Source organism: Onychomys torridus, chromosome 17, assembly GCF_903995425.1.
Source record: "Onychomys torridus chromosome 17, mOncTor1.1, whole genome shotgun sequence".
NCBI classification, from domain to species: domain Eukaryota; kingdom Metazoa; phylum Chordata; class Mammalia; order Rodentia; family Cricetidae; genus Onychomys; species Onychomys torridus.
Window position 1 is genome coordinate 27,745,684 of NC_050459.1, and position 68,931 is coordinate 27,814,614.

At 46.2% G+C, this 68,931-nt stretch overlaps 1 protein-coding gene across 1 annotated transcript; it reads left to right on the forward strand.

The window, feature by feature from the left end:
• Nucleotides 1-621: 621 nt before the first annotated feature.
• Gsr (glutathione-disulfide reductase) lies at nucleotides 622-40,278 on the forward strand. The gene is made up of 13 exons (XM_036166776.1): nucleotides 622-950; nucleotides 14,722-14,748; nucleotides 16,652-16,740; nucleotides 18,328-18,397; nucleotides 21,449-21,596; nucleotides 23,209-23,263; nucleotides 26,446-26,545; nucleotides 27,888-27,974; nucleotides 29,060-29,218; nucleotides 32,854-32,965; nucleotides 35,046-35,177; nucleotides 36,483-36,616; nucleotides 39,230-40,278. Exons 1-13 carry the CDS (start codon nucleotides 705-707, stop codon nucleotides 39,377-39,379), a joined length of 1,509 nt encoding a protein of 502 aa, XP_036022669.1. The 5' UTR covers nucleotides 622-704; the 3' UTR covers nucleotides 39,380-40,278.
• Nucleotides 40,279-68,931: the final 28,653 nt, after the last annotated feature.

Consider the following 68,931-nt stretch of genomic DNA (forward strand, 5'->3'; position numbering starts at 1 on the left):
GGGGAGGGCGGGGAGGCTACCCCTCTGTGTTCCTCCTTTCTTAGCCATGGGCTCCTAGCCGTAGGCTTATGTCATCTACACACTGTTCCCAAAGACCCTGCCTGGGATCTTGACTGCTTTAATTGGCGGCTCCATCTCAGTCTCTTCCACAGCTTGGCGAAGCAATGCAAAAGCATTTTCTTCAGGCTTCATCTGTGGATCACACATATCTTTTCCGCCACCCAACTCATCATCCCAGCCTTTTTAAAAGTACAAGTACCCGAGAATCACCTCAGGGAGGAAAAGTGGAATTTAAAATGTAAATTCCTGCCTCCAGTGACTCTGAACGTGGGTCAAGGCCTAACAGGACTCGGCAGTGCAGGAGCGGGTCCCGGAGAAGCTGGGGGAAAACAAAACGTTCCCGTTCTTTTATTTCATGTCCACGGTGCTCTATCCGCACGCCGGAAGAGGGCCTCAGACCCCATTATAGATGAGCCTCCATGTGGCTGCAGGGAATTGAACTCAGGACATCTCTGGAAGAGCTAGCTGCCCCTGCCCTTCACCGCGGAGCCACCTCCCCGGCTCCCACGTTCACGTTCTTGGTCCGGGTCCACGCGCTGCGGGGCGGGTGCTGGCGAGGGGTGGGGACAGCGGCCCTGCGCCCGGCCCGCCGCGGGTGCTTAGTCACGCCGACGCTGCACCCGCTCGGCCGCGCACTTCCGCGCATGGCGCTGCTGCCCCGGGCGCTGAGCGTGGGCGCGGCCCCGAGCCTGCGGCGGGCGGCGCGCGCGCTCACCTGCGCCATGGCGAGTCGTGGCGAGCTGCAGACCCCGGCCACCACCGGCGCCGCCGCCTCCTTCGACTACCTGGTGATCGGCGGCGGCTCGGGAGGGCTGGCCAGCGCGCGGCGGGCGGCGGAGCTCGGCGCCAGGGCCGCGGTGGTGGAGAGTCACAAGCTGGGTGGCACTTGCGTGAGTATCGGGGGGCGCCCCTCGGGCCGCGTCGGCTGCGCGCCTGCTCCGGGACTCTGCGCGGGCGTCCCCGGGAGGGGCTTCCTCATTCCCAGGCCCGGAGTCCCAGGAGGTGGCGGGAAAGGGGGAAAAAAAAATAGGGACCGAGCCCGCCACGCAGCACAGGTGCAATGCTAAGGAAAGCCAAACACTGAAGCCCAGCTCAGCTGCCCAGCGTGCATCTCCGCGCGGGGGAGTGTTGCATCGGGCGCCGGAGCCAGGGAAGCACGAAACTGCCTCTGGGAAACTGCTAATGGCGTGGGCGAGCGGAGAAGGGGAGGGCTGTGGTGTTGAGGAACGGGGACCTGATACACATTTTCAGGGCAGAGTGATGGATAGCAGTAGTTCTCAACTTTGTGCATTGGAAGCCCCTGGAGAGTTGAAGTTCTGCTGCGCGTCGGAGGCTCCTGACTGTGGCTGGGGGTGCAGCGTGGGTGTGAGCAAGTGCAGAAACTCGCAGTTGATCGGAACCGCAGCCAACGCTGAGAACGACAGGCTACCTTAAGAGAAGCCTTAAGGAGTTTCTTGGAGCTTTATGATACTGTTTAGCATTGTTTGGGGACAGGTTTTCAAGTTGCAAAAGGGTGAGGGGAGACAGAGAAAGTGGTAGATTGAAAAACTTGGGTGTTTTCAAAATAGTCTCATACCCACCTTAGTGTGGCCCTTTCCCATCACAAGATCTAGTCAGAGTTCTTGTTGGTGACTGAAAATGCTGAACCCAGGAGTCACCTGAGATTGGGGATAGGTTCTCTCAATGCCTTTGAAGACTGACGTTTAAATTATACTAAAGTGGGAACTCCTCGGGGGCAGGGATGGGTTCCTATATTTGTGTGCTGCTTGTTACCTTAAAATGCCTTGCTCCGTAGCTGTCTGAATCGAATGAAGCTTAGAGATGGGTAGCTGTAAGCAGGCTCAAGCCACTGTTGAAAATGAAGGGAGGGAGGCCAGGCGTTAGGAGAAAGGGAAAGTCACTGTTAATGATTGACGTGCCCGCTGCCCTCTGCCCTCCACAAATGGTGGGAGTGCTGTGGTTTCTCACCTCAGCCCTTCCCAAGGCTTTTGCTTTCTCCTTTGCTTGCTCATAATCACCATGGATCTGTGACATCTTCTGCCATTGTTGGTCCTACTGGCCTTAATGAAGAAGGGACTGGTGGGTTTGGGTTCCCAGTGAGAAGGTGAAGATGGAGATTAAGTGCTTCCGACAGCAAGCAAAGGACAGCTCAGAATGGCGTCCTTTGCCGCCTGTGGTGCACCTGGCCTTGCCCAGCGCATCCTTATGCAGCGGCTTCCATTTCTATCCAAGCACTGATGTCTCCGGAACGTCCTTTGCTGTTCTAGTGGCCTAACTTTGGGGATCTCCTCAAAGTAGCTTTTGGCTTTGAATTACAAAGCAGGGTAGGGCTGCAGCCGGTATCAGAGAAAATGCAACCGAAGGGTAGATATGGGTTTAGATTTGCCCAGGGGTTGCGGTTTTGAGAGCTGACTACGCAGAGTAACTTCCAAGCGTGTACAGGGAGAATAGAGGCTCTCTGAAGCACATCCTTTTGTTCATGTTTTGGTTTCTTAGAAGGAAAAGGTAGATACAAATTATTTTTCTACAGAGGTCCCTTTCTTCAAGGAACTTGCCAGGCTGGAGAGATGGCTCAGCAGTTGAGAGCAGTGAGTGCTCTTCCAGAGGACCCAGGTTCAGTTCCCAGCACCCACAGGGCGGCTCACACCTCCAGTTCCAGAGGATTCAACACCCTCACAGAGAATTGTATTCAGACAAAACACCAATGCTTGCCAAATAAAAATAAATAAATTAGAAAAAAACTTTCAAGGAATTTGGAACAACTTTCAAGAAGCATGCGGTGTGATAGGGAGACCAAATACAGCCAATCACCAAGCAGGATTGGCCTGTTGTTGTATAATGGTTTTTTTGTTGAGTGTTTCCATGGATGTTTGTGCACTGCACACGTCTCGTACCCACAGAGGCCGGAAGAGGCTGTCCTTGGATCCCCTGGACCTGGAGTTGCAGATAGTTAGTTCTTGGCTGCCATGTGGGTGCTAGGAATCCAACCCAGGTCCTCTGGAAGAGTGGCCAGCGCTCCTAACCACTGAGCCATCTCTCCAGCCCAGGACTGATGTGTCTTGATTGTTGCAGGTAATGACCATCCAAAGTAAAGTAGTTCAGGGAAGTGTTAATTCTCATCACTTTCTGGGGCACTCGGGAGGCTGAAGATTGCTAAAGATTGCTAAATTCAAGGCCAGCCTGAGCTATATAATGAACCCTGGCCTAGTACACAGGACAATTAATTAGGTCTTTCTCTGGCAGAGTTACTTCCAGATGGTAGGATTATATTTTATTTCTACTTGTTTTATTTTTATTCATTTGCTCACTGAATATTATTGAGAAATCTTATGTATTGGGAGATTTTTATAAAGATCTGTTGGGAGGTCTGTAGAAATGGCACTGGCTGCTCATGTGGATGATTGGGGTTCAGTTCCCAGCACCCCCATGGTAGCTCACAACTGTCTTTAATTCCAGTTCCAGGGGATCCAGCACCATCTTTTAACCTCCTCCGGTACTGGTGCACACATGGTACATACCTATTTGCAAGCAGAACACTTACATATATAAAATAAAAATCCTTTCTAAAATTGTATTTGTATTATGTAGGTATGTGTGTGTGTGTTGAGGGATGGTGTGGACGTGTGAGTGTAGTGCCCACAGAGGCCAGAGTCAGATTTCCCCCAGAGCTAGAAGTGTGAGCTGGCCAGCCTGGGTGCTGGGAACCATCCAGCAAGAGTGGTCCAGGCTCTTGACTGATGAGCTGTCTCTCCAGCAACCCCTCTTCCCTGTTTTCATAGATGTTAGAGGGCCGGTGCAGCCAGCAAAGCAGATAAGAAGTCCTGTCCCCGGGGGTGGGGGGGGGGCATTTTGGTTATCTGGAGTTTCTGAATTTTCCATTTCTACTTTTTGTGATGATACAGAAAACTATGTTGTGGGAGCTGATGGTGATGGGCTTTGTTTGTTTGATTTGTTTTTCATTGCTTCTTGTTAGTTTAGCCCTTTTTGTGTGTGAATGTTTGGCATCATTGGAAATAAGGCTGGAATTGATTTTTGGAGATTCATCAATCAGTCCTGTATGACTATAAGTTTTTTTTGTCTGTTTGATTGATTGATTTTTTTAAAAAGTTTGTTTTTTTAACACAGTTTTTGTTGTTGTTGTTGTTTGTTTGTTTTTTCTTGAGACAGGGTTTCTCTGTGTAGCTTTGCACCTTTCCTGAAACTCACTCAGTATCCCAGGCTGGCCTCAAACTCACAGAGATCTGCCTCCCAAGAGCTGAGATCAAAGGCGTGTGCCGCCGCCACCGCCACTGCCACCACCACCCAGCCCCCCAAATTTTTTTATTGATCCTCTGGGAATTTTACACCATGTATCATGATCCCCCTCTGTTCCCAGTCATTTCATGTCTTCCCTCCACCCTGGTAACCTCCCAGCACTCAGGAGGCAGAGGCAGGCAGATCTCTATGAGTTCAAGGTCAGCCTTGCCTACAGAGGAAGTTCCAGGACAGCCAGAACTACACAGAGAAACCCTGTCTCAAAAAATCAAATAAACAAATAATAAAATAAAAATTTAAATATAAGATAATTTTAAATTTAAAAATAATAAATAAAATTAAAATTAAAACAACTCGCAGACCCCTGTGGGCAATGGCTTGCTCTTCTATTAACTGCAGTGTTCTCTTACACCTGTCACGGCTGTTACCTCTTCAGTTCCACCATGTACACGCCACTCCGATCCTCCTTTCCCGCCTCTCCATCACATATTCATTTGTAGAAGTGGCCTTGGAAGCTTTGGTGTGTGGCAGAGTATACAATTTTGCCCAAACAGCTTTGCTTGCCAGTGTTCACTGAAATGAGTCCTTGGTCTGGTTCAAGGCCTCTGGCTTCTTCATCAATTCTGGACCCTCACTGAGACTCCTCTTTGCTACCCTGCTGATGCCCGGAGACAGGGAAACCATGTGGTTACAGTACCGCCAGCTCTCCTGTGCCCACACCACCGCTGGCAGCGCCTTATGAGGGACAAGGCCAGCAGCTTTCCAGTGGGTGGCAGCTGGAAAGGGGCTGGTCCAACTCTCCCACTACCAGTGAGGGACCGGGCCAGCTCAGCACCACCCTCTGACATCAACGTGGCTTTTGGTGGTGATGGGAGCCATGGACGTCAACATAGATACCGGCTGCAGGGGGACCAGGGATCCAGACATTGCCCTCAGGTGCAGCCCAGCATTATCATGGCCCCAGATGGCAGCTCAGGCCACTTAGATCATAGGGCCCCCAACGGTGCCAGGGTGGCCCTTCGACATCAGTGTGGCCTCTGGTGGAGGTTCAGGCCGAGGCCCCTGGTGGTGGCCATAACATCCACACAGCCTCTGGCTGCCGTCGGGCCCCTGACCCAGATGTGACCCTTGGCGGCAGCTGGGGCCCCAACAGTGCAGGCCACTCATCTCAGCCCGTCCCTCTCTGCCGCCTCTTTCCACGGCACGTCAGCTGCTTCTCTTCTCTTACTCTCCCGTCTCTCGTCACATACTTGCTTATCACAGTGGCACCTGGTGTGGGGCGGTGGGATGGGGCTGTCATGAATCTATTTTTTTCAAAACAAGATTAATAATGCAAGTCTGGGTAGTGCTTTTTTTTTTTTTTTTTTTTTTTTTTTGACTCACTATGTATCTCTAGCTGACCTAGAAGTCACTCTATAAACCAGGTTGACCTCAAACTTGGAGATCTGCCTCCCTCTACCTCTCAAGTGCTGGAATTAAAGGCATCTAGGCTGGCCTCAAAAGCACTATAAGGGGAAGATGACCTTGAACTTCTGACCTTCCTGTGTCTACCTCCCAAGTTTTCGGATTACAGACACGCATCACCACTTCCTACTTTATGTGGAGCTCAATGTGAGCCTGAGGTTTTGTGCTTGCTAGGAAAGCATGCTACATACCAGCCGAGAAGGTGCTAACATTGTCCGTCACTAGCAGTTTTATCAAGATATACTTTGCCAGAGGTGGTGGTGCATGCATTTAATCCCAGCACTCGGAAGGCAGAGGCAGATGGATCTCTGCAAGTTCCCCGGCCCCGGGGGGGGGGGGGGGGGGGGGGGGGGGGGGGGGGTGGTAAAAAAAAAAGACTTACTACATTTATTTTGTTTGGGGAGGGGACATGCATGTCATGGCATATGTGTGGAAGTCAGAGGACAGCTTATGGGAGTCAGTGTCTCTCTTTTTTAATTATCTGTTTTTATTTTATGTACATTATGTACATTGGTGTTTTGTCATGATTGTTGGGTCTCCTGGAATTGGAGTTACAGACAGTTACAAGCCGCCATGTGGGTTCTGGGAATTGAACCCGGGTCCTCTGGAAGAACAGTCAGTGCTCTTCACCACTGAGCCATCTTGGCAGCCCCAAAGTGGTATTTTACCACTTTCCTTCTGCTTTATATTACAGGAAAGTGAGCCCATGCCTTGTATATGCTAAGTATACGTTCTGCTCCGAGCAGTACCTCCAGCCTTAAGAATAATATGTATTTTAATGAAAAACGGGAAAGAATAATATGTAGTTTTTAAAGATTTATTTATTTATTATGCATACAGAAGAGTGCACCAGATCTCATTACAGATGGTTGTGAGCCACCATGTGGTTGCCAGGAATTGAACTCAGTACCTCTGGAAGAGCAGTCAGTGCTCTTAACCTCTGATCCATCTCTCCAGCCATGTGATAAAGGTTTTTTGTTTTGTTTTGGTTTGGTTTGTTTTTTCGAGACATGGTTTTGAAACTCTGTGTAGCTTTGCGCCTTTCCTGGAACTCACTTGGTAGCCTAGGCTGGCCTTGAACTCACAGAGATCCACCTGGCTCTGCCTCCCAAGTGCTGGGATTACACATGTGCGCCACCACCACCCGGCTATGATAAAAGTTTTTAAGCACTGTCCTCTAATAGAGGGAAGGAGCCTTTTTACTCCCATTTAAGAACCAGGTATATTTATTCTAAACCAGTTAGAACTGGGTTGTAGCTCAGCTGTAAAGCTCTTGCCTGACATCTGGGAGACCTGGGACCCCGAAACAAACATACAACAAGCTATAAGACTCTTAACTAGGGGTTCCCACATGAGTCTTCACCCCAGCGCTCCCAATTTGGTATTTCTGGAATAAAATCTTACAAATATAACTTTTCAAAAGCTGCACCCACATTTTTTTGTGGGTGAGTCAGACACAATACCGGGCTTTTGTCAGAATAGGGACTGGGAAAACAAAGGAAGAACTCCAGTAAGCCCTTGAGTGCTTGTGGGGTGAGGCAGCAGGGAGTTTGTCCTGGGTTTGTTAATATTTCTGGTTTCGTTGTGGCGAGCTCCTGAGATAACCAGCATGTTACAGCTTCCTTCCAAGGATGTCTGCCTCATAGCTGACTCTTGCTTTGAGGGTTTTTGTTTTGTTTTCTCACTCTGGGTCACCTTCCCCAAGGCTTTACTCACTGCTGTGAGACAGTGGATAGACCCTTAAGAGACGTAGTTCATCGAAAGGAATGAGTTAGTGCTATTGAAACCCTACCCCCCAATATGCTGATATCTGGGGATCATGAGGGTAGATGAAGACATGAGATGGGCCCTGTGGGCATCTTTGTAGAGGAGGGAGACAGAGTTCTCTTTCCCTCTGCCGTGTGAACACACTGGGAGAAAGTGTCCATCTACAAGCTAGGAATGCAGACCCTTACTACCGACCAAATGGCAGCACACAACTGTGAGAACCGTGTGTCACTTAAGTTCTCCAGTCTGGTGATCTGGTACAGCTGCTTGAACTTATACAATTGGCATGTGTCTAAGAGTTCACTTCTTTTTTACTGGTTTTTTTTTTTTTTTTTTTTTTTTAGCTGAGGATCAAACCCAGGGCCTTGTGCTTGCTAGGCAAGTGCTCTACCACTGAGCTAAATCCCTAACCCTTTTTTACTGATTTTTAAAAACTAAAGAAAAATTAAAGATTTGTGTGTATGTCTGTGTCTCACAAATCTCAAGTTGAATTCTCTTTTTTTATTTGTTTGTTTTTGGTTTTTGAGGCAGGGTCTCTCTGTGTAGCTTTGTGCCTTTCCTGGAACTCACTCTGTAGCCCAGGCTGGCCTCGAACTCGCAAAGATCCACCTTCCTCTGCCTTCTGAGTGCCAGGATTAAAGATGTGTGCCACCACCACCTGGCTCCTTTTTGTTTTTTGAGACAGGATCTTACTTTGTAGTACAGGCTGGTCTCAAATCTGCCATCCTCTTGCCTTAGCCTCCCGAGTGCTGGAATGATAGGCATTTTCTTCCATTCAGGGCTCACTTTTTTTTTTTTTTTTTTTTTTTTTTTTTTAAATAGAAACTGTTCCTTTGAGACATTGGTGGTGAGCGGTGGTAAGATGGCAGCTAGGAGATGACCTTACCACCACCACCTCCACCCCACTCACCCCTCACCCCCCCCCCCCCTACCCCCACCGCACTGAACTGAAAACCTTAGAACCCAGAACTGCCGCTAAGATGAGCCACAGAGAAAAACATTCACAGACCCGATAATATGAGTTCACTGGAGTTTATCCTTCATTTTCTGAATTAGGCAAACAAACAGTTGTGGGGTGTTGGATTACATTAAAAAAAAAAAAAAAACCGTGGGAGTAGGGATCTTTTCCCCCAGAATCTTTCCCCCTGGAATTAAAGATAATCCCGTACTGCCCAGAGGACAGGAGAAAACCATTAGAGATGATCTTTGAATTCAGCTTCAAAGTCTCTCCAAAGTGCAGACCAGCGCTTCTCCCGATCCCGGACTCCACGCCAGCAGGAGAGCAGCGTGAAGCGCGTCCCAAAAGCAGGGTAGTTCTCTCCCCACGCAGACCTTGGATGGGAAACTCCCTCTGAGTTACTGCTCCTTTGCCCTGTGGGAGCTCCAGCTTCAGGGTTTGCTGGGATCAGGAGGAACCCAGTTCTTGTGGGGGTCTGTACATCCTGCCAGGAAGCGGGTGGTAAGAGTGGACTGAGGGATTGGCAAAGTTACCCTGAACTGGACTGCACGGTGCTGCCAGAGAAACCACAGGGCAGGCCTGGGAAAGGCTCTGTAGGTAAATAACAGCTCATCTAGTCAGGAAACAATGACTTAGCAACATGCAAATCATAGTCCAGCTTACTGTGGACAGCGTGCACGTTAATTTCTCAATGTAGCTTTCGAAACTGCCCAGGGTAAAGGAAGTTCACTGCCTTTGATTCCAACAGGTTCCCCTTAAAAAAAAAAAAAAAAAACCAGGAAATTGCCCTTATTTGCTTTGTGAATCAAGAACTTCATAAAATGAGACCCGCCTGTTCTCTTGAGCGTTGAAGAAGTGGTTGTGAAATAGGGAGCTGGTTGGAGTTGGTAACGAATATTGTTTAACTCTGGCCATTTGCCTTGTTGATGGGAAGTTTCACAGTGATAACACTATATTTTTTATTTAAAAAAAAAAAAAGAATGTCTTTAAAGGGCAAACAAGCAGTTCAGAAGTCAAACAAACAAACAAAACCCCTCATTTCTGAGTCCCCTCCTGTAGCTGGGAGGGGACTCAGAAATGAGTTGCCTGTTTTTTACATTTTAAATATTCTTATTTTTAAATGTGTGTGTGAATGAGTGGAGATACCCCCCACTCACCCACCCACAAAGTTACAAGTCGTTGTGAGCCACCTGGCCCTCGAGCCGGGAATCAAACTGGGGGCAGTGTGTGCTCTTAACTGCCGAGCCCTCTCTCCAGCCACATGCTTTTACAGTTTTTCTCTTTTGAGACACATTCACATGTAGCCCAGGCTGGCCTCAAACCCACCACGTAGCTGATGCTGCTGGCCTCCTCCTACCGCCACTTCCATTGGCTAGTATTGCGGGTGTCCCTGGTGCCAGTGTCTGCACCTAAGGTGTGCACCTCAGCTAGAGAAGGCGGAGGAGGAGAGTGTGGCTGGACCTCCAGAGCTCCTTGACCCTGCTCTCTCCAGCTCTCACGGTCCTTGACTACTTTATTCTTTCCGGGTGGTGCCTTATCTGCTGTCGTGCTGTGAGGGGTGAGGCTTGGTTTCCAAATCCAGCAACTGCCTCTGGAAGGCTCTTCTCCAGAGCTGTCAAAATAGGACAAGTGCTATTTCAGGACCACGGCCCTCTCTTACATCTCCAGGCTCTAAGGTGTGCACGGGGACACTGCAGTGTGGAGTCTCTGGCTCGAGAAGGTCACGGTTTTCCGTCACCCTCTTTTTTTTTTTTTTTTTTTTGGTTTTTCGAGACAGGGTTTCTCTGTGTAGCTTTGCACCTTTCCTGGAACTCACTCTGTAGACCAGGCTGGCCTTGAACTCACAGAGATCCTCCTGCCTCTGCCTCCCGAGTGCTGGGATTACAGGCGTGCGCCACCACCGACCAGCTTCGTCACCCTCTTCATCTAGTCTCTTGGTTGGTTGTGTGGGCACCTTAGATAAGTTTAGAGCTTGGGAGACCCCACAGACTCTGGGATTTTATCCATACAGGGTGTTGCATAGTGCCTGGTAAGTGGATGCTTAGTACATTCTGGAAATGAATGAATAGATTCAAGTTTTTGTTTTTATTTTTTTGTTTGTTTTGTATGTGGAGCTGAGGATCGAACCCAGGGCTTTGCATTTGCTGGGCAAGCGCTCTACCACTGAGCTAAATCCCCAACCCCCATTTTTTTTTTTTTTTTAAGGTAGAAACTTCTTAAAAATCAACAGATAGACCTTAGCAGTCAGTAGTGTAGGTCCGGCCATCTTGACCCTACACAGAAGCATATATTCCAGACTTTTTCGTTTGTTAAATTGAGGATTTCGTGTAGCCCAGACTGGTCCTAGAAATCCTGTTGGTCCCGCCAGTACTTCCCAGGGTTACAGGACTGCATGGGCATCCTGCCCACACACTTCTTTTAAACCACCTATGCTCAAAGTAGCTTCAGATTTACATGAGGAGTAAAGTCATAATGGGACTGAGTGGTTCAGAGCATTCTAATGTTTAAGTTGCTTTTATTTTATTTATTTATTTGTTTGTTTGTTTATTTATTTTTTGAGACATGGTTTCTCTGTGTAGCTTTGCGCCTTTCCTAGAACTCACTTGGTAGCCCAGGCTGGCTTCGAACTCACAGAGATCCATCTGCCTCTGCCTCCCAAGTGCTGGGATTAAAGGCGTGCGCCACCGCTGCCCAGCCAAAGCTTTCCCTTTTGTTGTTGTTGTTGTTGCCAGAGCTGAGGACCGAACCCAGGGCCTTACGTTTGCTAGGTAAGACTCTACCACTGAGCTAAATCCCCAACCCCTGAGTGTTTTCTTTCTTTCTTTCTTTCTTCCTTTCTTTCTTTCTTTCTTTCCCCCTTTTTTATTCTTTTTGTTGTTGTTGTTTTGTTTTGTTTGTTTTTCTGTGTAGCCCTGGCTGTCCTGGAACTCACTTTGTAGACCAGGCTGGGCTTGAACTCTCGGAGATCCACCTGCCTCCCAAGTGCTGGGATCAAAGGAATGTGCCACTATGGCCCGGCCTAGAGTGTGTTCACTCTACAGGAACTCTGTTTGGAGTGTGTTCTAGATGGAACCACTAGTGGACTCGTACTGCGAAACCTCAGAGGCTGGGGTTGTGAGTTAAGGGCACCGAGGCCCACTCAGTGGATCCGTGAAAGCACCCCACCAAGGAACTGGGGTTGATCTTCCCTGGGGATTTTAGCTGTCTCCCCTGCTCTTGGCATCTGCAAAACCCCTGCTGCCCTCCTGCCTCAGGAGTGGCCCTTTCTTCTGTCCTTGTGGCTGTCATCTGTGTCGAGGAGCAGAGCCTCAGCTTGGTCAGATGGGGGATCTAAGCAGACAGACGTGTGTGTTCCAACCTCAGACTTTGTGCAGCCAAGAATGGCTTTGTGTGCGTGATCCTGGTTCCACCTTCCAAAGCTGCCGTTACAGGTGTGTGGCTCCATGCTGGACTTTAATTACGTCTAATTAGGCTAAATGTTAAAAGTAGCCTTAACCGGAGGGAGAGGCAGCCAGATCTCCGAGTTTGAGGCCAGTCTGGGTTACCCAGGGAGTCCCAGGCTAGCCACAGCTACATAGTGACACCCGGGTCAACAGCAGCAAAAGTCACCGAAAGTGTAAGGAGCCCTGCCCCCCCCTCCCAGGGTACTCTTGAGTAGTGAGGGATAAGAGATTTAGATAGAAATCTAGAGGGGAGAGAAACAGAAACACAGGGTAGCCTCAGGAGGGCCTGGATCCTCATCCACCAGCCCCTTCTGTCTCTGCTTTTTATAGAATTGCCAAAGAGTGGAGCAAAAGACCACCCCTCAACACAGCCAAGTGCAGACCCTTCCAAACACCTGGTCAATCCACCCCCGTATGCAGCCCTGCTGGGTAAAGCGAACTCAGATCTCACTAGGCAACCTCTGGGGCTCCACACATAAGTCTTATTCTTCGTTGTTGTTTTTTGAGACGGAATCTCAACTACTGCCCAGTCTGGCTTTAGCCCTGTATGTAACCCTGCTGTTGTTGACGCCTCCCAATGCCCAGATCACCACCTCGGCCCCTGCACCTAGCTCTCCAGCTCCGTGTGGAGCTACTCAGGTTCTCTGGTTTCATTAGCAGTGGCTGCTCAACGTCCCAAGTTCCATACCATGTGCCTTATAACCTTGTGCTTTTGGTGACCGCTCACCAGTTTGTAAATATGTGGCACCACCAGCGGCAATTGGTATTGTGAACACACCAATTTCAAAAAAATACTTCATTTATTTATTTGAATGTGTACATGTGTGCATGGATGCACCTGCCATGGTACGTGTGTGGAGGTGAGAGAACAATCCATGCTGGTTAATTCTCCTCCTGTCGGTACATCCAGAGTATCAAACTCAGGCAGTCAGCCTTGGCTGCAAGCATCTCTACCCCCTGAGCCATCTTGCTGGCTGGTTATTTTTAAAGATGCACCGTCGATACCTTCTTTTAAGTCTTAGAACTTCTTATATCAGGGCTGGAGAGATGGCTCAGCCGTTAAAGGCTAGGCTCACAACCAAAAATATAAGAACTTCTCATATCAGCCAAGATAAAAATCGCCCATTAAAGATTGTCTGGAATGGGGGAGGGGGGATCTAGACAGCCACAGGGCCTGTAACTTGCCCTTTAGGCTGAGATCAGTCTGTTTTTCTTTCCTCAAGCAGCTTTCTTGCTAGTATACACAGAATATTACCCAGTCGGTGAGGCCCAGGCTTTGGTTTGCTCCCATCTATTATCCTTTTTTTTTTTTTGGTTTTTTGAGACAGGGTTTCTCTGTGTAGCTTTGTGCCTTTCCTGGAACTCACTTTGGAGACCAGGCTGGCCTCAAACTCACAGAGATCCGCCTGGCTCTGCCTCCCGAGTGATGGGATTAAAGGCGTGCGCCACCACTGCCTGGCAACCATCTATCTATTTTTGAGGCAAGGCTCATGTAGCCCAGGCTGGACTCAAAACTTCTCCATATTTAAGGATCCTGGACTCCAGATTCTCCTGCTTCCGCCTCCCAGGTGCTGGGATTCCAGGTGTGTGTGACCATGCCTGGTCAAGGTTCAGATTCCCTACTCTCAAGGCCTTGTAAACACATGCTTACATACCCCAGCTTTTAATAAGAAAGAAATGATCTAAAGCAGTTATGAGGCCCAGGAGACGGCTGAGTAAGTGAGGTGCTTGTTTTATATATATAAGCATGACTTGAGTCTGGACCCCAGAACCCACATAAAAGCCAGATGTAGCAGCTTACACCAGGTCCTGGGGCAGGCAGATCTTAGGGCTTCTCTGAACAATCAGTCTAGCCAAAGTAGTGAGCTGCAGGGTCAGTGGAAGAAGGCCTGTTCCCATAGAAGGTGGAGAGCTGTCAAGGAAGATTACATGAAGTCAGCCTCTGACCTCCACACACGTGCAGGTGGGCACACCTGCGCACACTTACATACACGCACACACATGCAGGTAAGTACACCTGCACATACTTACATACACACACATGCCGGTAAGCACACCTGCACACACCTACATACCCACATAAACACAGGTAAGCACACCTGCACACACACACATATGCAGGTATGCACCCCTGCACTCACCCACACACTTAAGCATACACTACATACGCACAAAATCAACAGACTCGTACAAGCATGAATGTGCAAGGATGGTTTCCTTTTGTAAGCTCCTTGGAAGGAGTTTTTGTCTGGCCTTACTTTATGGTAGTTGTTTTTGTTTTTCCTTGACTGTCTGGTGAAGCTTTCTTTTGTTTTTGTTTTCTTCTAATGAAATCTTGTTTTCATTTGCGCTAGGAAGGGACCACGTTGTGTTCTGTGTCTGTAAATCTTATCGTGAGGCTTCCTAGCAGGGTGGGCCCCGCTGCTGTGGCGTGGGAGAATGGGACAGGTTGGCCACTCGCTGTGTGTCAAGGGCTGTGTGAGTTTCACGTGATTATACCGCAGCGAGTTCACAGAGATTATTCCCGTCCCCTCTCACTGCCCCTCCCCCTCCCCCAGGAAAATGGGTGAAAGTGTCCTGCTCCAGCACACAGGAACAAGCATGGTTTCCTCATTGGAGGAGGAAGTGCCCTTAGGATCGGGGCCATTGTGGCCGTCACTAGTTGGCGTCTGGTCTCGGGGTGGCTGTGAGATCGTTGGCATTCATCCTTGAGGGTGTTGGGATGGCTCGGATTGGGTTTTCCTAACCTCTGTCTTTTTTAATTTTTTCCCCTAGGTGAATGTGGGATGTGTCCCCAAAAAGGTACATTTTAATTTCTCCTTCTCTCAACCCTCCTTGTCATGTTTAGTAAATCATGGTCAGGATAAGGGTGTTCCCAACGTACCCGTGTACCCGTTACAAATTGTCCTAGTTGGCCTTCTGCTGCTGTGACAAGCACCGTACCCAAAAGCACCTAGGAGAGGAAAGGGTTTATTTTAGATTACAGCTCGCAGTCCATCATACAGGGAAGTCGGGCCAGGCGCTGAAGCAGAGGCCATGGCGGAACACTGCTTGCCAGCTTGCTGCCCATAGCTTGTTCAGCCTGCTTTCTTTCTTTCTTTTTTTTTTTTTAAAGATTGATTTATTTATTATGTATACAGAAGAGGGCGCCAGATCTCATTACAGATGGTTGTGAGCCACCATGTGGGTGCTGGGAATTGAACTCTTTCTTATGTAGTCCACAGTGCAGTGGGCCCTGTGCCATCAGCCATTGTCCTAGTGAGGGTTCTGTTGCTGTGGAGAGACACTGTGACTGACCACGGAAACTCTCACAAAGGAAAACACTTCATTGAGGAGGAGGCTTACAGTTCAGAGGTTTAGTCCATTATTGTCATGGCAGGGAGCTTGGCGGCTGGGAGTATGGCAGTGTGCAGGCAGACGTGATGCTGGGCAATTCTGCATCTCGATCCAAAGGCAGCAGGAAGTGAACTGTGACGCTGGGCATGGCTTGAGCATATATGAGACCTCAAAGCCAGCCTCCACCATGACAAACTTCCTCCAATAAGTCCACACCCACTCCAGCAAGGCCACACCTCCTAATAGTGCCACTCCCATTAGAGGCTATTTTCTTTCAAACCACCACAATCATTAATCAAGAAAATGCCCCACAGATTTATCTACAGGTCAATCTAATGGAGGCCACAAACCTACAGAGATCCCCCTGCCTCTGCCTCCTGAGTGGTGGGATTAAAGGCGTGCTCCACTGCACCCTGGGTAATTGCCTCTTAATTAGCAGAACAGCCTGAAATCACTCTTGTCAGAAGGGCAGAGAGAAAGAGCAATCGCCAGTAACTAGAAAACAGGCCTAATTTACCTCCACCATGCTGAAGAGGTCTGAGCCAAAATCCTAGAGCAGTTGACAGAGAGGCGCTCTCTCTGGAGGGTGTTTTGTGCAACTGTGTGGTCCATGACGTGACCTGGAAGTAAATAAGTATAATGCTGCAGGATGACCGAAGGTAAAGTGTGACGTTTGTTAACGTAATTTATTTGTGGCATTGGTAAATCCTCCATGTGCATTAAGATAATTGAACAGATAAAATGGTTAGTAGAGGTAGTCTGTTGCCTAGAGTTCTGGATACTAGCCGGTTTGAATCTTCCTCCAATGGACACTTGGCATAAGCAGCCTCCAGAGAATGAGCTGTATTCCACAGAGGAGAATGCAGCCTCTGTGATCATGTACGTCCTTAAAAGGGTAGGTTGACAGTTCCTGGCTGCATAATAGGATTTATTACCTTTAACTTTGAAACTCTCCACTTACCTTGTGCCTTTTCTTTCTAAATTGTAGACTTGTAAAGTGAAGCTGTATTCTATTTCCTGAAGCTGAATGAAAAAGGACAAGGCTTACAAAAATACAGAATTTGAAACAGGAGTAAGAGCAACAGTCAACAAAAAGCATAAGCAATAATGAAAAACTTTAGAGGAACAGTTATGAGGCCAGCAGTAGTCCCCTTTTTAGCATGTTTATAGGCTAGGTAATTTAATGGTAGGTGTTATTTTCCCGATATTTCAGATTCCTTGCTATACAATCAACCTAGGCAGATCCTGAATCCTCTCTCTTAATGTAGTTCGTTGTTATTTAAGTCCAGAGTCACTATTTTTATCAGTTACGTTTCCCTCGTGGTTTTTGTCTGTCTTTGCCTGACTAATTTTGACGCTTTTTTCCTAGGTGATGTGGAACACAGCCGTCCACTCAGAATTCATGCACGATCATACGGATTATGGCTTTCAGAGCTGTGAGAGTAAATTCAGTTGGCAGTAAGTACTGAAGGGGGGTCCGTTTACATACAAGTACGGGTGTTTTGAAACTTGGAGGGGGGGGGGGTTTACTGGGTCTCAATACGTACAGGGCTGGGCATGTAGCTTGGGCTGAGTCCTTGCCAAGGTTGTGTAAGGGTCCGGGTTCCATCCCTGCTGCCATATGTGTGTCTGTGTTTATGCACAACGTAAAATTGGCCATTTTCACCATTGTAAATACACAGTTTGGCTTCAAGCACATACACACTGTTGCACAGACAGTACTCTTTATGAATTTCCAGAACATTCCCACCATTCTGAGCAATCATTGCCTTTAAATAATAACTCCTGGTTCCCTACTTGGCTACCAGCCCGTGGAAACACATTCTACTTTCTGTTAAGCTAACCTAACCTGTGCCAGATACTGAATAGGGTCATAGGATCTCCTTTTAGGCCTGATTTCTTTTTCTTTCTTTCTTTCTTTCTTTCTTTCTTTCTTTCTTTCTTTCTTTCTTCCTTCCTTCCTTCCTTCCTTCCTTCCTTCCTTTCTTTTCTTTTTGTGTTTTTGTTTGTTTGTTTGTTTTTTGTTTCTTTGTTTTTTCTCCCGAGACAGGGTTTCTCTGTGTTGTTTTGGTGCCTGTCTTGGATCTCACTCTGTAGACCAGGCTGGCCTCAAACTCACAGAGATCCGCCTGGCTCCGCCTCCCGAGTGCTGGGATTAAAGGTGTGCGCCGCCGCTGCCTGGCTCCCTGAAATCTATTGTTCAGTGTCACAGTTAAGGTTTGGCTGGCTGGAGTGGGCTTCCACACTCTCGACTACCAAATGGCACCTCTGTACTGCTTCCTCTGTCCAGTGCGCCAGTGTGTTCATCCAGGCATCTTACAGTCTCCTTGGGTTGCTTCTACTTTGAGACTATCAGGAGTGAAGCCTCCATGAAGACTGATGGACAGTCATCTGTTTCCAGTCCTTCTGGGTCTGAACCTAGAAGCATATGCTGGGTAATAGGACAGTCCAGTATGTAACTCTAAGGTATTGCCACCAGCTTTTGGAGCCATCAATTTCTCAAGGAATTTAAATAAATATGTTCATGTAAAGTCTATCGGGGACCATGCTTTAACAGCTCTCCTGCTTTGTTTGTTTGTTTTTAATATTTTATTACTCTGTGTGTGTGTGTGTGTGTGTGTGTGTGTGTGTGTGTGTGTTTGTGTTTGTGTTTGTGAGAGAGAGAGAGATGCATGCATACTGCAGCACGTGTGGACGTCAGAAAACAGTTTGTGGGATTGGTCCTTCCGTCTTGTGGGTCATAGGATTGAGCTCAGGCAATCCGGCTTGGCAGCATGTGCCTTTACCTACTGAACCATCTGGCTGGCCCGTCTCCAGATTTTCTACACAAAAAGAGGCATGTGTACCATAGATGCCACCTGAGTGTGCTCCAGGATGGAACAGCCCCTCAGCACCTGAGAAGCCTCTGATGCAGGGGGACACCTGTCTTCAGATATTTGCTTCCTTTGTTCTGAGGGACAGTCACTGGTCTTGGTGGCTGAGGCCGTCACTGCTAGGTGAAGAAAGGAAATACTGTCTGAGTCCTGACTTGGGTCTCTTTTCCAGTGTCATCAAGGAGAAGCGTGATGCCTATGTGAGCCGCCTGAACACCATCTACCAAAACAACTTAACCAAGGTGTGTATGCTTGCCTTTGAACTTGGTGAAGGGGTTGTAGAGGAGGCACCAGATCTGACCAGACAAAATGAAGCCTTTGGATGTGTCTTACTATATCTTCCTTTTTTTTTTTCTTTTTGGGTTTTTTTGAGACAGGGTTTCTCTGTGTAGACATGGCTGTCCTGGAACTCACTCTGTAGATCAGGCTGGCCTTGAACTCACAGAGATCCGCCTGCCTCTGCCTTCCGAGCGCCAGAATTAAAGGCATGCTCCGCTCCTGCCCAGCTGTGTCTTATTCTGTATTTTTTCTATTAATTATTTCAAGACTGACTTTACTGATCAGGAGTCTTTGATCCAGTAGTCCAGTCTCTTTTCTGCAAGGTGTGGAGAGTGTATGCAGGTCCATAGACCAGGTTTCATCACCTCGTGTATGCATCCTACATAGGTCTGTCCCTCCAGTTAAATCAGGAGAGAGGGATTTACAGAACAGTGTGCTGGTCGAAGCCAGGAGCACAAGCTGAAAACCCAGTGTTGAACATTTGCTCAGAACAGCTTCTTTCTGGCCAGATTCAGAAATGTAATTTTGTAAATAAATTCTTACCAAGAAAATTCTATAAAGGTGTATTTGCCTACAACAAATATTTGCCTTCTGTCCCACTCTCCCGATACCCTTTTTAAATTAAAGATGTATTTTTACTTACAGGTGTGTGTGTGTGTGTCCATCCATAGAGGCAAAGAAGGTGTCAGATCCCCCAGAGCTGCAGTAACAGGCAGTTGTGAGCCACCTGACATGGGTGCTAAGATCAAATCTGAGTCTTCTGGAAGAGCAGCAAACCCCTTAACCACTAAGCCATCTGTCCAGCACCCCTACCCCTTTGTAGGTTCTTAGAATGTAGTAGCCTTGGCTGGCCTGGCACTCACTATATAGACCAGGCTGGCCTTAGAAACTCAAAAAAATCTGCCTACTTCTGCCTCTTGGGTGCTGGGATTAAAGGTGTGTGCCACCATGTCCAGCTTCTACTGGAATATCTTTAATGAGGCTAACTAAACTTTTTTTTTTTTTTTTTTTTTTTTTTTGGCTAACTAAATTTTAAGAAACAGATGGGCACATGAGATGGCTCACAGCTAAGAACACCGACTGCTTTTCCAGAGGACCCAAGTTCAATTCCCAGTCACTTACATGTGACTAACAACTATAATTCCGGTTCCAGGGGATCCGATGCCGTCTTCTGGCCTATGCAGGCACTTTGCATGTATGGTGCACATGCATACATGCAGCAAAACCATACACATAAAATAAAATAAATAAAAAAAAATAAGATAGGAAAGTTATTGAGAAATCAGCATTTGTACAAATCTTAGGCTTGGTGTGTGGTAGCGCTCTCTCTGACCTTGTGATAGGGTTGGGCTGAGACTTTGATCCCATGTCCCAGACAATGCGAATCTTTCTCCCGACTGTTACGTGTGCTCTCTCTACTCAGCCCTTTTTCCCCCTGGGAGAACTCGATGCCCCCCAAGAAAGGCTGTTAGGAATGCTTGTGGGTTTGGCGTTAATTGAAATTCATTAAGCCAGGCACCTGCAAGAACAGGCCTGGAGGGGAGGTTGGGAGGGAGGAAAGAACCAGACGTGCTGCAAAAACGTTGACTCATTCCTTTGTGTGAACATACTTACGTGGCTCCACGAGCTTTTAATAGTCCACCTTTGTGTGCCAGGACAGAGGTCACAGCTGGCTGGAGTTTGCTGGCAGACCTCAGATTGACCCCTCGTACAGGGTTCCACTCAGCAGGTCAGGCATTAGTGTTCCCAGAATTCCACGGTAGAGTGTCTCGGTGTAGTTTGTTGTTCTGAGCTCTCTTCCCACCAAAGACAGCAAGAGGGCGCACCTTCTGTCCTGGCCGGAGTATTCCTCTGGTGTCTGTTCCTTTCACCTTTATTTCTCCTCTCCCTTCTTGCTCACCTTCCTCTCCTCTGGCATGTCATTTCCTAGTGTCTTCATTGTCGGGAAGACTGTCACCGGCAACCCTTGGAAGCAAAGATACTGTCTCTTTCCTTGGAGTGACAAGGTTTTCGTTCTCTTGGTTTTGGCTCAAGGTAGCACAGTTCTTTCTCTGTGGATCACATCCAGCACCACCGGGAAGTGAGCTCTCCCTGAGTATCCGTTACCAGTCAGGAGGTCTAAATTGTGGGCCACAGAATTCCTCTTGTTATTGACAAATCCAAAATCAAAATCTTAAGTGGAGTGATGTGCAGTGGCACTCACCTATAATCTCAGATGTGAAAGGCCGAGGCAGGAGGATTGCCGCTTCAAGGACAACTTGGGTGGGGCTGGAGAGATGGCTCAGCGGTTAAGAGCACTGACTGCTCTTCCAGAGGACCTGGGTTCAATTCCCAGAACCCACATGGCAGCTCATTTCTGTCTATGACTCAGTTCCAGGGGACCCTCACACAGACATACACACAGGTAAAACACCAATGCACATAAAATAAAAATAAATCAATTTTTTTGTTGTTGTTTTGGTGATTTTGAGGCAGGGTTTGTGTAGTTTTGGTGCCTGTCCTGGATCTTGCTCTGTAGCCCAGGCTGACCTCGAACTCAGAGAGATCCACCTGGCTCTGCCTCCCAAGTGCTGGGATCAAAGGCGTGCGCCACCGCTGCCTGGCTAAATCAATTATTATTATTATTTTTTTTTAAAAGAAAGAAAAGAAAAACTTGGGCTCCAAGAACCAGGTGTCATGCTGAGCTTTGTAATCCCAACACTTGGAAAGTAGAGGCAGAAGAGTCAGGATGTTTGAGGTCATCCATGACTACATAATTGGGTGAGAGGCTAGCCTGGACTATTTTTGGCTGAAGAAGTAAGGAGTTGATGTATTAGATAGATCAGATAGATATTTTTTGAGACAGGGGTTTCCTATAGCTCACATTGCCTATGGACTTGCTTGAGTACCTGATCCTTCAGCCTCCTCCCAAGTACAGGATTATAGGAGTGCACCACCACCCCCAGCCAGGTGTTTTTTGGTGTGTTTGCTTTTCAAGTCTTGAGAATATGCTGACGTCAATGTTCCTTCTCCAGTCCCACATAGAAATCATCCACGGCTATGCAACATTTACAGACGGTCCTGAGCCCACGGTTGAAGTCAATGGACAAAAGTATACTGCACCTCATATCCTGATTGCCACAGGTGGTGTGCCCACAGTTCCTCGGGAGAGCCAGATCCCAGGTGAGTCTGCCAGAGGCCAGTACGGTCAGAGAGTTTACAAGCCAGGTCTTGGGATCTGTCTACACTGGTTCTGCCCTGAGAAAGGTCAGAAAAGAAGGTCCTGAATCTACGAGGTAATTAACGATGAGCCAGAGAAAGCTGTTTCATCCAGCTCGGGACTCAGGAAGAGAAATCATGGAGAACTGCAGCTTTTGGCTCCTGCTGTGGCACAGAGTGTTGCCCTCCTGGGGTTATCAGACAAATTATTATTTCTGAGACTCCATATACAGTAACTGTTCAAGAGAGAAATCTTGTAAAATGGATAGCTCTCCCCATTCCAAGTTTTTGTTTCTTATACAGCAAGGTGTGAAGGATTAAAGAAGCTGTGAATCTCAGAGGTGGGCCTACCTGCCTGCGTGTCTGTGTTGGGCCAAGAGCTAGGGCTGAATCATGAACAGAAGGCCATATTCACTCCAAAGACAGATTACTTATTCTTTCTCCCGCATAATATCAAGAGTGAGACCTTGGTTCTGTTTGGAGCAGTGCGAAAACCAAAACATAGCCTGGAGAGAAGGCTCAGCCATTTAGAGCACGTGGTGCTCTTACAGAGTACCTGAGTTCGGTTCCCAGCACCCACATGGTAGATTACACCATCTATAACTCCTGTTCAGGTGATCCAGCATCCTCTTCTGACCTCCACAGGCACTGCACCAACGTGGTGCACATACATACATGCAGGCAACACACACACACACACACACATACACACACACACACACTTAAAAAAAAATAATAACCGTGGGCCTATAGAGATGGCTCCATTTTAAGAGCACTGGTTAATCCTCTAGCGGACCTGGGTTCAATTTCCAGCACTCACATGAACTTAACAACCAACTCCAGTGCTAAGGAATCCAGTACCCTCTTCTAGCCTCTCCAGGCACTATATGCACGTGATACACAGACATACATACAGGTAAAACACCTATACCCATAGAATAAAATGATACTTTAAAAAGCAAAACAACAGAACCTAATATCTATTCTGTCTAGAGAGGAGCCGAGACATAGACTGGGGAAGAGACCTGGACTCCCTCTCCCTCCACTGTACCTTCTGATGTTTTTACTTACTTCTTTGTTTTGTTTTTTTCCAGACAGGGTTTCTCTGTGTAGCCCTGGCTATCCTGGAACTCATTCTGTAGCCCAGGCTGGCCTCGAACTCACAGAGCTCCACCTGCCTCTGCCTCCCGAGTGCTGGGATTAAAGGCATGTTGCCACCACCTGTCATGAACACACTAACTCTTTCTTGAGATAAACATAAAATGTAGACTCCAGGAAGACTGTTCTCAGTGGAGGTCTAACAGCTGCTGAGACAGTGAATTGGGTGAGAAGAGTATTTGGTTCTTGAATAGCTTGTGTTTGGGCCAGGCATGGCAACTTAACACTCCAAATTCCCACTGTTCCAAGAGGCTGAGGCAGGAGGATTGCCATGAGTTTGAGGCCAGCCTGGGCGACGTAGTTAAAAGTCCCAGGTCAGCCCAGATTACAGTGTGTAACCCTTCCTCAGCCCTTGCTAAAAACAAGGTTAAATAGCGTGTTCATTTTGCCACAGTATTACGGTGTTTTTTCTCCGTAGGTGCCAGCTTGGGAATAACCAGTGACGGTTTTTTTCAGCTGGAAGACCTGCCTAGGTAAGCAGACGTGACGAGTATTCATTTCTCCCTCTCCTGGGAACCTGTGCTCCTCCTTTTCTGAGCTCAGAGTCTAGTTGACTTACCTGCCTCGGCGTGAACCACCCTGAAGTGTTTTTAGGCTCCACAGATAACTATGTGAGTGAGCGTGCCTTCCGAAATAGCCAGCCATGACTCAGTTGTGTTTGGATGATGATGTCAGTCAGTTCAGACCCACCCCAGAGCAAGCTTTATTACATATTTTAGAACTACTTAATAAACTTTTATTGACATGAACACAAGCTTAATGAATGAATTTAGTCAGGCTGTAAAGAAAGGGCTCAGGGAACAAAAGGAAGCAAACTAACAGTTGAGCTAGGTGTGGTGCCCTTGCCCAGATCACAGTTGCTTGGAGGCTAGAGTAGACACTGGCAGGAAGCTAGGCATTCCAGGCCCGGCTAGGCAACCTGGAGCAACCCGTGTCTCAAAAAAGAACAACCAGCCAGTGGTGGTGGCGCACATCTTTAATCCCAGCACTTGGGAAGCAGAGCCAGGTGAATCTCTGTGAGTTCGAGGCCAGCCTGGTCTACAAAGCGAGTTCCAGGAAAAGGCACAAAGCTACACAGAGAAACCCTGTCTCGGAAAAACACAAAACAAAAACCAACCAATTGTGACGCTGTACTTGTGGGGCACTTGGAAGGCTGAGGCAGGATAGCTTTGCTGTATAGTGAGTTCTAGGCCAACCTGGGCTACCTAGAGCTTCCCTCCCTCCAAAGCTATTTCTTAGGTGATTTCTTCTTTCATTCCTTTTTCTCTTGTAAGTTTTTTTTTTAATCATTAATTACAGTCTTGAATAAATCCTGTAGGTGAGGTACCAGTGCACCACATGGTTGTTTTAGCCCTCAGAGGGCTTATGGCTGGATGGGGTGGGCAGCTTGAACCCTCTGGAAGGCTGATAGTTCTTCAGGCATCAGGAGGTGAAAGGGGGTTGGTTACTTTGGGGACGGGGAAGTGTGGAAAGTTGTTTTCAGTGTATACGATAGTGACAGGGGTGGGGGTGAGTGGGGTGAAGGGCCAGTGGAGCTAAGGGAAGCAGTGAGCTCCTTGTAGCTCTCAGAAAACGCTGGTGATGGCGGCCTGTCCTTTTCACTTGAATGCCCCCTCCCCACAGAAGATACCCATCTCAGGAATCCACAGCTGTTTCTAAGGTTTCTACCCTTCAAGTGCTCGCTCCTCTTTGACCAGCTTCGGGGTGGGTTTCTTTCTTTAGAAATTCTTCATGGGCCAGGCCTCATGGTTTGGATTTGTTTATTTTTATTATTTTAAAATCTTTTTATTTATTATGTATACAGTACTCTGTCTGCATGCTGTGCCTGAAGGCCTGAAGAGGGCGCCAGGTTTCATTACAGGTGGTTGTGAGCCACCATGTGGTTGCTGGGAATTGCAGCCAGTACCTTTGGAAGAGCACCAAGTGCTCTTAACCACGGAGCCATCTCTCCAGCCCACAGTTTAGATTTATAATCCCAGCTGCTCTGGAGGTAGAAGATGTAGAATTGTAAATTCAAGGCATCCTTAAGTTGTTGGACAGATTTTATAGCCAGCCTTGGCTACTTGGCCAGGCTGGTCTTTAAAATGTATTGATTGATTGATTGATTGATTGATTGATTGATTGAAATTAAGGCTGGAGGGAGATATAGCTCAGTGGCAGAAGCGTGTCTCATGTGGAAAGGGCCCTGGGTTCACACCATGTCAGTATTGAAAAAACCAGGAAACAATTTGAAGGCAGAGACCATTCCCTATTCCATCTAGTGTAATGCCTAGAACAGTGGAGGGCTTCAGTGTCCAGAAGAGCAAGAAGGTGGAGAGAGGAAGCAAGAAAAGCAAGTGTGTGTGGGGAGACTTAGGAAAAGGAAGGGGTCAACACAGGAGTGAGAGAGCCGGAGGTGGCAGAGGAGCTGTTTCACAGGTTTTGAAGAGTATGGCGGCTTCTAGTCATGCTGAAGATTTTAGGGTAAGAGGGTCCTCACCAGTCATTTGCAGCCATTTGCTTCTGTAGGCTGGCCTGTCCATGGAGAGTACCGGAAGACAGTTCCTTTGTTCTTTGCACAGTGGGAGGGGTGTGTTGGAGCCTTGGAAAACCTGTAGTAGAAATCACTGACTGGGACTGTTACTCTCCATGCCTCAGCCTGGAAGTAAGCCTTAAGCAACAGGATTTCTCCATCATTGATCCAGACAGTCATTCAAGCATTTAACTGAGGCTTAAGCTCCTTTGTTAAACCGAAATGTATTTGGGAAGTTGAGTTCAACTGCCTCCTGGGCCACCCAAATGCTGGGATTACCGGCATGAGCCACCATGCCTGACTTAAAATGGCTTTCTTAAATTGGCCTTAGCTCAAGCTACAAGGATTAATAGAACTGAATAATGAAGGAGGAGAAATACCCGCCCGGAAAATGATGGTGCTGTTAGATGTCTGTATGGAAATTGGCAGGGGTTCAGGACCAGTCTCAGCCACTACTTGTTGGCCAGCTGAGATACAGAGGCTGGCATTCATAGATAGATAGATAGGTAGGTAGATAGATAGGTAGGTAGGTAGGTAGGTAGATGACCAGCTGAGATACAGAAGCTGTCATTCATAGATGGATAGGCAGAGAGATAGATAGAGATACATATAGATAGATAGATAGATAGATAGATATAAAAATAGGCCATCGGGAACTTACATGTCAAATAAAAATTCCTCTCTCTCTCTTTCCCTCCCTCCCTCCCTCCCTCCCCCCTCCCCTCTCTCTCTTTCTTTTTGGAGGAGGGTCGAGATAACGGTTTCTCTGTGTAGCCCTGGCTGTCCCGGAACTCACTCTCTAGACCAGGATGGCCTCATACTCACAGAGATCTGCCTGTCTCTGCCTCCCGAGTTCTGGGATTAAAGGCATGCACTGCTACCATCCAGCAAGATAGCTTGCTTTTGTTTTGTTCTGTTTGAGAGTAATGCCTCACTGTGTAGCTCTGGATGGCCTAGAACTCACACCAGGCCACCTCCGCCTCCAAACGCTTGGGAGTGCAGGTGCAGGTCACCATGTTACTCATAAAATATTAACTGTTGGGAAAACGGGGCAAAGAGCCCGAGGGAAACTCGCTAGCGTGTACATCTGAAGCCATCCCAAAGTCAGTTGACGAAATGGCCAACCTTTCCTTTTCACCTCAGCCGCAGTGTCATTGTGGGTGCGGGTTACATCGCCGTGGAGATAGCTGGCATCCTCTCCGCCCTGGGCTCCAGGACATCTCTGCTGATAAGACACGATAAGGTAAGTCCTGTCTCCTTTCTTGTCCAATTAGAGAAGTTTTCTTACATTTTAAAAACTAGGAATCACCTAATTTTTAAATTTTAACTTCTTATTATGTATATATGATACGTATAGGTAAGTGTGGATTGGCATATGCCGTGTGGCCTGGGACAGCAATTGGCGGTCCTGATAGCCAAAGCAGAGAGTTCAGCCACAAACAAAGCCGAGACAGTGAACTCGAAGTGACATGAGGCTTTGCATTGTCAAAGCTGGTCCTCCAGCAAGGCTGCACCTCCTAAACCTCCCCCCAAACATCGCCACCAATTGGAGACCCAGTGTTCAAATATCCGAGTCTGTGTGACACATTCATTCAGACCACTCCAGGCAGTAGGGCCAGCTCTTGTAGTCAAAACTTCTTTAAAATCAAACATTCTAATACAGGACAGTCCAAAGATACACTAACGTGACCCTTCCGTGCTAAGGAGTGATGGTAGAGATATGCAGTGAGACCGTATGTTTCTGTAAGAGCCATGAGCTTTGTATGTGCAGTAAAATCACAGCAGGTTGTGACATAGTCTGAAATCTGCCCTTTGGCGGTCATTGGCGCTAAGTATGGCATGCATGCGTGGTGTGTTCAGATCCGCGCCTCGGTGAAGTTGCAGTGTGCGGCATGGTGGGCCCTGCCGGAAACTCTGTAGACTCAGTAGACGTTTGATTACGAATTAAGTTTCTGTCATTGTGTGTTCAGAAACTTTTGCTGTTGCCCAGTTTTTGTGTGACACCCCCTCACCCCCCAACCTCCCACCCCCCACACCCCCGTAAAAAAGACTTCTACTAGTTTAAAACGCTGGATCTAGCTGCCGTTTCTCACAGGATAATTGAGAAAGCCTTCCCACGGACCAGAGGGAAAGCCAGCCCCACTACATGAGAATTTCCCCAGACTCTGCAAAAAGGAAAGGGAGGGAGGGAGGGAGGGAGGGAGGGAGGGAGGGAGGGAGGGAGGGAGGGAGGGAGGGAGGGAGGGAATGAAGGAAGGAAGGAAGGAAGGAAGGAAGGAAGGAAGGAAGGAAGGAAAGAGAGAAAGAAAGAGCAAAGGAGAGGGACATTGAAGATGGCAGAGTTCTGAAGTTTGACTGTTCATTTTTCAGAACTCTAAAATAGATGTGGATGAAATCAGATACAGTAGTGACATAGGAAACAGAGGTGCTCCTAAACCCTGCCCCAGTGTGAACGTGAGGGAGGGAGGCGAAAAGAGGAGGGGTAACAGAGGACCGGAACTGCTCTCCCAAGTCCGTGCTATGACTTTAATCAAGTTCCATTTCCTTCCCAACATCCGTCTCTCTGCCGCCATGTCTAAATGCAGGTTCTCAGAAACTTTGATTCGCTCATCAGTTCCAACTGCACCGAGGAGCTGGAGAATGCTGGCGTGGAGGTGCTCAAGTTCTCACAGGTACCCGGCCAGGGCTGGTCAGTCACACTTCAGGGCATCCTGTGTGGGGAAGGGCTCCACCCCTGAGCTGCGTGTGTCTCAGCCAGCTTTGCAAACGCATCCTTCCTCTGCTCTGGCTCCATGTGCCGATTCCTTCCTTCCTCTCTCTTTAATCTGTATGGCTGTTTTGCCTTCATGTATGTCTGTGTACTGTGGCTCGCCCGGTAACCAGAGAGACCAGAAGAAGAAAGTATTGGTCCCGAGGTGTTGGAGTTACAGACAGTGGTGAGCTGCCATGCAGGTGCTGGGAATTGAACCCAGATCCTCTGGATGGGCAGCCAGTGCTCTTAACTGCTGAGCCAGTGTTCCAGCTCCCTCATGTACCTTTTTGCACATCCTTATTTTTCAGATTTTTCAAGAAATAGCAAAAAAATCAATTTTTAAACATCTGTTTTTTTTTTAATTTATTATTTTATCTATTAATTTAAACTGAGTACTTTATTCCTTGGGAAATTACTTAATTTCAGTAGAATTTTTCTAAAGATTCAGCCTGGTAAACATGAGTATGGTCTGTGTCACCCTTTCAGCATATTGAGCAGGGCAATAAATGACAGTGTGCTTTGGGGATGTAAAAATGAAGAGATTTCCATCAACATGACTTTGGAGACCTTCATTAAATAATGAGCTGTAATCCCAGCACTTAGGAGCCTGGTGCAGAAAAATTGGTACGAATTTGAGGTCAGTCTAGGCTATAGATTGAGATCCTGTCTCAAAAAACAGACAAACAAAAAAAACCTCATAAAAGTTCTGGTTTTACTAGGCCTAGTGGTTTAGGCCTAAACTCCCAGGTACTTAAGACGCTGAAGCAGGGGGATTATTAAGTTCAAGGCCTGTCTGAACGACAGAGTAAGCTTAAGGCCAGGCTGGATAATTTAGTGAGACCCCTGTCCCCCAAAAGGAGAACAAGGATGTAGCTCAGTGGTTGAGTGCTTGCCTGCTGTGAGTCCTCAGTTCAGTCCCCGGTACTGGAAGAAAATCTTTGCTTTCATACTGCCTTTGCCCTTTCCTCCCATACGTACCTAACGCTTTTTTTTTTTTTTAAATAGGTGAAGGAAGTAAAAAAGACCGCATCCGGCTTGGAACTCAATGTGGTCACTGCGGTTCCTGGTAGGAAACCCACCACGACCACGATTCCAGATGTTGACTGCCTGCTCTGGGCCATCGGACGGGACCCAAATTCTAGGGGCCTGAATCTGAATATAGTGGTACGCTGACCCGGTCCGCCCTGTGGAGTTAATCTTCCATCTGCCAGTAGCCCCGTGACCTTTTGCACACTCATCCACCCGTGTGCTCTGTCGTGAAGCCCTGCTGCTCTGGAATATTTTTCCTTTCTGGTGTCCTCATCCCAGATCAGGGACTTGTTAGATTGGAGGGGTCTGGTCCGGATTGTCCAGCCATTTCCTGATTCACTTGTTCTTTGCAGACTTCTAAATGTTAGGATTATGGGTGTGCACTACCCTCCCATACCTTCCCTCCCACTCACTTCCTGTTTCCTCCATTTCTTCCCCCTCCCTCCCTTCTTTTTGGCCATGGTATGAATTGAATTTAGGGTCTCCCACGCATGCTAATTTAGGGGCTCCCACGCATGCTAATTTAGAGGCTCCCACACATGCTAGCCAAGTACTCTACCACTGACTGTAGTCCAAGTCCTCCTTTTCCTTAAAGACATGGTCTCATTAAGTTACCTAGGCTAGCCCTGAACTCAGTCTGTAGCCCAGGCTGGCCTTGTAGTTTTCCTTCATCTGTCTTCCAAGTAGCTGGGGTTAGAGATCTGCACCACCAGTCCCTGTATTTATCTGTTTTTTGTCTTTTGGGACAGGGTCTTTTGTAGTCCAGGCTAGCCTCATTTTCAATAGGGAACTGAAAAATGACCTTGAACATCTGATCCCCCTGCCTCCACTTTCCAAGTGCCGGGATTCCACTCAGGAGCCCCCCCAAGCCTGGAGCCTTCAACATGTTAATGAATAAAGTAAGGAGGCGGCTGCCTAACTTTTTTAATCTCCAGTGAAATTTAATTAAAACTCACTATTCACAATAATAAAACTAGTCCCTGAGCCTTTCATCTCTCATTGGTAACTTGGTTTGTGCAGATGGAATGTTCCTAAGTCCAGTGTTGGGCTGTATTTTGCTGATTTTTTTAAATTGCGTTTATTTATTTGTGAGAGGGTATGGCTGTGCTATAGCGCCTGTGTGGAGGCCAGAGCTCCATTCTTTCCTCCCACCATGTGGGTCCTCAGGCTGGTCGGCAGGTGGTTTTTGACCCACTGAGCCATCCTCTCAGCCCTGTGTGGTGAGTCTCTATCCGTCTCCTACTCTTCTTTTATTTGCTGAATTTGAAAAATAGTTTTTCGGTAAACTAAGTAATGAGTTTCATTGTAGCGTTTTCATATGTGTGTATGTGATTGCACTGTGTTCTAATTCACGCCCCTCCGCTGACCTCACCCTTCCTCTTCTTCCCTCCCAGTTCCCATCCTTATTTGTTGAATCAGTGTGTAGGTGTTGATGTGTATATGTGTGCATGCGTGCTTTGTATGTAGTGACCAGAGACTGACATTGGTGTCTTCCTCGTTTCCTACCTCCCTGAACATACAGCTTGCCAGTTGGGCTCCACTGGCCGGTTAGTGGCCCTGGGGGATCATCTTGTCTCCGCCTCCCCAGCTGTGATTCCCGCTACGCCTGGCTTTCCCGTAGGTGTTGGGGATTGAACTCAGGTCCTCCTGTTTGCCCAGCGAGCTCCTCACCCACACAGGACCATCTTCCTAACCCCAGCTTTGAATTTCTTATCCTCCTGATTCTTCCTCCCAAGTACCAGGATTGCAGACCATGCACTGATGCTGGGGCTCAAACCCAAGGCTTCGAGCATGCTACCGGCTAACCTATTTCCCCATCTCGTTAATTCACAAGTACTCTACCAACCTGTGTCCCCAGCTCATTATTTCCTGAATTTTTAAACAATGAGGCAGAAAAAAGAAGGTTGATTCTCACCTTACTAAAAGTTAAGATAGGTCTGTTGTAATGCAGACGGAATGACTGCCATGTGCCAGGTTGTGCCATCTAGTAAATCTTGCCAGTAACTGAAGGGCGAGGAAACCAAGGAACAGGATTCGTAGATAATTCACCTGGCTGGCAACTGTGGACCAGGAAGTCCAACTCACCACTGTGTTTAGTGGCCAAGCTAAGCTTGCAGTAGAAGCTCAAATATCTATAGTTAAATGGTTACATGTGTGAAATTTCTTAACTAGTGAGTGACAGAGCTGAGATTCAAGCCAAGTCTGTCTGGCTGCCCCAGGATGCTGGAAGTCAGCGCCAGGGCCTGATACATGCTAAGCGTGTGCTCTAACCATGGAGCCACATCTCAGCTCCAAAGATTGTACACACACACACACACACACACACACATGCACACACACACACACACACACACACACATATATTCAAATATGTGAATATATGAATATATTCATATATGTGAATATATATATAAATTTATTTATTATTGAGGTTGGGTCTCACTGTGTAGCCATGGCTGGCCCGGAACTGGCTACGTAGACTAGGCTATCCTCGAACTCTTCCCTGCAGAAGCCACTGTACTTTCTCCTCCTCTTCACACACTGGAACGTTGTGTCTCAGATTTGCAAAGCCGCAATATAAACAGAACACATCCTAGGAAAGATGACTCCGTGTAAAGGAAGTGGATTTGGTTGTGTGTGTGGAATAGCATATTTTGGAGTCGAATGCATACTTGGTGTAGATTTTTTTAAAACTAAGATGGTAACTTGAAAAAAAATGATTTTAGTGACTGTTTCAGTCTGTGGCCCTCTAGATGACTGTTTTAATTGGGCTTCTGTTGCTGTGATAAAACACAGTGACTTGGGGAGGAATTGGTTTATTTCAGTTTGTAGTTTGTAGTCCCTCATCAGAGAAGTCAGGGCAGGAACCCATGGAGAAGCCGTGGAGGAGTGCTGTGTACTAGCTTGCTCCTCGTGGCTTGCTCAGCCTGCTTTTTTCTTTTTTTTTTTTAAGCTGAGGATCGAACCCAGGGCCTTGTGCTTGCTAGGCAAGCGCTCTAACACTGAGCTAAATCCCCAACCCCTGCTTTCCTATATTATCCAGGACCACCTACCTAGGATGGCACCGCCCTCAGTGAGCTGGCCCCACCCACTTCATTAATCAAGAAAACACCCTATGGGCTTGCCCACACGCCAGTCTGGTGGGAACATTTTCTCAGTTGAGGGTCTCTCTTCCCAAAGGCCCCTAGCATTTGTAAAGTTGACACAATACTAGCCAGTGAGCAGTACATTAGTCACCCTTCAAATATGTCCTGGAACATTGATAAGCGTTGTTTCAGAGGAACCCCCACAGGGTATCAGGATATCAGTATGTCTGATAGCCTCTCTCTCTCTCTCTCTCTCTCTCTCTCTCTCTCTCTCTCTCTCTCTCTCTCTCCCTCTCCCTCTCCCTCTCCCTCTCCCTCTCTCCCTCTCCCTCTCCCTCTCCCTCTCTCTCTCTCCCTCTCCCTCTCCCTCTCCCTTTCTCCCTCTCTCCCCCTCTCCCGCTCCCTCTCCCTCTCTCTCTCATTTCCTGCATATTGGATCAGTCCTGTCCCATTAAAGCACCTCAGTAGTTGATAAAACAGTTCTTTTCTTTATAATAAGGAAGTTACAGTTCTTTTCTTTATAATAAGGAAGTTATGGAACTTGTCAGCTTGAAGTGATTTACATGTTGCTGTTAAGTCTCGTGGCTTTTTGGGGGTCCAGATGTGAAATGCAGCTGATGTCAAGGTTTGATGTACCATGATAGATGGCCCTGGTATTGACCAGATGTTCCCTTGTGGTTCTAGGGGATTCAGACGGATGAAAAAGGCCATATCATCGTAGACGAATTCCAGAATACCAGTGTTAAAGGCATCTATGCTGTGGGAGATGTCTGTGGGAGAGCGCTTCTCACCCCAGGTAATGCTGCTTTCTTTCTTGGGAAGAGGGGCCTGTGGGTTATAAAAGTTACCCAGCTTGTCACAGTCAAATTCTTCAGCAAAATTAAAAGCATTTCTGTCTTTGTCACAAAATGGCGTTGAAGTAGATGTAGGTGCGGTACTTCACATTTTCTGAATAAAATTCTTGATTCCTTAGAAGACTGTATCTGTTGCTCTTCTTGTTGCGGACAAGAGCCAATGAAGAAAGGAAGGAAGGGCTTCTCTTGGCTCCGAGTGTGAGTGTGAGGGATTCCCAGTCCATCATAGTGGGCAGGCAAGGCAGCGGGAACGGGCTGCTGGTCACATGGTGTCTATGTCTAGGAACCAGAGAGAGGCAGGGGATCAGTGCTCAGCTTGCTTTTCCCTTTTTGTCTAGTCCAGGATGCCAGCCCCGGGGAATGGTGCTCCCATATTCAGGGAAGGTCCTCTCTCCTCAGTTAAATCGCTCTGGAAGTCCTCATAGATACACCCAGGGCCATGTCTCTTAGCTGATTATCTAAATCCAGTCAAGTTGACGATAAGGATTAACCATCACAAACACTTTAGCAAGCCCTGCATTCATCATCAGGAAGACCGTTCCTATAGGTTACCTTCTGAAGACGTGTGCTTAGACGGTTGGCATTCTTGGATGAGTAAGTGGTCTTGGTGCCACCAGCTCTGATGTCCTTGTCCTGATTGCTGTAGCTCGACCCACTGACTTCAGGAGCATACCCAAGGTGCTTGTCACACCTCACTGGACTTTGCAAATGCCCTAAGGTTTTACCTCAGGTAGAAACCTGTTTTGTTACATCCTCAAATCCTTTTAAGTCTCTTAGGAGGTTCTCTTTCTCTGAGGTTTAAATAAAACTGATGTTTTTGAATATTTCCATTTTGTGGAAAGCTTAGTCAAACTAGTTAATATTTATTATCTCGTGCTTTTTTTTTTCAAAAACAAAATCTACTCTCAGTAATTTGTTGTTGTTGTTTTGGGTTTTTTTGTTTTTGTTTGTTTGTTTTTGAGACATGGTCTCTTTATGTAGCCTGACTGCCCTGGAGCTCACTCTGTAGACCAGGTTGGCCTTGAACTCAGAGATCTGCTTGCCTCCACCTGAGATTAAGTCCTGAGATTAAAGGCGTGCGCCACCACCGCCCAGCTTCTCTCAACAATTTTTAAGTAAACAATACATTGTGTACTTAATTATATGCTTATATTAACAGTAGTTACCATGTTGTGCAGTAGATTTCTTAAACATAGTCATTTTAACTGAAATTTTATGTCCTTTGACAAGACTTTGAAAAACAATCTTGCGTCGAGTGACACTGGTCTACTTAGCTTGTCTTATGGAATAAACTGCCAATTTTGTATCAGTAAATTAATAACCAGGGGTTGGGGATTTAGCTCAGCGGTAGAACGCTTGCCTAGCAAATGCAAGGCTCTGGGTTCCGTCCTCAGCTCTGGAAAAAAAAAAAAAATTAATAACCAATGATTTTTCTCAATGACTCAGGCCGTTTGAGAAGACATAGGAATAAAAGCAGGCTGATGGAAACAAGCTTTTTAGTTTAAAAGAATCTTACTGAAGTAGACATAAAACCATGCCTAACTATGGCTTGTTCTGTAAATACCCTACCAGGAAGCATGTCCTCATTCAGCAGATTAACTTCCAGGTGACTGGGAATTTAGGCACAGGTCACTTTTCTTCCTGGAACATACAGTTACTAAGCCAGGAGTTTTGGGTTGTTCACGATGGCAGTGCCAGGTTTTCGTGATGTTGAAGTAGAGATGACAATGAACGTTGGCATAAAGCCCTGTCGGGGCTCTGCCAGATCAGTAAACAGCTGTTAGCACAGTGCTGCCGTGTTAAAAGTCAACTAAACACGCCTTGGGGTGGGGGGTGGTGGTGCACGCCTGTAATCCCAGCACCCGGGAGGCAGAGGCAGGCGGATCTCTGTGAGTTCGAGACCAGCCTGGTCTACAGAGCGAGTTCCAGGACAGGCTCCAAAGCTACACAGAGAAACCCTGTGTCAAAAAACAAAACAAAACAAAATCAATGAAACAAACACTGATTTTTGTATCGTTGTAGTTGCGATAGCTGCTGGCCGGAAACTGGCCCACAGGCTTTTTGAATGCAAAGAAGATTCAAAATTAGACTATGACAACATCCCTACCGTGGTCTTCAGCCACCCCCCTATTGGGACAGTGGGGCTCACTGAAGGTAGGTGTTTTAAAATGAAGGTCATTTGTGGTTCCTTCTCTAAACTTTTATCAGCCAAAATAACTGTGTCCCAAGTTACGCTAAGCCTTTTGTTTAGTCTGGAGTCATAGTTCTCAAGCAGTGAGTACTTGGAGTGTGGCTCCTGCTGCCCATGTGTCTCTGTTTCTGTTCTCTCTCTCTCTCTTGATATATATATTTTTTTATTTATATAAGTTAAAGTTAAAAGTAGCCAAAAGAATACACAGGACTCCTCTGTGTCAGTAATTTTTTTGTCTTATTGTTTTTGCACCTATATACCAGTGGTTCTTAGCCTGTGCGTCTTGACTCCTTTGAGGGTCAAACGTCCCTTTCACATGGGTCACCTGAGACCACCAGAAATACCAGAAATTTACATTATTATTCCTAACAGTTAATAGCAAAATTACGGTTATGAAGTAACAATGAAATAATGTTGTGGTTGGGGGTCACCACAGCGTGAAGAACTGTATTTAAGGGTTGTAGCATTAGGAAGGTTCAGGACCACTGTTGTATACACACTATGCATCTTTTTTTTTTTTTTTTTTTTTTGGTTTTTCGAGACAGAGTTTCTCTGTGTAGCTTTTGTGCCTTTCCTGGATCTCGCTCTGTAGACCAGGCTAGCTTCGAACTTACAAAGATCCGCCTGGCTCTGCCTCCCGAGTGCTGGAATTAAAGGCGTGCGCCACCACTGCCTGGCGCATCTTGTTTCTTAAGAACAGGGGTTTTCGCTTATATAAACAATAGTTTTAAGAGGGGAAAACTTCAATTAATAAATATTATGTAAACTTTCGATTTTATACAAATTTATCCATCTATCTCAAATATCATTTGGAACACAGTCCCCCACCCCCAATCCCCAAGCTCAGTTCAGTGCATTTCATTGCAAGCAGTTGGGTCCCATTCAATCAGAGACACATTCCTCAGCCATTCTGTGTGTGATGATGGGATGTGGACCTTTATTTTTGTAGACTGCCCCTTCCTTTGGTACAATTGGCTGCTTCTTTCTTGTTTGATTCAGGTGTGTTCCTGTTTCTGGACAGTTTCATTCAGATGTATTTCTGGACTATAGCCTGCCATAGTTCTGTGGGATACTTTAGCTTTTGATTGATGCTTTTTTGTTTTGTTTTGTTTTGTTTTGTTTTGTTTTTCGAGACAGGGTTTCTCTGTGTAGTTTTGATGCCTGTCCTGGATCTCGCTCTGTAGACCAGGCTGGCCTCGAACTCACAGAGATCCGCATGCGCCACCGCCTCCCAGCTTTGATTGATGCTTTTTTAATGTGTGTTATAGATGAAGCCATTCATAAATACGGAAAAGATAATGTGAAAATCTACTCAACTGCCTTTACCCCAATGTACCATGCTGTGACTACAAGGAAGACAAAATGTGTGATGAAAATGGTTTGTGCTAACCAGGAGGAAAAGGTACTGGGGAAACTGTTGTCTCTTGTATGTATATTGGGGCTCTTTTATTAGAAACAAGACTGTATTCCTTTTTAAAAATGAGGTTAGAGTCTCAGCATTGCATTAAAGAGTGGCTGTCTTAAAGATGGAAAGAAAAATTGGGAGGAAAAATAAAAGCTTATCGTTGACCACTAACCCAGAACAGACAGGAAGCTCAGAAATCCTGGAAAGATGACCCAGTGGTCCAGAGCACTGGCTGCTCTGGCAGAGGAACTGGGTTTGGTTCCTAGCTCCCACTTCAGTCAGCTGGCTCTCAGTCACCTGTAACTTAGCTCTGAGGGGATCCAGAACCTTTATCTGGCCTCTCAGGACACCCCCACACGTGTGTACAGAATTACAGAGACACACACATAAACATAGATGAAGTAAATCCTTAAAAAATACAGTGGTAAATGCGATTTAAGATAAGACGATTTAAAAATAATAAATTAGCATAATCAAACAATAACGCAGAAGTTAGTCAGCCGTGGTTTTGAAACTTACTATCTCTTGACTCAGCTTTCTGAAGATCTTCCAAACGGGTTTTGGCATTTGGCAGGATTTTCTGTCTCCCACCAGATGTTCCCATTTCTCCCCCACCCTCACCACTGTCCTTTTCGAGGTAGCCACTTCAGTGAGTGTTGTGTGGTTTCCTGGTATGGTTTTGATCTGCATTTGAATGGGTTGTATTTTAAAATTTAGGAGATCGGTTTAGTTTTGGGTCCTCAACTTCTTAAGCTGTTTCTTCTCATTGAATTAAATCATAAGGAGGAACTTGGTCATGTGTAAAGGCTGTGGTTTACATGAAGTGTTTGTTTTGCTTAGTTTTTTTTTTTTGTTTTTGTTTTGTTTTGTTTTGTTTTGTTTGAGACTGGCTCTACCACACACCCTGGTTCGTAGTTCCTGACCTTTGCGCCTCAGCCTCCCAAGTTGTAAAATCCAAAGCGTGTGCCGCCATCACCAGTGCGATGGGATGTACATTATGAGATATACATTAGGTTAGGAGATGGCCCAGCAGGTAGAGGTGCTTCTAGGCCTGATGACCTCAGGTTGACCTGCTGATCCCACAGGATGGCAGAAGAGAACTGGCTCATGGGGAGTTTTTCCTCCAACCTGCACTGACATTCAGTCACATGCGTGTGAGCCGATCACTCTTTCTCACCTGTGCATGCTTGTACTCTCAATCTCTGCCCCTCCCCCACATACAGTGAGATAAACGTAAATAAAAATTTATTTTAAAAATTTAGCTGTAGGGGCTGGAGAGACGGCTCAGCGGTTAAGAGCACTGACTGCTCTTCCAGAGGACCTAAGTTCAATTCCCAGCAACCACATGGTGCCTCACAGCCATCTGTAATGAGATCTGGCGCCCTCTTCTGGTCTGCAGACATACAGACAGACAGAACATTGCATACATAATAAATTAATAAATAAATAAATGGATGGATAAATAAATAAATGGATGAACAAATAAATAAATGAACAAATAAATAAATAAATTTAGCTGTAGTCCTAGTTTTCAGCTTTTGTTCTTAGTAATATTAACTTTATTTTGTGTGCATTGGTGTGAAGGTGTCAAATCCCCTGGAACTAGAATTACAGAGAGTTGTGAGCTGCCATGTGGGTGCTGGGAATTGAACCCGGGTTCTCTAGAAGAACGGCCAGTGCTCTTAACCGCTGGGCCATCTCTCCAGCTCCTGTGTATGTGATTTGATGGGCTTCAACACCAAAAGCCACAAGACAAAGTCTGTGCAGCAGCACCTCAGAGCAGCAGACGGGGAGAGGGGTTTGTGGCAACAAGACCCAGCTCACAGCCTGGAACGGCCCTCAGTGGTCTAGGATTGCCACGTCAGATGGATCAGCAGGACCCCTGCTCTTCTCTTCATGTTTTCCCAGGGTCTCACTCTGGCCTCTGGGCTCCCGAGTTCCTTCTTAACTGAAGTTGAGGAGTTCCTGCAACAGAAACAGGGATTGAATTGTTCTTGTATAGTCCCTCCCAAAATACATAATCTAGTGACTGTCGTAGACCCTTGACAGAACTGTGTGTGCTTAGAGAGCAGAGGACAGAATGAACTGGGTCAGGAAGGCACAGGTCTGTAACTATCTGGTCTAACTAATGGCCTTAGTTCTTAGAATCAAAGAAGAAAGCCAGGCATAGTGGTGTAGACCATGATCTCAGTGCTCAGGAAGCCAGCCTAGGCTGTGCAGCAAGACCCTGTCAGGAAAAAAAAACAGAGAGAGAGAGAGAGACAGAGAGAGAGAGAGACAGAGAGAGAGAGAGAGAGAAGTTCATCAACCAGCAAGACGTCATGTTCAAAGAGACGTGCACAGGACAGGAGTGTGCTCTGGAGGGAGGCACTGTAGCAGAGCTGTGCACAGGGCCTCATAGGTGTACTGACCCTGACTTTGGATTAGAGGTAGGATTAGAATTTTAAAGTGGTTTTAGTGCTGCTGCTGCTGCTGCTGCTGCTGCTGCTGCTGCTGCTGCTGGAGGCAGAATGGATTTCCAGCCAAGTGTTCTACCACTGCGCTATCATATTTATCCCACGATATGTAACTAATAAAAATCTGACGTCCCTGATTTCTGTGTTCTCGCAGGTGGTTGGGATCCACATGCAGGGAATTGGGTGTGATGAAATGCTCCAGGGCTTCGCTGTGGCCGTAAAAATGGGGGCCACCAAGGCCGACTTTGACAACACGGTGGCCATTCACCCTACCTCTTCAGAAGAGCTGGTCACACTCCGCTGAGAGCCCAGGGACTTGTCTGGGTAGCAGCTGGGCCAGTAGACCTCTGAGATGAACCTCTGTATCAAGTTTACTTCCTGCTCCAGCTTTATAGATTTCTTCATTTTAATCAGGATCTTCTGATAGTGAAAAAAAAAAAAAGAACTTATTTATCTAATCAGAAATTTGTTTGGTTAATCTGGGGTTGGTTTTCATGTGATAATATTTCACATTAATTAATTAATATTTTTAATGTCTTATTAACAGCCCTATGCTAGTTCTCTTTTTCTTATTTCAGCCTCATTCCAAGTATAAACTTATATGAAGTATACAGTGAAGTTAATGCACCTGAATATAGCTGGCTTTATTGTTTTTGACAGTGTCTCTCTATACAGCCCAGGGTGGCCTCCAACTTAAGATCCTCCAGCTATAGCCTCATGAGCATTGGAATTAGAGGAATGCATGGCCATTCCTGGCCTAGCTCGTTAGTTTTATGTGATGGGAAGTCTCCATCTACAAATATGCAGGGATACAGAATACATGTGTGTTGTTGAACCTGCTGTTTCTGTTTTGTGTATTGTAAAGCTGCCCTGAGGATGTGATCTAATTGCGTTTTATTCTGTGCTCTGTTTTAAATGATGTAAAATGGTTTGTGGTCTTTTTTTTTTTTTTTTTCCATGAAATGAAGTGCATTGAAGTTAGGAGAGCTGAGGCTGTTAGATCTGTGAGCAGATTCTGGAGATGATTGTGCCTTCAGGAGGGCTAGGCTGAGCCACTCCAGGAGGCCTCCCTTGTCATAACTCATTGTTCAGTCAATCATTTCAATAGTTCTGTGTTCATGTTAGTTTATTTTTTTTTTATGAGAACTGTTCCAAGAATTGGAAAACCACTGCGTTGTCTTATAAAATTTATTATGAACGTAATTGCTATCGGTTTATTTCCTCATTACCACACTGGGAGAACAGACACCAATACCTGTTGGGGACGAGGCTCTCTAACGTGTCAGAGGGGCTGGAGGGACAGCTCAGCCCTTGTCACTCTCGTGGAGGGGACTCGGTTTGATTCCCAGCACCACACAGTCATCCACAGCTCCAGTTCCAGGGGATCCGATCCCCTCTTCCGCCCTTTGCAGACACGACACACGTGGTGTGCAGACATACACACAGGCCGAACGCTTCTACACATAAAATAAATACATCTTTAAAAAAACTAACAAAACTTTGTGAAGTGCCCAACGAGGGTATAAAAGACAGCCTCCACAGGTAGATGTCAGTGGAAGAGCCACCTGGACAAAAAACTTAGAGCAGGTATGGTGGTGCACACTGGAGAGGTGAAGGCCAGCCTGGGCTACGTGAGAAGTGTTCATAACCCTTTTGATGTTGTCTTTAGCAGCTGGGTGAACAAATTTCTCCTTGTCTGCAGTTTGCTTTCGTTAAGCTTCCTGGATGACTTTCTTAGTGGCCATGGCCAGTTGTGGCACTGACTTCTGGGTAGACCCAATGCCAACCAAGTAAAATAATGGCATTAGTAACAAGGTTATCTATCTGTGGTGGGGATGAAGGAAAGCCAGGGTACTCACTTCTGAGCAACCTTCTAGTCTGGAAAAAAAGAAGACTTCGCCGGTTTTCTCCTGCAAAGCCGTGCCTTGTTGCCCAAGGTGACCCCACAGTTGCGATCCTTCTGCCTCAGCCCCCCAAATGTTGTGACTGTAGGCATATATCACTACACCCTGCGTGTGAGAAAACATTGCTAGACAAATAACAGGGCTGTGAAATCCACAGCAGCTATGTGGCTTTGTTGACTAACGGGAACACCTTGAAGAGTAAAGGGGGTGCTGTTAATAATTGGGGCATCAGGCACAGATTGGAACTATCTCCCCAAATGGGACATTGCCATTCGGATTACACAGTACCAGGTGGACGTCCCTGTGACTTTGGAACAGAGGTTATAGCTGGCGCAGTGGCCAGAGTGCTGCATTGCTATGTAACAAGACCTCAAAGCAGCCGGGCGGTGGTGGTGCACGCCTGTAGTCCCAGCACTCGGGAGGCAGAGGCAGGTGGATCTCTGTGAGTTCGAGGCCAGCCTGGTCTATCAAGCGAGATACAGGGAAGGTGCAAAGCTACACAGAGAAACCCTGTCTCGAAAAACAAAAAACAAAAACAAAAACAAAAAACAAGACCTCAAAGCTTAGCCTGAAACAGATGCTTGCGATGTGTCTCAGCTAGAGGGGGCCCCAAACAGCTTCTGTCCCTGCCCCTTTACGGAGCATCAGATCTTTCGGCCCACGTGACCAAGACACAAAGCATCTTGCGTGGCAGCCTGAGCCTGTGTAAAGCCCTCTTGTTCTGCGTGCCTCTCAAAACTAGCAGGTCTTCAGGGCACCGGGAAAATGGGCCGGAGTCACCTGCCCAAGTGAACGTTTAGCGCCAAAGTCTGCTGGATGCTGTGCCTCTGTCTTGGTGGTAGAACAACGAAATTCGACAATTTGATCGCTCACCTAAAAAGGTGTTCGCCACGTAACCTACACTAGTAACCCCTGTAACACTTTGCTGAGGTTAGTGGGCTACTGGATTTTTATTGGATTGATTCTTCCGCTCCCTGGCTGGTAAATATCTTAGCAGTACCGTTGTTGATACCTGAAGAATGATGTCCTTTGAGCATAACATCTTTGGCCATTTTCATCAGAGTAGACGGGACTCGTTGCAAGAGACACTCAGAGCCGGGCGGTGGTGGCACACGCCTCTGTGAGTTCGAGGCCAGCCTGGGCTACCAAGTGAGATCCAGGACAGGCTCCAAAGCTACACAGAGAAACCCTGTCTCGAAAACCAAGAGAGAGAGAGAGAGAGAGAGAGAGAGAGGGAGGGAGGGAGGGAGGGAGGGAGGGAGGGAGGGAGGGAGAGAGGGAGACTCAGGATGGGAAGCCTGTGTGCATCTCTGCATAGAAGGCAGGAGTGGAGAGTCTCATCCCTCACCAGGGACCTCAGCCCCTCTAACCTGCTTTTACCTGACAGCTGAATGTAGTTCTGACCCAGCTGAAGATAACCTTGTCTCAGAAGGTTCTAGACTAATAGAGTATACAGAGTGTGGAAGGTTAAGTGAAGGAAGGGACTCCATCTATACAGCTATGGGAAGTCTTCATCTGTGTTGGTGTGAGCCTTCTTAGTGGGGCAGCTCTTTGGGGCTTACTCATGAACCCTTCAGGATCTCCAACTCACCATTTGGCTTTGATCTGCTGTGGCACCCTAGCTGGGTAGGTAAACATTCACTTACCTCTTTGCAGGGAAAGTTCACACAACAGAACTTGTGTTTACTCGGTCTAGTCAGTGTATTGCCAATGAGTGGACCAGTGTGGTCTCTCGTGGAAGGGAAAAGCAGTCCAGTTTGCTGGGAATCATATTGTAACAGGCTGGAGAGTACATCCCTGAGATGAGTCAGTGCTGAAAGCAAACTGCTTTTAGTGGCCCTCATTGGTAATACGGACCAGAAACCTTTGCCAGGTCATCAGGTGCATCCCAGGTATTGGTGTTCTGTCGCTGTGAAGAGATAACATGGCCATGCAGCTCTTATAAAGGAAAGCACTTAATTGAGGCTTGCTTACAGTTTCAGAGGTTTAGTCCATTTTCATCGTGGTGGAAAGGATGGCAGTGTGCAGGCAGACATGGTGCAGGGGAAGGAGCTGAGAATTCTACATCCAGATCCACACACAGGCAGTAGGAAGAAGAGAAAGACACTGGGCCCTGGCTTGAGCATTTGAAATCCCAAAATCCACCCCCTATGACACACTTCCTCCAACAAGGCCACACCTCCTAATCTCAAGTGGTACCACTCCCTAATGACTAAGCATTCAAACACAGGAACCTATGGGGGTCATTCCTATTCAAAGTACCACAGAAGCCAAAGGTGTTGGATTCCCTGGAGCCAGAGTTGCAGACAGTTGTGAGCTACCTGATAATGGGTATTAGGACAGAAACTTGGGTCCTCTGGAGAAGCAGCAAATGCTATTAACTTCTGAGCCATCTCTCTAGCCTCCTTTAAAAAAAGTTAAAGTGGGCTGGGTGGTGGTGGTGGTGGTGGTGGTGGCAGCGCACACCTTTAATCCCAGCACTTGGGAGGCAGAGGCAGGTGGATCTCTTGAGTTCAAGGCCAGCATGGTCTACAGAGTTCCAGGACAGCAAGGACTAAACAGAGAAACCTGGTCTTGAAAAACAAACAAAAACAAAAAATTAAAGTGAAATGTTCAAATCTTAGATGGCCTTATAATAAAAAACCCAGAGCCAGATAGTGGGGTGAAAGCCAAAAGATCAGAGAAGCAGAGCAAGCCACAGCCAACCTCTCCTCACTAACTCCTCAGCCAATCCTGTTTCCTCAGACTGAAAGCCTCTGAGTCCTCACATGAAAGGATCTCAGCTGAATTGCTTTAGTTCCTGTTTCCTCGTGCCTTGTATACCTTTCTCCACCCAGCCATGTCATTTCCTGGGATTAAAGGCGTGTGTGCTTCCCAGTACTGGGATTAAAGGTGTGTGCCACCACTGCTTGGCTCTGTTTCCACTATGACTTTGAACTCAGAGAGATCCAGATGGATCTCTGCCTCTGAGTGATAGGATTAAGGGGCGGTCTGGCCTCTATGTCTAATCTAGTGGCTGGCTCTGTCCTCCAATCCCCAGGCAAGTTTATTAGGGTACACAATATATCACTACAGGTTAGAAAGGAATATAGTCAAGATTGACAGCAGGCCACATGAATAAAGGTATTTAAATGACCCCATTATTGTTTGGAGCTTTCTTTTATAGGATTCAAGAGGAGTCTCATTCCTAGGGACATAGACTGTGTAGTTCTCTATTTTGCTTGACATTACATTACATAACCATTTCTCTACATGTCCCCCTCTCAAATTGCAACTGATTATGATCATATACACACTCATCTATGCACAGGCATATTTGGTAAATGGGATTTTCCCTGTAGGTTCACTTTGAGGACACAGTTTGCCTTATTATACATGCATCCAAAACCAGTTCAGCAGGTTAGCCTTCCCACTTTCTTTAAGTGGTAGAGTACTATCTAGTAGAATCTGTCCAAGTTTAATGGTTATTAAGGGGAGGAGATATTTATTCTACTGTTAGATACTGTTGCTAAGAGGTAGCTGGGTGCTTTGTTCAGAGAAAAGTGTATATATAGTCCATGCAAGTAAGGTTTCCAAGTGCATTATTTAAAAAGGAGTGTGTGTATAGTCCAAACCAAGAGGAGTCCCAGATTGCTAAACTATTCCCTATGCTAGCCTCCCTCATATCTGGTAAAAAGAGTTGCATCTGGAGTTACCATGTGGTTAGGACTACGACAACCACTATCATTGTCCCAGGATCAATCTGTCTTCTGCATGGGGACATATTGCACTTTACCTATGCAGTATTGCTTTTGGTTTACATTTGACAAGATAGAGACAGATGCGTTTCCCCACCATAACCAGTATGGAAAAGTCTGCCTGCTGCTAAACGAGTCTGTTCTCTGATCTGTGGGATGGGCTCAGAGACCCAGGAGGACCGGGTGTGAGATGACCCTAAGCTCAAGTTGTACCAGTCACCTGACCTCCGGAAGCCCCTGACTCTGGTGCTCCACAGTGAGATTTTGTGTTTCTTGAAATCAGTGTCTGTTTAGAACTTGGGTTTCTGGCATCTCTTTCCTTTTCCCAGCAACTAGAAGAGAATTCTCTTTCAGGAAAAGTGGGCGGAGGAGTAACAACGTGAGGAAGTCGAAAGTGGCTTCTCTGTTACTCAGGGGTTTCTGGGTTTGGGAACTGGGTCGGCCCCAGAGCAGAGGCCCTACCTACATCTCTGGTTTTGTGATTCAAGCCAGACTTTCTTCACTCGGTCTAGACTTTTCCACTTACACAGAGAGTGGGAGATTTGCAGACTGGGTTGACCTCCACTCATAGAACACCTTGACCTGGCTACCCTCCCTAACTGCTGACTGCGTCCCATCCAGAAGCCACACCCACTTGCCCCTTGGCCCGCCATCCTGAGATCCTGAGTGTTTTATGAGATGTTTATGCACAGTAGGAAAACAATAGGGTTTATGGATGTCGGGTCATTTTCAGATTTCCTTGGTTTATTGGTGACGTGAGATGCCAATTGTAGATTGGTGGGCAGAAAAGGCAAGGTGAGGATGACTGGGAAGACATTCTGTGATGAGCAAGAAGTGACCACAACTTACAACCATTTATCTACTCAGATTTGTGTTTTGGGGGAGGTTGGAGAGCTGGCTCAAGGGTGAAGAGCACTGGCTGTTCTTCCAGAGGACCCAGTTTAGATTCCCCAACCCCCCCATAAGGTAGCTCACAACCTTCTCTAACACTACTACCAGGGGATCCAGTAACCTCATCTGACCTCCAAAGGCACTAGGCACACATACATTCAGGTAAAACACACATACGAAAATAAAACCTTTTCACCAGGCGGTGGTGGTGGCGGCGGCGCACGACTTTAATCCCAGCACTCAGGAGGCAGAGCCAGGCAGATCTCTGTGAGTTCGAGGCTAGCTTGGGCTACAGAGTGAGTTCCAGGAAAGGTGCAAAGCTACACAGAAAAACCCTGTCTCGAAAACAAAAACAAAAACAAAAAAAACCACAAAACAACAATAACAAAACCTTTTCAAACTTTAAATATGTATTGGACTGAGGAGACAGTTAAGTGTATAAAACACTTGTCACACAGGATGAGGACCAGAGTTCAGGTCCTTGGGGCCCATGTGAAAGTGGAGCAGGAGTCGGGATGCAATAGTTAAGAGGTAGAGCACATGGCTTGTATGCATAAGGTCATGGAATGGAGTCCTGGTACCCATAAAAATAAAAATGGGCCAGGCATGATACATGACTGTGATCCTGGTACTCTGGTAGCACAGACAGACTCTCTGGGGAAAACCTGGCTAGCTAGACTAGCCAGAATTGGCAAGGTCCAGGTTCAGTGAGAGACCCCGCCTCAGTAAACATAAGGTGGAGGAAGACACCGACTTCAAGCCTCTACATGTTGCTGTTCCTTTTTACTCTTTTGGGAGGGCCCACCACCCAGCTCCCAAAGAGATCACATACAGGCTTATTCTTGATTATAAATGCCCGGCCTTAGCCTGGCTTGTTTCTTGCCAGTTTTTCTTAACTTAAATTATTCCATCTACTTTTTGCCTCTGGGGTTTTCCTGTTCTCTTACTTCTGTATATCTTACTTTCAAACTTACTCTATGGCTGGCTAGGTGGCTGGCCCCAGATGTCCTCTTCTTTCTTTTCTCTTGCTCTTTCTCTTTCCTCCCAGATTTCTCCTTTCTACCATTACTTATTTTTGGTTTTCCCTTGAACACACATATACATACACATAAACACATATACATATACATACTACACACAACAACAACAAAACATTGTGTACCTATGACATCTTAACTCTAATAGTAACAACGGAACTGCTAGGAAGTGTGTAACGAAGTATTAAAGATGAAAAGAGAAAAACAAGCATGTTTTTACTGAGGGGGTAGCTCCAGTAGCAAAGGAGTAGGGTGGGGATAAGTGTTCTGGGCACAAAGATGTTAACTGAAGAAATAGTTTAATTTATTTACAGATTTAGGAGATGAAAAAACAAAAAGATTTGAGTATATCAAACACACATACTACCAGTGAGCTACACTCTCAGCCCTAATACTGAATATTTTAAAATCCTTGTTTTTCATTTGGATGGGAGTGATCTGTCTAATTCAAAATTGGGAGTAAGGATGTGTCTGTCCCCTTTAACATCATATGGACCTTAAGGTAGATGCATGGTTGCTCTGATGTATAACCCCACACTTGAGGACTGGCTACAACCCACCCTCCCAGCCTTGCCTTCCTTTTCTCACACTCCACTTTGCAGTCAAACTAGAAGAGCAGCTCCTGGAGCAGTCACCACCCTTTGTGGTCGGATAGGCCAGTTTCCTAGATGCTGCCTCTCTGTCTCCGGTACTTCGATTGCCCTATAAACCTGACCTCTCCTCAGACAGACTGAACTTCTCCCCACAGTCAAATCAGGCTTTCTGATGTCCTTCCAAAGTGTTTTCTTTTCTTTTTTTTCTTTTTTAAGATTTATTTATTATGTTATACAGTGTTCTGCATGCATGTATGCCCGCATGCCAGAAGAGGGCACCAGATCTCATTACAGATGGTTGTGAGCCACCGTGTGGTTGCTGGGAATTGAACTCAGGACCTCTGGAAGAGCAGCCAGTGCTCTTAACCTCTGAGCAGATGGCTCCAGCCCCATTCCAAAGTATTTTCATTGAATTTCCAGAAGTCTTGGCTCCCTTTTGTTCTGGACCTTTTAGACATTGTGATTCTTAATCATGCTGGTATTTCTTTATTCTCTCTCAAGCTTAGACATAATGCATGTTTCATGATTACTTTTAAAATAAAAATATTCACTGGAGTCAGGTGAATTCCAAGACAGTAAAGTTCTCCCTATTTATTTATTTATTTATTTATTTATTTATTTATTTATTTTGGGGGTGGGGTGGGGAGTTTTGAGACATGATTTCTTGTGTTGCTCTAGCTATCCTGGAACTAGATCTGTAGATTCAGACTGGCTTCCAACTCAGAGATCCATCTATCACTGCCTCCCAAGTGCAGGGATTAAAGATGTACACCAACACTGCCCAGCTACTTCTCCCTATTTATAAAGGCAATACTCTGGACCTGTATATTCATTGTTTAACTAATATTTTAGTGAGCATGGTCTGTGTGCCAGGCTGAGTAATGGAGATACATACTGTTGAATAAGTTTCTGGGAGACGTTCTCTTGAAGGAATCATTTAGAAAGCCATTTGTATTAGCGTTCGCTAGAGTAACATAGCTTATAGAATAAAACTCTATATATACATAGAGGATTTATTAGAATGATTTACAGGCTGTGGTCCAGCTAATCCAACAATGGCTGACAGAAAGTCCAAGAACCCAGAAGTTGTTCAGTCAATGAGGCTGGATGTCTCAGCTCAGTATATGCAGGAATGCCAAAGAGGTAGGCTTTAATACCAGTAAGGGAACAGACCTGCTAGAGAGGCAAGAGCAAGCAGGCAAAGAGCAGAAGCTCCCTTCTTCCATGCCCTGACATAGGCCTGTAGCAGAAGGCATGGCCCAGATTAGAGGTGGGTTTCCCCAGATGAAAAGATCTAAATTAGAGGTGTGTCTTCCTACTTCAAAGATCCAGATTAGAGTAGTTCTCCCCACTTCAAATTAAACAAAAATCCCTCACAGGCATGCTCTCCACTTTGGGTCTCTAGTTAATCCAGAGGTAGTCAAGTTGAGAACCGGGAATCGCCGTTACAACACTACTTCTTTATTGAGAGTTTCCCATCATCATGGTAGGAGAGTTCTTTAAAAATTTTTTTATTTACTTGTATTTGTGTGTACATGTGCAAGTGCTTGAGAGTTGTAAGAGGGCACCTTGAAGGAGCTGATCTTTCCTTCCACTATGTGGGTCCTGAAAATCAACTTGGGTTGTCAGACATGGTGGCAAGCACCTTTACTTGCTGAGACATCTTGATAGCTCAGTAGGATGTGTTTGTTTGTTTGTTTGTTTGTTTTTTGTTCCTTTCTTTTTGCCGTTGGCTTTTTTTTCCATGACAGCATGAAATTTGCAGGCAAATGGCTGAACTAGAAAATATCATCCTGAGTGAGGTAACCCAGACCCAGAAGGACAAACATTAGGTATGCACTCACTCATAAGTGGATTCTAGATATAAAGCAAAAAACAATCAGACTGCAACCCACACATCCTGGGAGGCTACCTAGCAGGGGGACCTTAGGATGACTGTGGCTCATAGTAAGTTTTGGTTTTACTCAATCACTGGGCAAGCTTCAGTGAAACATTTCACTATTAGGATAAGAATTTGTATTGGATCAAGCTGATGAAAGAATATGCTGGCTGTACTTTAAGGAGGGGAGGCTAAAATCTTTTTAGATTATGGATTAGCCTATAGAAAAATGTCTGCCATAAATCAAACAGTGAAGGGGAAGGTGAGTAGGAATCTCACATATACAACTTAAGTAAAACATAGCTCTCTGAACAGATGAAGATAGGTCTTTTCTGAATCCCAGAATCTAATCAACATTTGTATGTATAATTCAACTATCATTTGGCTAAAAGGGCTTACTGGGAAATGTTACCATTTATACTATTTTTTTTAAAGATTTATTTATAATGTATACAGTGTTCTGTCTGCACATATCCCTGCAGACCAGAAGATGGTTGTGAGCCACCATGTGGTTGCTGGGAATTGAACTCAGGACCTCTGGAAGAGCAAGCAGTACCCTTAACCTCTGAGCCATCTCTCCAGCCCCATTTATACTATTTTCTACAGAGAAAATGTTTTACTGTTTAAAATAAATAAATAAACCAATAAAAAGGGTACGTCTCATTATAGCTCAGGCTAGCCCTGAACTCACTGTGCAGCCGAGGAGGACCTTGAAATCCTGATCCCTACACCTCTACCTCCAAAGTCCTGGGATTTTGCAGGCTACACCATGCCTGGTTTTATGTGGTGCTGCAGATCACCCTGAGGGCTTCCTGCACGCCAGGGAAGCCCATAACCTTCTCCATTTCCCACTGATCTTGAAAAAAGCAAAAACCATATTGTAAATTGCATCAGGAGAGGATCAGATTAATGAGATTAAATTGCTACCAATCCACAGAAAATAGCTTAATAATTATAGGAATTTCTTGAGGGGTTAACTCACAATACAGGAAATTCACAGTACAGGAAATTGGGATTGAGGCATGGTGCAACGCTGTTCTCCCGAGAGCTCTGCACTGATCAGCACCAGCACCGGAGACCACTGGGTAGCTAAGAGAGCGAGCACCTAGGTCATCCCAGGTCTTAAGGCAGTACCTAGCAGTTAGCTGTGGCCTCACTAGGGGCGGTGCTTCAGGGTAAGGCACAGACAACCGCCCCCTACACCATAGTGATGAGGCCCTAGGTACAGCCTCTAGGAACAGAGAGTGGTGCCAGCCGACAGCCAGCTAGGGAGTGGGGACTCCCTAGAATGATAAAAATGGGGATATTAAAGTTGAGGGGTCTGTGGAATAGCCAAGGGAGTATGAGAGCGACTAAACTTTAGGAACTATTTTCAACTCATGAAAGAGGTTAGTAGGATCACATAGGAGGAGGGGAAGGCAAGTTAGCAGCAGCCAAGAATGCATTGCTTCAGATTTTTATCAGACTCATTCCCTCCTAAAGAAAATTGTTGCCGCGCTCATACCTAATTCAATAGCAATTAGTTTACATTTTATATTTCTTTGGGTGTGGAGATCAAACTCAGGGCCTCACACACAGTAACCAAGTACTCTCCTATTTAGCTTACCACACCCCTATCCTTCAACAGTAATTTGATCGATTGATTGATTGATTGATTGATTTTTCGAGACAGGGTTTCTTTGTGTAGCTTTGCCCCTTTCCTGGAACTCACTCTGTAGACCAGGCTGGCCTGGAACTCACAGAGATCCGCCTGCCTCTGCCTCCTGAGTGCTGGGATTAAAGATGTGCGCCACCACCGCCCGGCTCAACAGTAATTTTAAAAGGACATTTGTCCTTATTAAGTCTATCTAAAGAATTCGGCATCCTGCTTTCACGCTGACTAGGTTATGCAATGTCAGATAAATTACATAGCTTCAGTGGTACCCACAACTTCCAGAAACCTGTCGGGGCACATAGCTGAGACTTGATAATTATATAGTCTAAGTAAACCAATGGGAGCCAAAGTTCAGGAGTTTTCTGTAAGTAGCTCACAGAGTTTGGAGACCAGTGAGTAGCAGTGTATAGTTCTGCAACTAAGCAGTCAACTGAGCGGTCCTTCTGCTTACGGCAGCAATGGCCGGGCATGTGCTCAGCTATCCTCAGACCCTGGGTTCCTGCCAACTAAGTCAACTAAGTCTCAGTCCTTCTTTTAAAAGATGTTTTTGTTTTTTTGTTTTATTTTGGTTTGGTTTTTCCAGACAGGGTTTCTCCGTGTAGTTTTGGTACCTGCCCTGGAACTCACTCTGTAGAACAGCCTGACCTCGAACTCACAGAGATCCACCTGCCTCTGCCTCCCGAGTGCTGGGATTAAAGGCTTGAGCCACCCCCCCCCACTCCACCCCATCCCCGACCGCCCCCCCCCACCATGGTCCCCCTCCACTTAAAAGCTGGGTTTTTTTTTTTTTTAAGATTTATTTATTATGTATACAGTATTCTGTTTGTATGTATGTCTGCACACCAGAAGAGGGCGCCAGATCTCGTTACAGATGGTTGTGAGCCACCATGTGGTTGCTGGGAATTGAACTCAGGACCTCTGCAAGAGCAGTCAGTGCTCTTAACCTCTGAGCCATCTCTCCAGCCCTTAAAAGCTATTTTTAATTATTTTTCTTTGTATGTGTTTATATGTTTGTGTGTGTGTGTGTGTGTGTGTGTGTGTGTGTGTGTGTGTCTCGCGCGTGCGTGTGTGTGCGCCACAGTGCACATGTGGAGTCAATCAGTTCCCTTCTTTCCCCAGTGGGTACCAGTGATGGAGCACTAGTTGTGAGATTTGACAGACAGCAGACCTCCTGTACCTGCAGAGCCATCTTCCTGGCCCAGGTCTCTTAATTTTACAAAGTATGTAAGGTATCAAAGCATAGAAAGTGACAGCGCTGGTTGGAAGACAATGGCCCCCAAAGGCAGTGGCGCTATTAGGAGGTGTGGCCTTGCTGGAGTGGGTGTGGCCTTGCTGGAGGAAGTGTGTCACTGTGGGGGTGGGCTTTGAGGTCTTCTTTGTTGAGGCTGTACTCAGTGTGGTATGCAGTTCACTTCATGGTGCCTGTGGGTCAAACAGAAACAAGGATCCTTGTCTAATACACGGGAACTGGGAAACAAGAGAGAGTATCAATTTGTCCCACATGTGATTCAGACAACTCAAGTTTTTTTGGTTTTCCCCCTCTGAGGATATCTGTAAATGACTGCAAAGGGGTGTGGGCTGGGAGATGGCTCAGTCATTAAGAGCCGGGTGGTGGTGGCGGTGGCACACGCCTTTAATCCCAGCACTCGGGAGGCAGAGGCAAGTGGATCTCTGTGAGTTCGAGGCCAGCCTGGGCTACCAAGTGAGTTCCAGGACAGGCACCAAAACTACACAGACAGTTTTTCTTCATCCAGGCAGTGGTGATGCATGACTTTAACCCCAGGACTTGGAAGGCAGAGGCAGGTGGATCTCTGTTATCAATTATGTGTATATGCATGCTCTTGCAAGTGGTCAGAGGTGTTGGACACTCTGGAGCTGGAGTTATAGGCACTTGTAAGCCACTAAATGTAGGGTCTGGGAATCAAACTCAGGCCCTCTGGAAGACCAGTATATATGCTCTTAACCACTAAACCATCTCTCCAGCCCCTGATTACTCTCTTTTTATTTATTATTAACAGTGGTGGAGTACTGTTCAGTTTGTTTGTAACTTCCTATTTAAAGAACACCTGATTGGCCGGACAGTGGTGGCGCACACCTTTAATCTCAGCCCTCGGGAGACAGAGCCATGCAGATCTCTGTGAGTTCAAGGACGTCCTGGTCTACAGAGTGAGTTCCGGGACAGGCTCCAAAACTACACAGAGAAACCCTGTCTCAAAAAAATAAAAACAAACAAACAAAAAAAGAGAGAAACTCACTAAACAGATTTCAGTGTAACTTTTGGGGCTGGAGAGAGATGGCTCAGCAGTTCAGAGCACGGACTGCTCTTCCAGAGGGACCAGGTTCAATTCCCAGCACCCACATGGCAGCTCACAATTGTCTGTAACTCCAGTTCCAGGGGATCCAACACTGTCACACAGACATGCATGCAGGCAAAATACCAATGCACATAAAAATTAATTAATTAATTTTAAAAAGAGCACCTGATTAAGCCAGGTGGTGGTAGCACATGCCTTTAATCCCATCACTTGGGAGGCAGAGGCAGGTGGATCTCTGTGAGTTTGAGGCCAGCCTGGTCTACAAAGCAAATTCCAGAAAAGCCAGGGCTGATACACAGAGAAACTCTGTCTCATGGGTGGGCGCCAGGGGAAGAACTTGGACAATAGTGTGTGGTGAACTTTACATGCCCGTAGAAGACATGTAATTTTATCAGGGTTTTGTCAAAGACATGAGTCTTTGTGTGTTCTAGACAACAATGTCCTTCAAGCAGGTCTCAGAAGCATCCTCGGTAGGTCTCTCTGGTGGCAACAAAGAACAGATATGAACTCTGGATGAATCAAGTCATCCGGGGACTTAGCAGAGGTTGCTATTAGGGACAGCTTGAAGAGGAGGATGAACTTGGGAAAGGGTGTGAACCGAGATAGAACATGACTAGACTTGTGTGAATTGGTTGATTGTTGGTGCCCTTATTCTGATGCTCACTTGGGGTTTTCACAGGTTCACATATGACGCTCTTCACAGCCCTGTCTACCTAGGGTTCAGTTATCACATTTCCAGGGAGAGTAACCCAGTTCCTAACGTTTCTTTCAGTGTCTTCTGGCTTAGCCATGGTGATTAGTTATCTGTCCATGTCTCCCGAGGAAAGTCAGTGCAGAGAGAGGTAGTTAAGCTTCTTTAATTTAAGTAAGTGTGCCTGTCTTTGAGTTTTATTTTGAAGCAGGGTCTCACTTTTTTTTTTTTTTTTTTTTTTGAGCTGAGGACCGAACCCAGGGCCTTGTGCTTGCTAGGCAAGCGATCTACCACTGAGCTAAATCCCCAACCCGGGTCTCACTTTGTAGCTGAGGCTGGCATGGAGCTCACTGTGTAGGCCAGGCTGTCTTTGAATTCATAGTGATGCTCTTGCCTCAGCCTCCCAAGGGCTGGGATTGCAGGGGTAAAGCTATCAGGCCTCATTTTCCTTTCTTTTCTTCCTCTCTTTCTTTTTCTGTTTTTCTGGGTTTTGTTGTTTGTTTGTTTTTTGAGACAGGGTTTCTCTGTGCAACAGCCCTGGCTGTCCAGAAACTCGATTTATAGACCAGGCTGGTCTCGAACTCACAGAGATCCACCTGCATCTGCCTCCCGAGTGCTGGGATTAAAGGCCTGACTTTTTTTTTTTTAATTAAAAGAATATTTAGTTAGTTTTTATTGAAGCAGTGTCCCTATATATAGACCTTAACTTGTAGCCATCCTCTTGCCTCTGTCTCCCAAGTGCTGGTCTTACAGGCATAAACCATTGTACCCACCCCTTCTGGAGGGGTGTTTCTTTTTTTAAAAGCAGGGTATCCTTATGTAACTCTGTAGCCCTGGCTGGACTGGAACTCACTCTGTAGACCAGGCTAGCCTGGAACTCAGAGCTCTATCTACCTCTGCCTTCTGAGTGCTGGGATAAAAGGCATGTGCTACCACACCTGGCTGGTTTTCATTTATTTTTAAATTACATCTTTTTTTTTTTTAACTCTCAGGAGGACCCTGAAAGTGGAGAATGGTTGTTATAGCACATGTTCTGGGATCACAAACAAACATAAAGCAAGCAATGAAGCCATGGTGTGAAGGACGCTTGCTAGCAGCCTAATCAGGCTATGCAATTGAGACAAAAATCGGAGTTTGAGGAAGTAAGATGTCAATGCAACTGAGAAAAGCTGGGAACCAGGATCTGAAGATTGGTCACTGGGGATATGTTGCCTGGGTGAGCAGTCTCCTCTGTGGACGGGAACTTGCCAGGTGGGTCCCGGTGAAGGAGAGCCATTGCTCATCACCACGGCTAAGCCAGAAGAAGCTGAAGAAAACATTAGGAACTGGGTTACTTTCTCTGTAAATGTGATAACTGAACCTGAGGTAGATGGAGTTGTAAGGAGCGTCATATGTGAATCCATGAAAACCCCAAGTGAGCTAATTTAACCAAAAGGGGCTTCTTTTCCTCACCCAGGCAGAGGTCTGGAAGAAGTGCCTGCACATGGCATCCATGCTCCATGGATCTTTCCATTTCACTCTCCTTTCGAAGGCTGGTTTCATGTGTGACACGTCACTTCAGGTTGTATGACGAATGTTTCATCCCTATCATTACATCTGTGTTCCAAACAGGTTGAGGTATGAGGAAGGAGTGTTATCTACATCAGGAAACAAAGACCTTTCTAGCAATCCCCAACAGGTTTCTGCTTATGTGGAAGCCACGTATCACACAGACACACTAGCTCAAGGAACCTGGCAGAGCAAACAGTACAGATGAGCACACCATCAACCTGAGCGAAATTTAAAGAGCAAGAAAGCAGGGGAATGGTTAGGAATGTCACTAGTACAGTGCGGCATGTATTCTAAAATATGGATATTACTATTTAATAAGGAAGGGCCAACAGACAAAAAGTAACTGCCATTGGAAACACAGCCTGGGGTTTGGGGAGACTGCTCAGGTGGTAAAGTGGTTGCCTTGACAACATAAGGACCTGAGTTCAGATTCCCAGCACCCACCTAAGAGCCAGGTAAGGGTCTGTAAGCCCAGCATTGGGACGGGAGGGGTGTGGACAAGACAGGCAAGCTAACCCCTTCAGTGAGCTTCAGTTTTAGTAAGAAATGATAGTCTCAAAAAAGAAGGTGGAGAGTGATTGAGAAAGACACTTGTCAACTTCTAGCCTCCACACAAGTACATATATATGGCCTGCAACATGTGTGAACACACACACACACACACACACACACACACACACACACACACACACATGCTGGAAAATACTGTCAGTCAGACATGGTGGCACATGTCTCCCATCTCCAGGAGGCTGAGCCAGAAGGATTGTGGGTTGAGAGCAGCCTGAGACACAGAGAATTCAAGTCCAGCCTGGGCTACATAGAAAGATATTGTCTCAAGACAACAATACAAACTTAAAGCATATAGCTGTTAAACTCTTAGATCCCAAGAGAAGGCATGTCATCCCACGAGGTGGGGGTGGGGTGGGGGAAGAGTGAGTGAAGACCGTGAGGAAGCAGTGGGGTCAGTCAGGAGAGGAAGAATGAAAGGCAAGCTGGTCAAGAGATCTGATTATAGTTTCTATGGGAATAAACAGGCAAGGCTGGGTAAGCAGGTTTAGGATTGCCTTATCAGGGTGATTTGCATGCTCTGGGCACAGGGGTTATCCCTCTTTGTTTGGTACCTGGCTGATTTGGGAGTAATTAGAAGTGTGAGAATTCAATAAAGATCGTGGTTGGGGATAAAGCCTGGCCTGGTTGGTTTGCACATGAAATGTAACCTCACCTAGGTTTTCTTCACCCACTATTTACTGTATCTGGAAGTTGGCCAGTTCTGGGAGGAGCCAGCCACACCCGGTCTGAGGTCTTTCTCAGAGGCCAAGGCATCAGAATACGGAAAATAAATAGGGATGAAGCTCAGTGGTATAGTTTGCCTAACATGCTCGAGGCCCTGGGTTAAATTCCCAACATGATTTAGTTAAAAGCCACCTAGGTATGGATGGCTCATGCCTGGAATCCCAGCATTTAGGAGATAGAGGCAGAAGGATCCCCAGATCAAGAACAAAACCGAGCTACAGAGCATGACCCTATGTCAAGAACCAAACCAGAATATGGAAAATCAAAGCCATGTTTATGTATGTAGCATGGTGGGTCTCATTCTCTAGATAAATAATGTAAAATCATGACCTCAATAAAAGTAGGGTTACCCCCCAAAATGTCCAACATCAATTCTGAAATGCCCCTTGAGAACAATATGTAAGTTTTTATTTTAATGTGCATTTTAATCACAGGAAGCTGAATCAAATGCAAAGCTCTCTCTCTCTCTCTCTCTCTCTCTAACTCACTCACATTGTTTTCCTGAGATAAGGTCTTTTGTGTGGCCCACACTGGCCTCACACTCTTTGGTGATCTCCTGCCTCTGCTTCCAGTGAACTGGAATGACTGGTGTGAGGCACCACACTCAACTCACTGGTACTGTTATTTTTATGTGTCAAATTGCTTGAAGACCTTGAACTATCTTAATCAAAATATTGTTCATTCATCAAGTTATTCTCTTTCTTTTCTTCCTTCCTTCCTTCCTCCCTTCCTTCCTTCCTTTCTTCCTTCCTTCCTTCCTTTCTTTCAAGACAGGATCTCACTGTGTAGCTCTGGCTATTCTGGAACTCCCTATATAGACAAGGCTGGCTTCAGACTCAGCGATCCCCCTGCCTCTGCCTCCTGAGTACTGGGATTAAAGATACAAGCCACCATGCCAGACTAAGTTATTCACTCTTACATCTATGGCAATTGCTTGACATTATGCTTAATTCTGGTTTTTTGACATTTGGTAAGCTGATTCTTTTAGTGAGCTACCACCATCTAGTGGGAGACCGTTGGAAATGAGACTAAGTGGTCATGGGATAAGGAATTTAAGAAGGGCTCTTTCCTTGATAACTGAAGTGTCGTCATTTTCTCAGGATGCAGTTTAACATGCATATATGACTAAGGCAGTGTGTTATCCAGGGTTCTCAGAGTAACAGAACCAACAGAATTAGTATGTGTTTTTTAAAAATTAAAGATTTATTTATTTTTATGTGTATGGGTATTTTGTCTGCTTGTATATCTGTGTGTCTCATGCCCTGCACACAGAGGCCAGAAGAGGGTGTCAGATTCCCTGAGACAGGAGTTCTAGATGGATGTAAACTGTCATGTGGGTACTCGAAATCTTATCTGGGTCCCCTAGAGAGCAGCCAGTGCTCTAAACCACTGGGCCAGCTCTCCAGTTCTATTCTAAAAGCAGACTATTAAATTGGCTTATGTGGCAGTGAGACTCTAGACAGTTAGGATGTTCACATGACATTGCCTTTCAAATATGCTGTTTATTCACCCAGCCAAACAGTCCTTACAACATCATGTTATTATAAAGATTAAAAGTGGTCCATGTGAACCGACATCTCACCAAACTGGGAACAGTCGGGCAGGAAATGCTACATGCTTCTTGGGCAATCCTCTATGGTGAGGGAGCTTCATGGGCAAACTTGACCCACATCTGCCGTCAGGTCCTTCAGCCGTGGCAGCCTGGGAGACTGGCTTTGTTGGAAGTTCCAGAAGGTTCTTGAGAGCACTGTTCGGTGGCTAGTGCTCGCAGGTAGGTGGGCATATGGGAACTCAGCGACAGTGTAGGAAACTCGCCGCTCACTGGAGCGGGAGTCACACAGTGGCTGGTCTCAAAGTACCCGCTGGGGACGGGAATCGCTGTGGAGGCTGGAGATGCTGCTGCAAGTGAGATCCTGGGGAGCCACCTCCCAAGTTCCAGTTCTTTGTATTGTTCCAGTGGGCATTAGCTTTGTGTTATCTGGACACACACAATGCTCTGATGCATTAACATATCAGAGCCCGCCTGAGGCTTGGCTCAGAGTTGCCTTGTGGCTTGCTTCTTATCTTGCAAGCATTGCATTATTCCAATTCACACAAAATGGTTTTCGAGTTACACAAGCATTTCAAGTTCACTATGTTCCTAACAGCTTACACAAGAAATAGAGAGATATGAAATGTCACCATTAGATACCCCAAACACGAATGAGACACAGTTCTGTCCATGTCATTGATACCTTAGAGCATCTCTGACAAATTAGTACATGTAATGAGATTCTCCTCTTTCTTTTTGTTGTATTGGACAAGGGGTTGGGGACTGAACTCAGGCATTTGAATTTTCAGTTCACGGGTTATGTAATGACCTGAAAGTTTCTATTTCTGCAGCTGCTGGGAGACGCGTCTTGATACTGCGGCCAGCATGAGAGGCAGGAGACTAGGAAGCTGCATTTGCATTTGGCTCCATTTTTTAAAAAATCTTTTTTAAGGGTTGGGGATTTAGCTCAGTGGTAGAGCATTTGCCTAGCAAGCGCAAGGCTCTGGGTTCGATCCTTACCTCCAAAAAAAAAAAAAATATTTTTTAAGCTTTCTTAGGTCTTATGTGGAAATTCCGGCCTCACGTTGGAACGCCACAAAAATAACAACATGGAGACTTCTTATTAATTATGAAGTTAATGTCTTAGACATTAACTTAGACTTGTCCCTCTAGTTCTTATAACTTAAATTAACCTGCTTTTATTAATCAACATTCTGCTGCTGGTTTAGTTACCTCTACTCTGTACTGTATGTCTGACCTCTTCAGTGAATCCTTTGTTTCTCCTGTGTGCCTATATTTCTTCTCCTCTTCCTCTCTCTCCCTGGAAACCCTACCTATTCTCTCCTGCCTAGCTATTGGTCATTCAGTTTTTTATTACGCCAATCACAGCAATACATCTTCACACAGTGTACAAATATCCCACAACATTGCAGCAGCCAAAGAACAGGGCTGTTCCTGAAGGATGTTAAACTGATCTGAAATTTTTTTCTTTTTAATGATTTATTTATTTATTATGTATACAGAAGAGGGCGCCAGATCTCATTACAGATGGTTGGGAGCCACCATGTGGGTGCCGGGAATTGAACTCAGGACCTCTGGAAGAGCAGTCAGTGCTCTTAACCTCTGAGCCATCTCTCCAGCCCCTGAAATTTCTTTAAGGTTGTTTGAGAGCTGATGAGGCAGAGATTTTAATTGGTGTAGAAAAGGCTTTAGTCGGGCAGTGGTGGCACACACCTTTAATCCCAGCACTCGGGAGGTAGAGGCAGGCAGATCTCTGTGAGTTCAAGGTCAGTCTGGTCTACAGAGTGAGTTCCAGGACAGCCAAGACTACAGAGAAACCCTGTCTCAGAAAAACAAAGAGAGAAAGAAGGGCTTTCGTCTAGCTGTTGAGTTTGGAGTAGTGACAGATGGCTATTCCTGGTTGTCAGCTTGACTGTATCTGGAATGAACTAGAATCCAGAAATGGAGGGCACACCTGTGACCTGGCTCTTGAGGCAGGAAGACAATGTACCTTTGATTCTGATCTTGAGGCAGATGACACAGGCCTTTAATCCAGATCTTCAAGTGGGAAAATACACCTTTAATCTGGGCCATACCTTCTGCTGGAAGCCTAGATATGGAAGAAGGAAGAGATTGTTCCCCTGCTTGCCCTCACCTTGTCAGCACATCCATTCCTTCACTGGCACTGGAGCCTACTTCTTTAGGATTCCAGCATTTACAGAAGGACAGCTGAGACACTCAGACTTGTGGGACTGAGCAACTGCTGGATTCTTGGACTTTCCATTCACAGCTAGCCATTGGTGGACTGCAGTCTGTATGTTCCAATAAAGTCCCTTATATACATGCATACATACATACGTACACAGAGAGACAGAGACAGAGATTCATTCTATGAGTTCTGTGACTCTAGAGAATCCTGACTAATACAGTTGGATGGCCCACAAGTCCCCTTATTGGTCCCCCAAACTTTTTTTTTTCCTCTCGGAGCTAAGGACTGAACTGGGGCCTTACACTTGCTAGGCAAGCGCTCTACCACTGAGCTAAATCCCCAACCCTTCCCCAAACTTCTTTTAAAGGTTTGGGGTTACAGATCTCTCTTAACTGCCTACATCTGACAAGAAAGGCCATGTATAAAGGGCAGTGGTTATTTGGGTCTGCCCTGAGTGAGAGAGAGCCAGCACCCTGAGTGCTAAGAGAGGCCCCTGCATCCCTTCTAGAGTTATATAGTGCCTCAGAGGAGGGTCCATCCAGGGGGCCACAATAAAATCTAACAGATGGCAATTGTCCAGAACATAAGTCAGCCATTTGGAGATAACATATTTTTGGATTGTGTTATATGAGGGAGGCAATAATTGTACAACCTTGTGGGGAACATTAAGAGACAAAGTTGCCCAATAGTGGTGGCGCACGCCTTTAATTCCAGCATTTGGGAGGCAGAGCCAGGTGGATCTCTGTGAGTTCAAGGCCAACCTGGTCTACAGAGCAAGATCCAGGACAGGCACCAAAACTGCACAGAGAATCCCTGTCTTGAAAAATGAGAGAGGAAGAGAGAGAGAGAGAGAGAGAGAGAGAGAGAGAGAGAGAGAGAAAGTTAACAAGAAAAGGTTTTACTTCAAGGTTAACTGAATTTTGTTTAGTAAAGTTAAATGTAGTTTCACAGCTGGCTGAATCCTGCTGTACCAGAGCTTGGTGAAGAATAAGGTAACTGTAATTAGCTGTTTGTTACATCATGGTGGGAAGCAAGGCAGTGTGCAGGCAGACATGGTGCTAGAGAAGGAGCTGAGAGTTCTTACAACTTGACTCACAGGCAACAGGAAGTGGTCTGAGACAATGGAAATGGCTTGAGCATATATGAGGCCTCAAAGCCCACCTCCACAGTGACACACTTCCTCCAACAAGGCCACACCTCCTAATAGTGCCCATCCCTTTAGGGGCATTTTCTTTCAAACTGTCACACACACAAAGTGCTGTATCCCAATAGGTTGGAGATACACAAGAATAGTGTTTCTTTTTTTTTGTCTTTTGAAATAAAGCCTTTAAAGAAAATCTCTGGCTGGGCAGTGGTGGCACACACCTTTAATCCCAGCACTCCAGAGGCGGAGGCAGGCGGATCTCTGTGAGTTTGAGGCCAGCCTGGGCTACCGAGTGAGTTCCAGGAAAGGCACAAAAGCTACACAGAGAAACCCTGTCTCGAAAAACAAAACAAAACAAAACAAAACTGTGTGTATGAGAGAGAGAGAGAGAGAGAGAGAGAGAGAGAGAGAGAGAGAGAGAGAGAGAGAAAACTGTGGTGGTGGTATGTGTGTGTGATCACTTGTGTATATGTGTATACACACCCACACCCACACCCACACACACACACACATATATATATAAAATTTAATTTTCTGTGCATTGGTGTTTTGCCTGTATATGCATCTGTGTAAAGGTGTCAGAGGCCCTGGAACTGGAGTTACAGACACTGGTGAGCTGCCATGTGGGTGCTGGGAATTGAACATGGGTCCTCTAGAAGAGCAGCCAGTGCTCTTAACCGCTGAGCCATCTCTCCAGCCCCACAGGATCACTTGTCTGTGAAGGTCAAACAGACAACTTCAGGTGTCAGCCTTTGACTTCCTCCTTAAGTCACATAGGTCTCTTGTCAGCCTCTGTGTGTGCCACGCTACCTGGCCCATGAGATTCTGGGGGTCCTTCTCTCTCCGTCTTCCATTTTGCTGTGGGAGCACTGTCTTTACAGATACATAAACACATCTGACTTTTTCTGAGGGCTCGAGGGGGATCTGAACTCAGGCCCTCGTGCTCGCAAGGCAAGGCCTTACCTACTAAGCAACTCCCTTAGTCCCTGAGACAGAATCTTGACATGTGGCCCTGACTGGCCTGGAACTCCCCATGAAGACCAAGCTGATTCAAACTTGCAGCAATCTTCGTGCCTCTGCCTCCTTAGTTCTGGGGTTAGAGATGTACACCACCATGTTTGGGGAGTCGTTTACAATAAACTTACAGATGTATTATGATGAAGCAAAATGTATGGCAGAGGCATTCCTTCAAAAATGACAAAGGAAATGATCAGACCACTCATAGAAAAGAACCTTCAATGGCTAATATTCTTCAAAAGGAAGTAGAGGTGTGTATCAGTCATAGAGTATTCGCCTAGATTGCTTGAAGCCCTGGTTCAACTCTCAGCCCTAAGGGTTGGGTGTCAGGACAAGAGTTCAACCTCCTCATCAGTCAGGCAAATAAAATTCGATGTGAGGGGTTGGGGATTTAGCTCAGTGGTAGAGCGTTTGCCTAGCAAGTGCAAGGCCCTGGGTTTGGTCCTCAGCTCTGGAAAAAAAAAAAAAAATCGATGTGAATGATGGAGAGATGGATGGTTCAGCAGTTAAGAGCAATGGCTGCTCTTTCAGAGGACAGGAGTGGACAGGAGTATGGTTCCCACCACACACATAAGCTGCCTATTACTATTGGCCTGTGACTCCAGCTCTAGGGCATCTGATGCCTTTTTCTGTCTTCTGTGGGCACTGGTACACATGTGAACACATGCAGTACATGTAAGTAAATAAGTCATATAAAATTGTTTTAAAAACTGATGCAAAGAGAAACCTGCAGGGGCTGGGGGTGTAGCTCAATTGACAGTGTTTGCCTAGTGTGCTTGAAGCCCTGTGTTTGATCAGAGAATTTAAATCCTTAAAGAAAGAAGTGTTAAAATAAAAACAGCTAAATTGGTGCCCGCCACCTGTTTCTCAGGATGATGCAATTTTAGCCTTTGGGACTGTTTTTCTTCTATTGGATCCTGTTAGGTCCAAAGGGGACATCCCCAAATGGCAGTGCCACTGACAGTGTCATAAATGACAGTCTGGGCTCAGCTCAGGCTGGTCTCTGACGGGGTACACAGAGGATTGCTAGCAGATAAACCAAAGTCTAAAACCAGCATTCCTCAGAAACCTGCGAAGTGGCTTTCTGTTTGTCAGGAAGAACATAACTTCCCTTCTACCCCTACAGCCCACCTCTGGCAATGGAGCTTCTAGTTCCCTATCAACACATGCCTGTGACACACATCAAAATCCCCACGCACGGTTGGGGATTTAGCTCAGTGGTAGAGCGCTTGCCTAGCAAGTGCAAGGCCCTGGGTTCGATCCTCAGCTCTAGAAAAAAAAAAAAAATCCCCCCCCACACTCTCTCAGGCCTTTCTGGCCTAAAACTCTCCCCTCCTGGCAACCTAACTTCCAGTCTGTTCCCACTGACACACTTCCTCCCTCTGCTACTGGTCTTTTCAAAACTGGCAAGGCTTTCCATTCCTTCTGCTATTCTCTCTGTCCCAGAAATAGCCGTGGAAGTTTTGAACTTCCCTAGTAAATCTTTCCTTCTACTCATGTGTAACATGCATCTTAAAAGGTCATGAATTGCTAAATGGTCTTATTAATTAAAAAGACAAAACAAAACAAAACAAAACAACAACAACAAAAAAAAAAAACAACAACAAGCCCCAGAGTCAGATATTGGGGTGAAAGCTGAAAGATCAGAGAAACAGAACCAGCCACAGCTAACCTCACCTCGCCAACTCCTCAGCCGATCCTGTTTCCATGAATCCTCAGACTGAAAGCCTCTGAGTCCTCACACAAAAGGGTCTCAGTGGAACTGCTGCTTAGTTCCTGTCTCCTCGTGCCTTATATACTGACCCAGTCATCACTTCCTGGGATTAAAGGCGCTGTGTGCTTTCCAAGCAAAGGCATGAGATCTCAAGTGCTGGGATTAAAGGCGTGTGCCACCACTGGATGGCTCTATTCCGGGTGTGGCCTTGAACTCATAGAGATCCAGAGGCTCTTTGCCTCCCACGAGATAGGATTCAAGGCATGTGTGCCATCACTGTCTGGCCTCTATGTCTAATCTAGTGGCTGGCTCTGTCCTCTGATTCCCAGATAAGTTTATTAGGACACACAATATAGTGCGGTACACAATATATCACCGCACTCATGGAGTGCTCTAATTCAGTGGTTTCAGGGCTCCCTTGCTTAGCGATCCCAACCTACTTCCTCTTACACTTCATCGTTTCTCTCTCTGTCAATCCCTGAGTGTATCAGTGTGATGGTTATTTGTGCTTGTCAACTTGACCGTGTCTGGATGAACTACATTCCAAAAATGGAGGGCACACTTGTGATCCAGATCTTGAGGCTGGATCACACACACCTTTAATCCAGACCTTGAGGCAGGAAGGCACACCTTTAATCTGGGCCACACCTTCTCTTGGAATACTATATAAGACAACTTCAGTTAGCACATTCATTCCTTCTTGGAGATCCCAGCAGACCAGCTGAGACACCCAGCCTCGTGGACCGAGCAGCTACTAGATTCTTGGACTTTCCATTCATAACTAGCCATTTTTCGACTGCTGCCTGTAAGTCATTCTGTAAGTTTGGTGATTCTAGAGAACCCTGACTGATACAATCAGGTTGGAAAAGTTCTGGTTCCAATCAATGTTTATTGTAACGGAGTTACATTTCCCGAGGGTGCAAGGGACCATCACAGAGGTGTAGTACAAACCTTCCAGAGTGAAATTAAAAGGTCACACAATAATAACTTTTGATATTATTTCCACATTTTTAATACAATTTTCAGGCATTGTCTTTTTTAATCTTAGCCATTGTCTACCTTGAGTAACTCATTGTGGCAGTATACTACAGATGCAGAGGTTTATTTTTAAAATGTCATGAGACCTTTCTCAGAGCAGTTGTATTTGACCCAAAGACCAAGGGATCCAGATACTCTGATGAGTATCTGACACAGAGGTCCCTGGATTAGTGTCTCACCCCAGTGATGATTAAAGACTCAGGTACTCATGGGTGTAAGGGAATCAGAAGCAAGCCTTACCAAGAGATGGTAAGGAACCAGGCAGTGGTGGCATACCCCTTTAATTCCAGCACTCGGGAGGCAGAGGCAGGCAGATCTCTGTAGACCAGGCCAAGCAGGTCTACAGAGTGAGTTCCAGGACAGCTAAGGCTACAAAGAGAAACCCTGACTCAAAAAAAAAAACCAAAAAACAAAAAACAAAAAAAACAAACAAAAAAAAAAAAACGAGACAGTCCAGAGAGTGGGAGAGGGGATCCTAGGAGAGAAAAAGCCTTTAATCTCTTTGTCAAAGGGCTTTTATAGGGCCATGGCAGACACTGGAGAAATACTGAGGTAGCTGCTGTTGAGATCCCTGGGCTATCTGGCTCACCCATTGGAGGGCCTATGCATGTCTTCCTGCCCCAAGCAGGGAGATAGATGAGCATGTGTTGTTAATATGCATCCAGCTCAGTTAGGGGTGGAGGAAGCCCCCTCTGTCCATCTCTGGCTCCAACTCTGTTAGTTATTAACCTTGATTGTTTGCACTGGCTCCCAGAGACCTTCCAGGTGTTGACAGTGCTGCTCATTATACTAAGCTTCCTGTTCTCACTGCTGAGACCTGGCTGTCGGTAGCTCTTCAGCTACCTCCTTGTCTACAGCATCGTCAGATCATCTGCTGTCTCTTTCCACACGTAGGTTGAAGCTTTCTTAGACGCCATCTTTATTTACAATTTGGTCTGTTACAAAAAGCTTCATCAGAAGCAGGGGTATGTCAAAGAGCAATGGTACCTCGCATACAATCCCCAGGAGGGGTTTCCTGGAAGCTATGGAAGCCAGCCAGCCATCTTGATGATACTAGCTTTGACTCTGAACTTGTTTTTTCTTTTTTGTCTTTTTTTGTTTGTTTTGTGAGACAGGGTTTCTCTGCGTAGTTTTGGTGCCTGTCCTGGATCTCACTCTGTAGCCCAGGCTAGCCTTGGACTCTAGAGATCCACCTGGCTCTGCCTCCTGAGTGCTGGGATTAAAGGTGTACGCCACCACCTCCAGGTGCTGTTTCTTGTTGGGTCTGCTGGTTACCTCATGCTCAGCTTCGAGTTTGTTTCTCATCCCTACTGTTTCTTGTCTTTTTCAAATGCTGATATTCTTTGTAACCCAAAAGTCCAGTCTCTGACATATGTGGGCAACCTGAGGTTTCCACTGGGGACCTTTCCCCTTAGTAGCTTGTGCTGGATAGTTTTATGCCAACTTGGCACAAACTAAAGACCTCTGATAAGAGGGAACCTCAATTAAGAAAATGCTTCCATAAGATGGAGCTGTAGGCAAGCCTGTAGAGCATTTTCTTAATTAGTGATTGATGGGAGAGGGCCCAGCTCATTATGGGTGAGGTCATCTCTGGGCAGGTGGTCCTGGGTTCTATAAGAAAGCATGCTGATCAGGTCATGAAGAGCAAGCCAGTAAGTAGTACCCTTCTGCTTCAGCTCCTGCCTCCGGGTTCCTGCCCTGACTTCTCTCAGTGATGGACTGTTACCTGGAAGCGTAAGCTAGCTTTTTCACCCTTTCCTCCCCAAGTTTGCTTTGGTCTTGGTGTTTCATCACAGCAACATTAGCCCTAAGACTGTAGGCAAGTAAGCGTGGCACCAGATGTATGCAACAGGGTGGGGTGGCATGTGCAGTAAAGAAGCTGCCAAACAGCCAGGCATGGTGACCCACGCCTTTAATCCCAGGAAGTGATGGTGGGAAGCAGAAAGGTATGTAAGGCGTGAGGACCAGGAACTAGATTCTTGTTAAGCTTTTAGGCTTTTAGCAGCCGTTCAGTTGAGATCCATTCAGATGAGGATTCAGAGGCTTCCTGTTTGAGGAAACAAGATCAGCTGAGGAATTGGGGAGGTGAGGTTGGATGTGACTTGTTCCACCTCTCTGATCTTTTGGAATTTACCCCAATACCTGGCTCCCAAGTTTTTATTTATAAGACCATTTAAGATTCATGCTACAGAGCATAGTGAGAAGAGCAGGAGCCAAGAACAGTGAGAATAGCTGGGTTATAAGAAGGAGGAATAGGGCTGGAGAGTTGGCTCAGAGGTTAAGAACATTGCTTACTCTTCCGAAGGTCCTGAGTTCAATACCCAGTAACCACATGGTGGCTCACAACCATCTGTAATGAGATCTGGTGCCCTCTTCTGGCCTGCAGGGATATGTGCAGACAGAACATTGTATAGATAATAAATAAATCAATCTTAAAAAAAAGATGTTTATATGGAGGTGGAGGCAGGTGGATTTCATGAGTTTGAGGCCAGCCTGGTCTACTCATTCCAGGACAGCCAGAGAAACTCTTGTCTTGAAACACCCCCTCAAAAAAGCAGGATGAGTAACTGGTGGGCGGGGAGGGCCAGATAACGGGTGTGGGGGCTTTGAATTTTATAACAAGTGCTTGTGAGTAAGGCCGGCGGCTAGCATGGACCTTGATAGGTGGATGGGTGCCTGGTATGTTGATTAAAGAGCCATTGGTCACCCCCCCCCCCCAGACAGGGTTTCTCTGTAGCTTTGGAGTCTGTCCTGGACTAGCTCTGTAGACCAGGCTGGCCTCAGGCTGGCCTCGAACTCACAGAGATCCGCCACGCCCGGCCCATTGGTCACTTTTGCTGGAGGTAAGGGGAATGAATTTTTGCTGGACAGGAGCCAGCCTCACAAGTTCCTGAGGAGGGCTGGCCTTTGTCTGACCCCCAGAAATCCCTCAGGTTGAGCTCATTTCTGGATCTTTGGACTGTCTTTTGGAGTTAGGAGAATTGGAGTTTCGTTTGGACCTGACTAAGACATAGCTGTAAAAAGCTAGCTCTTGCACCATTAGTATCCCATTTTGGGGGAGAGAACCGAGACCCCAGGGTAACTTGTACTAATAATTAAACCACAGCTACAGACATTTGAGCACTGGCTTAGGCTGTATGAATGCGCAGGATGGACTAATGACTTTGTTGTTACTTCCCCTCCACCGACACCTCATGTTGTCTCTGAATCCAAAAGTTTTGTCTAAGACAGTTCATAGGTATGGGAAGAGCCCGTGTTTGAAGGGCAGAAGCCGACCTCTCTGAATTTGCCTTTGCTAGCTAGTCCCGTCCCCCTCCCTGTCCCCCCGTGTCCCCCGCCTCCCCCGTCCCCCACCGGCTAAGAATGGTGGAGTAACATTCTGCAGTTTAGGTGCTGGTGAGTGGCATTTAAGGTAAAAAAGCCTCGCACGGAGCACATGTCTGTAACATTTACAGTCAGCACTCGAGAGGCTGAGGCAGGACTCTACAACTTTGAGGCCAAATTCGTCTATAATTCAAGTTCTAGACCAACCAGGGCAACACTGAGTCCTTGCCTCAAAATAACAAACAAACAAACAAACAAATATATAAAGAAAAACAAAAACAAAAAAAACCCAACCAAAAATAAAAAACAAAACAAACCCCTCCCCCAAAAATCA

Bases quoted from the DNA above. Each gene is read 5' to 3' on its own strand.
- Gsr (XM_036166776.1), top strand. From the start codon at position 705: ATGGCGCTGCTGCCCCGGGCGCTGAGCGTGGGCGCGGCCCCGAGCCTG. The intron at 951-14,721 runs GTGAGTATCGGG...TTTTTCCCCTAG, and splicing joins ACAAGCTGGGTGGCACTTGC to GTGAATGTGGGATGTGTCCC. The intron at 35,178-36,482 runs GTAGGTGTTTTA...TGTGTGTTATAG, and splicing joins GACAGTGGGGCTCACTGAAG to ATGAAGCCATTCATAAATAC.